The sequence below is a fragment of the Triturus cristatus genome, chromosome 5_2, assembly GCF_964204655.1.
Source record: "Triturus cristatus chromosome 5_2, aTriCri1.1, whole genome shotgun sequence".
Classification (NCBI taxonomy): Eukaryota; Metazoa; Chordata; class Amphibia; order Caudata; family Salamandridae; genus Triturus; species Triturus cristatus.
In genome coordinates this window covers 1,024,096,060-1,024,168,148 of record NC_140588.1, presented here as the reverse complement: position 1 = coordinate 1,024,168,148, position 72,089 = coordinate 1,024,096,060, and positions in this window count along the sequence as shown.

The following is a 72,089-nucleotide window of genomic DNA, read 5'->3' as shown; positions in this document are numbered from 1 at the left end:
TCATAGGTAGACCAGGAGCCAGAGATGTAGTTAAGTAGATTTATTGGTTCAAGTAAGATGTTACAGGGTGCCCCACCGGGAGCAGCATCCTGCTGCTCAGCCCCACTCAATCTAACTGAACACTCATTCAAAGCATGCACACACACCCAACATTCTATGACATCACACTCATGCAGGCTGAGCAGCCAGGACTAGGAAGTATAGGATGTAACACCTTCCCCCTTGATGCATGGATGGACATAAAGAAAATACTATTGCACTTTAAACACGTGTAAATGTAAGACACTTTTGCCAATGTGTAAGCATGCTCCTGACAACAAAACGAAAAATGAAGCTGGTAAAATTACGAAGTGCGATAGTGTTCGTGAAATACACAGTGTAGGGAATCAAACAACACATTGCATCATAATATATCACCAGGCTTTGTTACACTCGACTATGCATATATATATATATATATATATATATATATATATATATATATATATATATATATATATATATATATATATATATATATATATATATATATATAAAAAAAAATTAACATTTGATCTGTTGCCATTTTATTCCATTCATTCTACTTCGTGGTCATTTCTATCATTTAGTTTCATGTATAGTCGTATTTTTATACTTTATTTTTTTATTACTGTATGTCGAAACATGTTACAGGCAGAGAATTTTAAGCTCCGGCCTATACCATTGCATTTGTAGGTTACAGCTCGCCAACTGTCCAAACATAATATGAAACGGCTCCCAACAATAACATAAATATATAGCAGATCCTGACCTGCCGTGAGGCACCGGGCATAAGGCGCTAAGTAAAAAGGGATTACTTTTCGCGCCTGGAGGCGCACGCCAGCGGACTACCACTCCCAGCAGCCCCGGAGGGGGCGTGGCTCATCATCCCGCGCCCGGAGACGCCATAAGATCACTGAGAGCCTCCCGCCTCGCGGGACGCGCGCGGGTGGCGCCGGACGAAGCCCGGACTAAGGGTGGACAGTCTGTGACAGTCCGGGACTGTCTGAGGCTGGGCTGGGCCATACCCTTTGACATTTCGTATCGGATTACCAGGACTTTGAAGACTTCTCCTCTGGTAAATTGTTCCCCTGGCATATTGCTCCAGTAGTGCTACATACACCCTAGCCATTCTACTGCATTCGAAAAAAAAAATCGCTTGTTTCTACTATGCCTAATGGTCCAAGGGAATCATTCATATCGGGGTCAGGTCCTCTCGATAACTATTTAGTGAAAATGGTAAACAAAATAAATAGCGAACGAAGGGCTTCTCTGGGAAGGGATAGTCCCCCAAAAACTACTCAAGTTCCTCAGATACCTGTAGAGTGTCCGCTGGAACATGGTACCTGCGAGCTGGCCTCTATAGCCGTTTCCACGGTCACAGCCCAGGTCCACATGGATTTTTTAGCACAAGACATACACATAGCGAGTGAAAATATCGACGAAGCCTATCCTGTCGCTAGACCAGTTAGAAACTGTAGGAAGCAGCAAAGTAAAAGGGGGGGGAAGAATTCCAAAAAAAGGGTCGACATCACTGAACAAGTACAGGTCAATTTAGATGAGCCCCCAAACGTACGAGTTGACAGTGATGCTGTAAACCGCCTATTACATCCTGATCAATTTTCCCAACTACTTTGCTCCCTAGAGGTTATATTTGAAGCCAAATTAGAACAGTTTGTGCAACCTCTAGTTCGGAAACTTGATATTGTGGGCGCCGAGGTTAAGAGGCTAGGAGGATTGCTAACAAAACATCTACAATTGGTCGATAGCAACAAACAGAAGGTGACGGGCTTAGCTGGGCAAGAGAATGTAGTTAGAGCAGAATACCAACAACAAACACCTCAGCCCCCAAATATTAATACTCCAGTTATATCAATCACACCATCGCCCACTTTTGCACTAAGTGCAGCTATTCCAGTAACAACGGGGTCTGTTTCGGCATCCAAAAGCCATGTGGAAAGGAAAAGTAGACCTATAAATTTACCATCAGCTTGTACCCCCTATGTTGTGATTCTAACAAATGTACCGCCTCAGGATAGTCACTCAGACCAAACGCATAAGGAATCGCATGACTCCCTTAAGCATAAAACTGTTTCTTGGTTAAACAGGAAGTGTGGATTCCCGACAACTTTTGCCAGTGATATTCTAAGCACTAGACGAGCGAACTGGATTGGGACTTCTAAAAAATCCTGTATAGGAGAATGTATAATAGTCAACTTTAGATACCCACAACATGTGGCTACCGTCTTGTTGAGGGCAGCTTCTTTGGCACACGATGAAAACAGTATCCAGGCGCGTCCCCTTGGTTTCTTTTATAACCACCCCCCCAGAGAGCTCTCACATAGCACAAAATCGAGACCTTATACCCCAGTGACGGCACTGACGCCGTTTTTCCACCAGGGTTTAGGAGGGGAAAATCACTTTAATTATGGGCCTAATATCCCCACACGCAACAGATTTGAGGTATTTTCTTCTCTGGATATGTGTGACTGATGAGAGGCTAGCGAGGGAACTGGGGACGAGTCTTGCCTCGGTTTGGTACCTCAGGAAGTAGACCAATTGCCTACGAATCCCCTTGGTATTAATTGTAGTCAAGCGACTCATGGTAACTCTAAGGGGGCAACGATTAAGATGTTAACTTGGAATGTGGCGGGTCTACGATCCAAGAGAGATAATACCTCTTGGTTAAGTTTCTTGAAACAATATGACATTATGGCATTTCAAGAGACTTGGGAAATAGACTGTGATTTTTGGTTGGATGGTTTTACTTCTTATTTTGTCCCAGCTTTAAAATCAGTGTCCGGGAGGGATATAGGGGGCTTAGTGGTCTTGGTTTTGGTGAAATTAAGTGGGACAGTTAGCAGGATAATTTGTTCATCCAATATTTTTCTTATCCTGGAATTTAAACTTACCAATAATACGAAACTAATTCTGGTGAATTGTTATAACTCCCAGCAAGGGGACTCGCCGAATGTAAATTTGCTATGGTTGTCGAATTTTTTAAACACCTACACTTTAAAGCAAACCACTTTTTGCCAATACATTCTGTTAGGCAATTTTAATGTGCACTTATGTAGTCATAATTGTTTGTTAATTGATATTGATGGGCCAGACTTTACATCCCCGCAACACTTTGAGCACTCAAGCAAGGGGGAAGCATTGGAGAAACTCTTATCTAACAATGAGTTGTATGACCCAGGCTTCTTCGATCAAAGGTCACGTGTTCCCACATTTACAGGCAGGGATAGTGACAATAATTGACTACATATTTCTTTCTTCTGGCCTTTTAAAATACGTAGTTTTTTATAATGCTATACCGTCAATTTTTAGCGACCATAATCCAGTGGCAATTGAATTGGTAGATGGTTTCTCCTTTTTAAACACATCCACCCTCCACATGGTGGATGTTGAAGTGAAGGAAAAATATCAGGGGAGGAGGCTAAACTGGAGCAAGGTAATTCCAGAGGAGTTTCTTAACACCATTACATTAAAGGCGGCTTTAGATTTGGAAATATGTGGAGACCAACATTCTACGGGGAAGCAAGTAATATCCTCGTATGAAGCTATTTGCTCCAAAGTGGCAAAAGAACTCTCTACTAAAAGCAGACCAGTCACTAATAGTTTAGTAACGGGCTGGTTTGACCACAAATGCACTAAATCTCATAATCTCCTCAAAAAAGCTCTCCAGGCGCGCCCGAGGGATAAAATTCTGGTGACACAGCTTAGACGAGATTATAAAAAAACGGTGCAGGATAGGAAAAAAGAAATCAAATATAATGCCTGGGTTGAACTTATGGACAAAGCTACATTAAAAGACAGTGCAAAATTTTGGTCAATCATTAACACGCCCCTTTTATCTAATATTAAAAATAACATGCTGGAAACTAATATCGCAGAGGAGGATTGGCTGAGCCATTTTGAAAATATATATGGCAGTCACCTCGAATTAGAAATTTTCGTGGGACAAGCCTTAAAACCCACCACCATGCCAGTGAAGTTTCATATAGGGGAGGTTATTAAAGCAATTGAAGATTCTGCAGGGAGGAAGGCCCCAGGACCAGATGGAGTCCCTACCGATATGTATAAGGCCAATCCATTGTACTGGGCCAACATATTGACAAATGTATTTAACACCTCGGCTTGTGTAGGATTCCCTAAATCGTGGTCCCGGTGTTTAAGAAAGGCCAAAGGGCAGACCCTAGATGTTATAGGCCCATATCCCTGCTGGATTCCTCTATAAAAATTCTGGGGAAGGTTATCCTAGCAAGGATAACGGGGTGGGCCTCTGACAATAACATACTGTCAGATGCCCAATATGGCTTTAGAGCGGGGCGGAGTACGGAGGACCAATGTCTGAACCTCCACCTAATAATAGCCAAATACACCAAAGCGGCCAGGGGCTCCATTTATTTGGGTTTTATGGATTTGTCCACAGCTTTTGACCTAGTTAATAGGTCAAAGCTGTGGACAATGCTCCTGGAAATGGGACTTGCTCGGTCCCTTGTGTATTTCCTGGCTGAGCTCCATAAAGACCTGAATGCCTCCATCAGGATGACGACCGAGGGGAAATGTACGTCCAGCTTTAAGTCTAGTAGAGGGGTACGACAGGGATGTATATTAGCCCCCATGCTGTTTACATTATATATAAACGCCCTGGAGCAAAATCTGTTGGCCGCGACGCTGGACATTCCGCGTATGGGAGGTACCCCGATTCCGGTCCTCCTATATGCGGATGACGCTGTCCTTTTGGCCAGGACCCCCCTGGCTTTGCAAAGATTGTTGGATTTGTTTGGGGACTTCATGGTAGTTAACAACGGCAAATCACGTTATGGCGTTGGGCCCTGCAAAAAATAAAGTTAAGACCTTCTTCTGTGATGGTGAAGAAATCTCAAGAGTGAAGGTATTCACCTACTTGGGAGTAGTTTTCGATGATAAAAGTTCTTGGTCCCCCCAGCTCTTACTAAAGGCAAATTCCGCGAGAAATTCTTCAGCGGCAGTACTAGGCTTTGCCAAAAGGCTGGGAGGAAAGCCGGTTGAGGCAATATTAACAATTATAAAGCAAAGTCCATTTCTATCGTAAGGTACGGGGCGACAATTTGGGGTTACATTAAACATGATATGATCTAAACGGAAGAAAATAAATTCTTGCGCTCTCTTCTTGGCCTTCCACATTCAACCGCTTCCTATTCAGTACATCTGGAACTTGGGATTGGTTACATAGCAGATATAATTAAACTAGCCCCAATACTGCTATGGATCAAAATATGGTTAAATCCGAACCTCTCCCTTAATCATAAAATCCTAAAGGACTGCATTAGGTTAGACAATAGGAACAAAATTCAGTGGTTGTCTAACATAGAAATGTTAGCCGCATACATGGGGAGACCAGACATTTTTTCTAACCCAGAATCCCTATGTAAGGCTGACCTTGAGTGGGTAAAATCTAATTTCATTAAATTAAGGGAGGCCGAGCGGAGGGGGTAGAACTCTGTAAATCTTCTGTCAGGGGGCATGTTTTGGTAACCCTGTCCCCAGGAATGTCATTATATCTGACAATAGTATCCAATCCTTCCCATAGATGGCTGTTGACCAAATTGCGGTTTAACCAAATACATATGGTCCTATGGGATGTGGAGGGCTGGAGTAGACCTGAAGATGTTGCCCCTTGTAAGTGCGACGACTTCTCTCCTCAAGACACCACGCACTTTATGTTTTTTTGTTCATTTTATAAACATGCCAGGAAAAGGTTTATTATCCCATTGTTAAAAAGTATGAACTTTATTCAGTGCAAGCCAGCCCTAATGTTTTTACACTTGGTAGAGTCTCCATTAATTATGTTCTGTGTTGCCAGCTTTCTTGCAGCCTCTGTTAGAGAGAGGAGGGTCAGACAAAAAACTGTACACTTTCACTTTGATAGCTTTATTTCGGTCGATGACCATAAAAGCACAGATAAAATATTTACATAGACATAAAAAACATAAATAATTCAACATTAAGATAAAAAGTTATTAAACACAGTTATCAAAGTAGCACAATGAACAATTCTAGTTCCGTTCTAAAATATACAATGCACATATTCAATCACAGATATGAAGGTTTAAGAGGGACCCAACGCCTTTAAAATACGATTACGCGTATGCCAAACATTGGTAAGAAATTTTGATAAGGCGAAGACAGTTGGGCCAGAGACATCAGATTTTAAAATCCTATACATTGGTGCGTATTCCCTGCAGCCCATATTCCTTATCAGCGGGAGGAGCCAATATTTTCGTGCTGCCTTGTAGGCTGGGCAGAAGAAAGCCACATGCAAATCAGTTTCCTCCGTAGTATCACAAGCCGGACATTGCTTTGTAGTGGGGGCCGATGGCCAGGTACTTGTGAAAGACCGGAAGGGGAGTGTGCCGTATCTCCATTGGAGAAACAGCTTCCGGGCCAATAGCGGGGAGATGGGGTCCAATACCTTCTCAAACCTGTAAACATCCTTACTTTGAAAAAACACGGAAGTTAAGGACCCTTCTTCCTGGGTGGCTTGCGCCCTGGCTAATTTATATTCATGATAAACATTTGCCAGGGACTTTTTGGAAATATTTAGTGCAGCTATCGCTGGCTCAGTCCATAAGTCGGGTAGCCCTATTTCCATGCAAGTGGCTTGGATGTATTTGACCCAAGGGATGTTTAGCACTTTTGGGTGATTCAGAAGTTCGAGTAGTTCCGCCCTATATTCTACAAGATTGTTACTACTCCACAGCCTGCGCCAGAATGCTAGAGGTCTCAGATTTATTTCGTCAACTAACGGGCGTAGGCCCAAATCAAGCCTCAGAGGGAGGAGCGGGGTGCTGGGCGGAAGTGCGGCTATCTGTCTTATAAATTTATTTTCCGTTAGAGACAGACTCCGACAAGGCATATAGCCCCATAATTCCGCCCCATACATTATCATTCCCCTAGCCTGGGCCTTATATATCTGAATTAATGCCCCCAATGGTCGATATGATGAACCAGTCATCATCCGGGCGATACCCCCAGTAGTTTGAGTAAGTTTGAGGTTAGCCCTATTCTGGTGGGGTCCCCAAGTCATGGTTTCGTTGAGTGTCACACCCAGGTATTCAAAGGTGGCCACTCTCTCGAGCCGTACAGCTCCCAATTGCGGATTAGGCCGCAATTTTTGCCTCGGGTTCAAAACCATGAATTTGGTTTTTGCCGCATTAATTTCCAGCCCCCTATCAATACAGAAGGTCATGAAGGAGTCAAGAATCCTCTGTATACCCATAGGGGTTTTGGATAGCAGCAGGGTGTCGTCCGCAAACATGATTGCGGGCACCCTGCTGCCATTCAACTTTGGGGCATCAGTATATTCGGTTGCATTCAGATGGGCGATTACCCCGTTGACGAAGAGGCAAAACAGGGTCGGTGCCAGCACACAGCCCTGTCTCACCCCCCGGCCAACGGGGAATCTATCGGTCAGTTCCCCCGACCTCCCGCACCTCACTCGGGCATAGTTATTATGATGCAGCCTCTGCAAGATCAATAGGATGTCCTGGGGAACACCCATCTCTGCCAGGACGCTCCAAAGTTTCCCCCTGGGCACCAGATCGAAGGCGGCCCGTAAGTCCACAAAAATTGTGTACAGACTACCGCCCTCGAGTTTTGCTGCCCTCCAAAAGATCAGGTTCAGTCTAAAAACCTGGTCCACTGTGGAAACCCCCTTCCTAAATCCTGCCTGATAGGGACTGAGGGCACCCACCTCCTCCATCCAGTTCTGGAGCCTATTCAGCAACACCCTGCCAAAGAGTTTCTGTGCCACATCTAATAAACTGATCGGCCTGTAGTTGGCTGGGAGGAGCGGCGAGCCCTTTTTGAAGATAGGGACTACCTCTGCCCCCAGCCAAGTACTAGGGATTTCCATGCCACCAAGAACTCCATTGAAAAGGGCGGTAAGGTAAGGGGCCCAAACAGCGGGCTCCTGTTTAAACATATCCCCTGGTAATCCATCCAGTCCCGGCGCCTTTCCAGAAGCCAGTCCTGAGATGGCTACTGTCACCTCACCCAACGTTATTGGCTCCCCTTCGTAGTCCGGCCAGACCACCTCATCAGCAACAGGAGATTCTCCCGGCTCCAGACTGTATAAGGTCTGGAAGTGGGCCTGCCACACCCCCGGGGCTATATTGGGCTCTAGTGCCGATTGTAAGTTCCCCGACCCCCCACTCACAATCCTCCAAAACAGACGTTGGTTTTGGATCGCTAGGGCCTTGGTGAGTTCCTCCCACTTGTTTTCCTCCCATTCTGCCTTTGCGTGGGCAATAAGTTTCTTATAGGCTCGCCTGGTTTGTTTAAGGCTATCCCCCCCTAGACCCTCCTTGATTAGTCTAAGGAGTTCTGTTTTTGCCCTTCTGCAAGCTCGATTGTACCATGATGTTTTGCCACGTCGCCCCCCTTTTGCTTTTCGTGGACCGCAAGTAAAATGAGGTACCGCAGCTTTTATGAGGTCCTCATGGGCCTTGGACAGTTTACCCTGGGAATCTTTATTGTTTACCTCGGTATCCAAGTACCCCACAGTTTCCAAGATGGGAGTTATCCCAGCATAGAACAGGGGGAGTTTATTCTTGTTAGTGACCAGGTGCTCCCACCTAATCCTTCTCCTGTTATTATCAAGGAGAAGCGCAGGGTTATTCCCTTCCGCATTACTCGCAAGTGCTTGGGGGCCAGGATGAACAAGGTCAAGCTCAAGTGCGTTATGGTCACTATCGGTCCGCTCCGTCACCCTGAAATCCTGGATTGTCGGCCACTTCACTATTTGAACAAGGACATAATCCAAACGGGTCTCTCTTCCCAGTCTATTGTAGGTGGTTTTACTGGGTATGTCGGATTTCATTCGCCCGTTACAAGCTCTGATTCCGAACTTCAGGGTGAGGGCTGTAATTTGTAGTGCTAGTGGGGTCCATGCCTTCGGAGGAGGAGCTTCCACTAAAGGTACTGTCCATCTGACCTCTTCATCCGATGATAGCCCGTCCAGAAGGCCAGGGAGTGGCTCAAAATGGGAATTAAAATCCCCTCCCACTACATAATATGAGTCACTCGTTAGGTCAGATATAAAGTTGGAAAGTTCATCTATGGTTGGTGATTTCCTTGCAATTTCCATTGGCCTAGAGTATATGTTAATAAACACAAGTTTAACTTGGTTGGGCCATAGTAATGAAATCGCAAGGATGTCTTCAGAATTAGTCGTCAACAGCGTTGCCACACAACCCAGATGAGATGCGACCCAAGTCGTAAGCCCTCCTGACGGACGTCCTTTGCCTTCCCACCTTGCTGGAGTAAAAAATGACATATAACCTTGGTGACCATAGTCCTCTCTGGCCCAGGTTTCCTGGAACATACATATGTCTCCAGTCTCGATATATTTTGCCCAGTCCGGGTCACCCAGTTTGTTAGCCAGTCCAGCAACGTTCCAGCAAATTAGCCTCAAATGATCAGGGGTGTTAGGTGCCATGCCAGAAGTATTAGAGGAAATGGTTCCAGACTCTACTGCAATCGGGATTTCTGGCGCATTACCAGCAGTAGGAACTATTAGTTCGAAAAGTCCGCTGGAGTCATTCTCCACAGGTGTTGGCCCATTCGATATCCCGGAGGCATTGGCAGCGTTGTGGTCGGATAAATCATCCAGGGACACTGGAATGCTCTGTGGCCCAGGGATTTTACCATCAGTCGGGGTGAATGACTTGAGGGAACTACAGGGGCCACAATCTTGAGACATTAGCGTGTTGACAGGAAGTCAATCGACCCCATCTAAACCATTCAAACAGTTGAAACGGTTGGAATAAAAATAGGGTGTTTCCTGCACTTGGAGGTTTGGGCGTTGTACATAATCCTTATGTCTGCGTTTATATTCCACCCTTATCCACTCATCCTGCGATGGAGCATGGCGCATACGGATAGGGGGGAAAAAGAAGGATACTGGGAGGGTCTGGATAGTAGAATCCAGTGATCTGTTTATTCCCTCACAGATATGCAGAACAGTGCCCGGGTCCTTGAAGCTTACCAGAATACAGTCCCCTATTATTGTTTTCCTGGTCTTCCCTAACCACTGGACCCTTCTAACCATAATAATCTCATTATTAAAATGAGATGGTAGGGGTCGGTTCAAGTTTAACCATTTGATGACCTTACTCTTTAAAGATTGGTAATCTTCATTTTCCCCTGGTCTTAGTTGGGGAGCACCTGCTAGGACCACCGTTAAACTGTTAGCTTCTGGCGGCAGATCTGGTCTTCGTGTTCTAGGGGCATGCCAGCCCGGGGAGATTAGAGGGGCATTGCCAGCTTCTTGGTGGCCACCATTACTCCCTGTCTGGAAACTTTGATGGGCAAGGTCTATTGTTTGTAAGGGTCTATGGGTTGGATTACTGCGTGGTACCCAGGCTGGAATAGCCATTAATGGCTGCAGGGGGGGGACAATAGGCATGCTATCAACGGGGACTTTATTGGTATCCTGTGGGACTCCTATTTTAGGAGGGTTTCCTGCGGAGAGATGGGGCCCCATGTTTTTAGATTGTTTGCTAACTACAGTGTTCAGGGTAGTAAGAGATGTCTCCAGTAGAGTGAGCCTGATCTCCACTTTTTTCAGACTATCACTAATGGGCTGCAGAAGGGAGCGAAGTAGAAATTCTATACTCTCTATAGATATGAGAGGGGGATTTGTATTAGGTGCGTTGGCCACTAGGTCGTTATTGGTGGCAACTATATTGGGGCCAAGGGCCTTGGAGGGGGAACCAATAGGCACAATCTCATTATCCCTCCCAGATTGTTGGGCACTTATAAGTTTTTTGCCAAAGTCTAAATGAAGTAATTTGGCTTTCCCCCTCCCCCTCATAGACTTCCTACTACGTTTACTTGGTGGAGGCCTATACAGCTCCCGCGCAATACTTTGTTTTGAATTACCCTTCTTAGTTGCATACAAAGGGGAAGTTTGAGTGACCAAATTAACGGGGGTGTCACGTATCGTGGGAGGAGTTGTGTCTGTGGACCTTCCAGGGGCCATTCCAGGGGGACTAGAAATTTCCCGAAATAAACTGTACAAGACACTGATCCCCTCAATTAACAGACAATGAATTTGTATTAACTGCTTAAGTTGGCTATGGTCGATTATGAATTTTCATTGTTATTGAATAGTTTTTACCTGTATAATCGCTATTTATAAGATTTTTTATATTTTTGTATATGTATAGCATACTTTTATGATTTTAATTAATCGAATAAAGTGGTTTTTGACTTTGAGCTGCCCAGGTTTCAGATTTCTCTGTGTGACATTTTCATAATTTCAGTGTCATTATGAGTGACATTTTGACAACTATGAGTGACACTTTCTCACGAGCAAAATCAAACAATGAAGACAAGGGAACCATTATCAGAAATTACATCTATTTGAGCAACGAGAAACTTTAAGAAGATCTTAAAACTATTGCAAAGCACCGGAAATGGAAGATCACTAACATAGTGCCCTTGTAATCTGATCGGACAGTGTCCACAGACACTCAGCATAAGGCAAACACTCAGGAGAGTGAGGTTGAGGTACACATATGTTGCAGCCAGTCAGGCACTAAACTAAGGAATTTGCAAGAGGTATATTTTGGCAGCACTGTTTTATTCATCCAATTAGTAATCTACAGTCCTAAAATAACAAAAGTAAAAAGTACTTGCGAAATGTAACGAATACCTATGTCCGCTTTCAGCAAGAAGATAGCCTGGAGCAAAAGGAGAAGGGCCATGGGTGTGGTCTGAGGGGCAGGGTGTGGTCTGATGGGCAGGGTTTTAGAATACAAACTTCACAATACCACATGAAGTATAAAAAACATAGGCCAACTGAGTTGCAATGTAAGTTTGAGTAAGACCGCTAAGTGCAAGTGGAAATGCACACAAAGAAAGTAAGCATCTTGGAATGCAAAAGTTTTCAGATGTATTTTGTTAAAATTAACCTGAACCGAACTGTTCTGACGAAGCGCTTTGTATATAGAATCAGCACTTTCATGATTTAAATGTAGGAGTTATTCTTGGCAGTAGTGTTCGGGGCTGGGCAAAACACAAATACATTTACTTAAAAAACTGTGTGCTTCCTTCCAGAGTTTCGAAATATATCTTCACGTTCTATAGTTTCCAATGCTGTGGTTAAGAAGAATCAGAACCATTCCCAAGGAGTCTGACAAATCTCGAGCTGCGCTTTCGGGTGTCCATAATGGTCGTCTTTGATTGGACGCTTTAGCAAAGCAATGCAGGGGACTGCACCAAACAATATTTGTTTGTTGGTTCACATTAGTAATCCATGAATTGCGTTCGTTTTCATGTAAACAATATACTGCTTCCTGGTCAAAATGTAAATTAATTAAAAGCACGCTATATTAATATCATGTTTAGTTGAATACTTTTCATTGCTTTTTCATAAACATGCAACAAGTACAACACACGAGTATTTCCAGCAATCCTATATGCATGTTCTTATTAACATCGTTGCCTAAAGTAAAGGACAGCTGAAGCTGCTGGCTGGCTGAGGGTGAAGTAAAAACTTAAGGTGGCAGACTGCAGCCCTGGGCATTTTTGGAAAGGCAGCCTCCAGACTCTGAGGCACAGACTTGGTCACAGCCCGATGGCAGCCACAGGTCTGCAGCCATACCCAGGGCAGACCATCGGCAGTAACACACCAGGCACTGCAGGCAGCTGATCGCACGCTGTTGCTTCCACAAAGAAAGCAAATTGTAGTTAACACACTTGGGTGGCAGCACTGTCTGTCTCATTTACTTCAGCTTGTGAGGCCGCGAGCCATAGAGGTGGTTACACTGCTGCAGGGGCAGGCCAGCTGGGCTGCTCGCCTCATCAGAGTCCAGTCCTGGCCGCTGCAACATCACTCCCTCAGCAATTCACATTGAGGTGATGGTCATCATGATTTTAAATTTACTGCAGCCACGCAGTGGATCGAGCACTACTGCCATAATTTGCTCAACCACTAGCCTCTCACAAACTGCAACAGCCAGCGCTGGCAGCACTAGGAGAACGTGACGTCGCCGCAGCACCAGAAGTCTCTGACTCTGTAGCACACAACCTTCTGAGTTAGCTAATGACTCATTATTAGCGATTGAGCACTACCTCACCATGTGATGCCAGTCAGAGTCCCGCCGCAGCAGAAATCTCCTTCTATATTGATACATTAGAGCAGCCTGCTTCTACTAGCTCAGCTGGCCGACCCCCAAGCCTGCGGGAGCAGCACATGCATGCCAAAGCATGTTGCCAGTCCCTTCAGCTTTAGTTAAGTATAGTAGGCAGCACTAATCACTCGACAGCTGAAGCGCTATGACAATATTGCGTGGCAATGCATTTCAGTGTGGTGATGTGGAGCACCACACTGAAATGTGTTAGTCTAACACCTGATGAGTGGTATTTGGCAGGAAAGTAAATAACAGTTTACCAAATTGTTTAACAATAAAGGATCCCTCCCTCAGCCCTCCCTCCCCAGGTTCCAATCATCAACTGATCAATGCGCTAAGGAATGATTTCAATTGTTTCCATGGGTGCTCTAAAATTTGACACAATACAGGTAATTACTTTTTCATCCACGTCCTCAAACACCTCCATCCGATAACTCTTTTTTGAGTTTAAAGAAAAGTTTATTGGAAATAAACATAAGATAGAGCAATAATACAATACAGTATAAATCAATGGTACAAAGTAGAAAAAATATTGCGTACAATAAGGAAAGAAAAAGTAAGAAAAGGAGAGAAGAAAAAGGAGGTAGGAAGGAGAAAGAAAGAGAGAGAGGAGGAAAAGTAAACAGATAGAAATATCATATGCTTATATCACTGAAAACATTGGTCTAATATACAACACAAATATCATGTTGATCTCACTACTACAAACTTAATTATATATTGAGAATAAAGCACAAAATACAAACATATTAAACTGATTATAATCTATGGAGGCTTGGAAACTTCTTCTATAACTGGGGTATGCGATGGCAACGATTGAGCAGACACATTTAGGAAGTTAGTCACAGGCAGCCACAGTAAGTCACGTTTAATGGCTAATGTAATCGGGTGAACATAGGCTCTATCTAATCGATGGTTATAACAAACTCCATACCACCAGGCCTGAAAAGAAACATTTGAGGCATTTTTCCATGATTTGGTAATTTGTTGAAAGGCAACAGCAATAAGTAAATCAATAATGAGGATATTAAGGGAGGTGGAAGAGGACCAAACCTCCGCAACACTACCGAGAAAAATATGGACAAAAGAAAATGGGATTTGCGTATGAAATATTTTATTAATTTGTTGCCAAACCCTAGACCAAAATTGATGAATAACTGGGCAAGTAAATAGCATGTGCATAAGGTCTGCAACTGGGGCCGGGCATGACCAACAGGTAGAGGGAGATAGATGATTAATTTGATGTAGTTTAGCAGGAGTGAGTAAGAGTCTGTTATATAAAAAGAACAGTGTTTGTGTGATATTTGCTGCCCTAGAAGATTTCCGAAGTTTAATCCAAATTTTATCCCAGGTTGAAGTGGGAAAGGATGTAGATAAATCAGACTCCCAACTAGACTCAACTGCCGATTTATTACGGGACTGACCAGTGGATCTGAATTTGTTATAAATTTGAGAAGCTGAAGTGTTCCCTGTTAAGAATGAGATTGGAACTGGAGAGGGGGAGATCTGCACAGAAGAAGTCATAAGTTTATCGTAAGAACTTTGAGCAGCTAGGGTCAGTAATATATATTTAGGGTGATACGAAGGAGGGAGGGAATAACACGATTGTAGTGTAGAGAAGGGTATACAGGTATCACCTAGAAAAAGCTGATGAGTCCACTTAATACCAAGATTGAACCAATCCTTCCAGAAAATAGTCCGGTTTTTAATCTTAATATTATTGTTATACCAAATCGGAGAACGTAAGAAACTATTTCGGACATCTAAACCATCTAACATAATAGGATGAAATATTTTACGCGCATGCATAAGAATGGGGAGAGAAAATTTTTGGGGAGTGTTAGATAAAGACAGAAATTCATCAAATGAGAAAGGGGTAATGAAATGAGATTCAATTTCTACCCACAAAGGCAAGGACAGCAAATCTGTTGCATTCTGTGATAGTACTGCAGAGGAATTCTTCAGGAAGAAGGAGGTATGATAAGATGCAAAGTCGGGAAAATTAACACCACCCAAGTGTTTAGGTTGTTTGAGCTTGGAAAAAGACATCCTAGACTTTTTCTTTTGCCACAGAAATTGTGAGAGAATAGTATATATTTTTTTGTACCAGGATTTGGGAATGTTAACAGGAAGATTGGACAATAAAAATAAAATTATAGGAACCACCATCATTTTTATAGAATCCAATCTACCCCACCAGGATAAAAATAAGGGGTGCCATCGCGCTGTAGAGTCGGATAAAGTTGATAGAAGATTTTTAAGATTGAGCGCTACAGTATCTTTAATAGATGGAGTGAACCATAGGCCTAAATATTTAATCTTCGCAGGGCTCCAGTGAAAGGAGGAAGATACAAAGTCAGCATGGAAACAATACTTATTTAATGGAAGAATTTCGCATTTGTCTACATTCAATTTGTACCCTGAGACCGAGGAGAAATTAGAGACTTCTGAGAGGAAGGCCGGTAAAGAAGATTGGGGGTTAGAAATAAATAAAAGAATATCATCGGCATAAGCTGAGATTTTTAATTGCTGATCACCATATGGAAAACCAGTGATGTTCTTGTTCATCCGGATTTTAGATAAGAAGGGTTCTAGGGTCAGGATAAATAATAGCGGAGAAAGAGGACAACCCTGTCTGACTCCTCTGAGTAATGGGAAAGACGAAGAAACTAATCCATTAGCCAGAATAAATGATTTTGGGAAAGAATAAAGCAATGAAACATAAGATAGAAATTTAGGGCCGAAACCGAACCAAGTAAGGGTCGAAAAGATAAACTTCCAGTTAACTCTATCAAAAGCTTTCTCAGCATCCAAAGCCACGGCTGCTAGTGAGGAGTGATGGGAATGAGACTTACTAAGTACATTGAAAAAGAGACGAGTATTATCCGAGAGGTGGCGACCTTTAATGAAACCACGTTGTTCTTTGCCTATTAAGTGGGGTAAAATATTATCCAGACGAAGCGCAAGAATCTTCGCGAAAATTTTATAATCCAAATTAATTAAAGAGATAGGTCTATAATTTTTACATAGGGAATGGTCTTTACCTTCTTTAGGGAGAAGACAGATTAGAGCCTCTTGAAAAGAACCGTCAGAACTCCGGGAAGCAATAAAGAATAAGAATAATTTAAGTAATTTGGGAATAAGTAAATTAGAAAAATGTGTGTAGAATTCTATTGTAAAGCCGTCCGGACCCGGAGCTTTCCCCTTTTTGAGCGACTGAATAGCCTTAAGAATATCTTTAGCATGTATATCAGATTCTAGAGAAGAAAAATCCACGTTCAAAGAAGAAGGGGGAGGAGAAATGGAGGCTAAATAATGATCAATATCAGATAGAAGGGGTGGAGACTCTGGGGTGTATAATGTTTTGTAGAAATTGGAAAATTCCCAGAGAATGTCCTCGTCCCTATGAAGCACAGTATTTGATGACGATGAGATAGATTCAATTTTGGCACGTTCTTTTTTAACCTTGAGGTACTTAGCCAGGAGCTTACCGGATTTGTTTTGTGCAGTGTAATATTTAGCACTAGATTTAAGCAAGTACAGATTTGCAGAGTCAGTAGACACTTTGTTAAAAGAAAGCTTAGCGGTAATGAGTTCTTTTAGAATAGATTGGCTATTTGACATGTAATAAAGGTGTTCTAACTTTTTAATTTGTAAATTGAGTGATTGAGATGAAAGAAAGGCTGCGCGACGTTTCTGTGCAACAAAGGATATGATGAAGTCCCTAGAGGCAGCTTTGAAGGAGTCCCATATAAGCTGAGGAGATAGTTGAGGAGATTCATTCTCCTCAAAAAATAAGGAGGCAAACTCGAGAAAGGCTGGTGTGAATTTAGGATCCAGTAAAAGGGAATTATTAAACCTCCAGCGTCTGGACCCTTTAGTGGGAGGGAGTAGATCCAAACTCAAGGAAACGGGGGCATGATCAGAAATCAATATAGATCCTATGTCCGCCCGGGAAGTGTGTTGAAGTAGGGCCTTGGAAATAAAGAGGTAGTTTATTCGGGATTGTGAGGAATGGGCAGGTGAGTAGTAAGTATATTCTTGAAGTGTGGGGTGGCAGAGTCTCCAAGAGTCTACAAGAGCTCTTTGAGAAATAGTGGAAGTGAATTGGGAATGTGCAGCGGAGGGGACAAATTTGGATTTAGAATGCCTGTCAGTAAAGGGGTCTACAACCATATTACAATCCCCACCAAACACCAAATATTCGTCAGTGCATTGCATTAAAAGAGAAAGGATTTGGGGCCAGAACAGTTTATCGTGTGTAGTAGGAGCATAAACATTAAAAATAGTGAGAGGAACCTTATTAATCAGCAAAGAGGTCATAACCCATCTACCATCAGAATCGTTGTCTTGCTTTATGAGATGAAAATCCAAGCGTTTATGGCAAAGAATGGCAACCCCATTGCGTTTTCCTGAGCCCGGAGATGCAAAAACGTGGCCCACCCAATTTCGCCGTAGTTTAGTTATCTCAGTATCCTGTATATGAATTTCCTGCAGAAGAACAATGTCTCCTTTTAAATTTGCAACATGTGACAAAACTCGTTGACGTTTGATAGGAGAACCCAAACCTTTAACATTCCAAGATATAATGTTTAACGACATTTAAATCTTTATAAACTTAGCAAAAACAATTCGTTAAAGAAGTTGCCATGCATGCAAGCAAAAAACATGTGAAGAATGCAGTAAAATACAGAAAAAAGGTCTTATTGTAGCGAGATAGCAATAAGACATATAGACGATCATAAGATAGCAAAGAAAGAAATGAATTACATAAGAAGCATAAAAGATAAGCCGAAAATATAAATGGAGCAGAGGAGAAAAGAGAAAAAGAGGGAGAGAGCGAAAATAGTGGGAAGGAAAGAGACAGAACAAGAATAAGAACAATAGCGATGACATACAAAAAATAGAAAAAACATACCACAAATGAACAATCATGGTGGGGTAGGTGGAGCCACACGAAGGAGGCCAGACGCCGGATGAGGGATCGCAGGACGAGGGGCACACACAAGACATCATCCAGGATGAACGCAAAAAACGAAGAAAGTAGGGGAACACAGAAACCGCAACCTGTTAAAGGGGAATATAAGCACAATAATTAACAATATTTAACATGGGAAGCAACATAACTCCAACGTATACACATATGGGAAACATAAAGAGAAGTCAGAATTGAGGGCAAATAAGAAACAAACTATGAGCAATTGGAACTAAGGCATTCAACTCAGATCAAGGCTTAGAGATGTCCATAGAGACTCCACTACATGAGTTCAGAAATTTTTGAAGCACCTCAGGGTCCTCATAGTTGGTTGTTTTGTTATTGTAAGTTACTTTGAACAGACAGGGATGGAACAAGCCATAACGGGCATTCATGCTGCGAAGTACTGGCCTCATGTCCAAAAATTTCTTGCGCCGATCAGCCGTAACCTTGGCATAATCTTGGGCAAAAAAGAGGTTAGAGCCGTTCCAAATGATCTTTCCCTTCTGTTTGGCAGCGTGCAAAACCTTAAGAAGATCAGTATATTCTAAGAAGTACAGAATGACTCCTCTAGGCTTTGCTGAGGAAGATGAAGCATGAGAACTCTGACCCAAATGGTGTGCACGTTGAATATTTAATGGAGGAGATGCTGAAAAACCAAGAAGTGTAGGAAGGAAAGATTTAAAATAAGATAACGGATCAGAACCTTCAAGTCCCTCAGCCAGGCCATAAATGCGCAAATTGTTGCGCCTATTGCGATTTTCTAACTGCTCGACCTGTTGTTTGAGGTGATCGACTTCTTTGTGAATATGAGGAACTTGAGCAGCGAGATCTTGAACAGTATCAACCCGTTTCTCCAGAACGTCGACCCTTTGCACAGTATGAGACCAGTTATCTTCCAAACTCAGCAGACGGGTGTTAGTTTCCTCCATATATGGTTTGAGGGCGCGAATCTCCTCAAGAATAAGCTCCAATGAGAGAGGTGAAGAAGAATTGGTGGGAGAGGGCGGATTCGCTTTTCCTCTCTTCCCAGGCGTAGAGGAAGCCGATGATGGTATTTTGGAACCCTGTTTGGCACCTAACCGAGTCATAGAGGAAGAAGAGCCCTTCGTAGTGACAGGATCACCAGAATTATCGTCTGTTCCCTCTTGCAGGATGTTAAAAGGGTTAAAGTCCTCCAGAGCAGTATCACTGGTTTGCAGAGTATCCTTACGGGCAGTCCGGGAAGTTGCCATGACTGAGTTGAGGAAAAGCACCCCACAGCAAAAAATTTTGTGAGAGAGGTATAATAGTAGGAAGTCACTGAAAGCAGAACATCCTATGCACGAATATGGTCTTAGGTATAAAAAGCGCCAATTGTAATGTCAAGTTATTGCTCAGAAAGGAGTAATATTCAAAAGAAAGCAGGCAACAGCTGAGAGCGGAAGATTCATATGACTGACCTCTGAGGAGCTCAGACCTTCTCCAGCAACAAGCATGAGTGAACAAAAAGTTAGTCAAGGCAGTGAAAAGGCAGAAAATGCGTTCCCATAAGTGTTCCAATAAGTTGTCCCAGAGTCTTCATTATTGAGATTTTTCATTGGGAGTCTGCATTGTTTGCGGAACAGGGCGGCAAATGTGAGGAGATTACTTCATGAAAAACAAAATGGCGGCCGCGGGTAAATCGTAACCGTCATGAAGTCGAAAAAGTGTCTTCTCGCTCACCATATGCCAGGAATTGGAGCTTAATGACTGGAGCAGTACTTCCAATGAAGTCGGAAGCAATTTCCGTGCTCCGACAGCAGGAGAAAGTGCCCTGGAACTGCTGCGGCGTCTCACATCGCTGCGGAGCTCATCGTAGCGGCGGCCATCTTCTAAGGCGCCGAAACCACGCCCCCATCCGATAACTCTTCAACACAACATTATCTAATCAGTTCATGCAGGGTTCAACATTCTCCGTGGGTTTCGACATCGCTTGCACCATTACACCACAGGAAAGCAAATCTTCCACCACCGTCTCATCCTGGCGTGTTCTTCACATGTATGCCTCTTCCACCCTGACCCATTCCAGTAGGTCTTTCATCCAGTCCCTCTGCAATGTATATTCATATTACTCTATCATCTTTCTTTTCTTCTGAGTTTGTTCCCTTGCTCTAGGGTGTTCCTCGGAGCCCCGCCCTGTTGCCTTTTTTTTTTTTGTTTATCACATCTGACTTTCTGTCACTCTTTGAGGCCCACTTGGTCTTCAATAAATACAATTCTGGGTAAATGGTCTTTGAGCCCTCTAATGTCAATGGACGTCATTTAGGGGTTGCCAGAGGTCGCAGCTGCGACCCCTGGCTTGCCCTGCACTACCCCTAGCACTCCCTTGGCGACCCTGGCCTCAGAGGTGACAAATTAAGTGCCAGGAAAATAGAGGCAGCTGGGGCTCCACTCTGCTTATTTTCTGTCAATTTTTACTACACAAATAGTGAGTTAAAAATATATATTATTCAATAATAGTTTAACGAGAATAGAGTCCAGCAATCTAGAATATGCCCTTCAATGGCAGCTGAGGTAAGTAAAAGATACTTTTAAATGTATGTTGTGTGTGTGCTTGCGGGATAGAGTGTGTTTATGTGTGAGAGAGTCTATTTGTGTGAATTTGTGAGTATGTGTGTGTGAGTGAAAGGGCGTGTGATGTTGCTTCCACTGCCCCCGGCATTTTTGTGAATTGATGTCTGTGCTGATGTTTTTAATCTAGTGCCAGGAAGCTGTGAGTTGTTTGCGTGCTCTACAAGAAACATGGACCTTAACCTTGATTAAAATGCTCTAATGTGAGCTTGAGGACAATCCTGTACACTCTATGGTGCAAAACCATTCTGCAATATAGCATACTCCTTACTGCAAAAAGCACGGTCCTACCCACCGAGACACATTGACATGTGTATAATCGAAAAGTAAAGTGCACCGACACAGGGCTTTTTAAGCTCTCTCTAGGCCACCAGCAGTTCAGAGTCTGTATAGCGTTGCTACCACACACCTTCAAGAATATGCATAACCTCTTGTTTGGAAACCTATTAATGAAGAGTAATATCTCTGTTTTTTCAAGTGTAAAAAGTATTAATGGTACAAGGGTGCTTGTATTGGAGCATGGTAGTGTGCGCCAGCGCAGGGGAAAACGACAGGAATGCACCGTATCTGTTAGCTATGGCATATTTCTGCCCTTTTCTTTTGACACAGGGCAACGCAGCAAGAAGGCTTGCTGACTACCCTGTGTCAAAATATAGTAAATGAGGCCCAAAGTATCTGTGAGTAAATGGTGGATTTGAACAATAATGGAAATTCCTCTTCCAGTGGGTTCTGCTTGGTCAAAAGGTCAGTTCTGATATTACTGTAGAGGCACACAACAGATTTATTTTCACAATTCAATAGTTTAAGTATGAATTAAAAAGAGATAGTGTCATGTCTGGATATGCTCAGGCTTTATTTTAGTTCTGAACTTTTACTACTTATTTTGAGATAGACAAAGCTGTTTTCCAGCAGAAATGACCAAGCGTCCTATTGTTTAACCAGGCGATTAAGCATATTTGCTGATTAACGCCACCAGTCAGCTTATAGCAGCTTTTAATAGACTGATCAGTCCTTGGCTCATAGGAAGGAAGGGGCGGGCATGATTCTCAGCCACAGGAGTGTAATGCCCTGTGATGGGTCCTGCATTGATGACATCTCTCTTACTGCAGCTCATTTCACACCCCATCAACCAGCTGAAATATAAATCCCAAAATCTGCCAGTGAGTCACAGGCTGCAAAGGAAGCCACCCACTCCCTGCTAAGCATTCAAGCCGTTCCCCATGCAGTTTATTTTTAATACTTTTTAGGCTTGAAAAAATAGAGGTATTACTCTTCATTAATAGGTTTCCAAACAAGAAGTTCTGCATATTCTTGGAGGTATGTGGTGGCAAATATATACAGAAGCTGAACTGCTGGTGGCCTAGAGAGAGCTTAAAAAGCAATGTGTCGGTGCACTTTACTTTTTAATTATCCACATGTGAATGTGCCTCGGTGGGTAGGACTGTGCTTTTTGGGATAGGGAGTATGATATGTTGCAGAAAGGTTTTGCACCATAGAGTGTACAGAATTGTCCTCAAGCACACATTAGAGCATGTTACTCAAAGTTAAGGTACATGTTTATTGTAGAGCGCGCAAACAACTCACAGCTTCTAGGCACTTGATGAAAGACCAGCATGGACGTCAATTCACCGAAGTGCCGTGGGCAGTGGCAGCAACATCACATGCCCTTTGACCTCCACTTTTACTCACACACACATACTTACACATACTCACCAATTCTCTCATATAGACTCTCTCACACATAAACAAACTCTCACCCGCAAGCACACACACAACATACATTTAAAAGCATCTTTTATTGACCTCAGCTGCCATGGAAGGGCATATTTCAGCTTATTGTACTCAATTTTTATTATACTATTAGTGAATAATAAAAAATTGTTATTCACTATTAGTGTAATAGAAGATTGACAGAAAATAAAGAGAGTGGCCAGGGGTTGCAAAGGGAGTGCTGAGGTTAGCAAAGGGCAATCCAGGGGTCGCAGCTGCGACCTCTGGTGACCCTTAAATAACGGCAATGGACATCAGAGGGCTCAAAGCCCATTTCACCAGAAATGAATGTATTGAAGACCAAGTGGGCCTCCGACAGTGACAGAAAGTCAGATGCGACAAACATGAATAAAAAATGCGACAGGGCGGGGCTTCGATGAACTCCCTAGAGCAAGGGAGCAAACTCAGAAGAAAAGAAAGAAGATAGAGTAATATGAATATACATTGCAGAGGGACAGGAAGAAAGACCAACTGGAATGGGTCAGGACGGATGAGGCACACATGTGAAGAACACGCCGAGATGAGAGGGTGGTGGAAGATTTGCTTTCCTGTGATGTTATGGTGCAAGCGATGTCGGAACCCATGGAGGATGTTGAACCCTTCATGAGCTGATTAGATATAGTTGTGTTGCAGCGTCATCGGATGGAGGCATGCCAGAACGTGGAAGAAAAGGTAATCGCCTGTATGGTGTCAAATTTTAGAGGACCCATGGAAACAAATGAATTCACTCCTTAACGCATTGACCAGTTGATGATTGGAAGCTGGGGAGGGAGGGGTGAGGGATCTTTTTATTGTTAAGCAAGTTGGTAAACTGTTATTTACTTTCCTGCCAAATACCACGAATCAAGCGTTAGACTAACACATTTCAGTGTGGTGCTCCACATCACCACACTGAAATGCATTGCCACGCAATATTGGTATAACTCTTCAGCTGTCAAGCCATTAGTTCTGCCTACTATGCTAAACTAAAGCTGGAGGGGCTGGCAACATGCCGTGGCATGCATACGCTGCTCCCTCAGGCTTAGGGGGCAGCCGGTTGAATTAGTAGCAGCAGGCTGCTCTAATATATCAATATGGGATGAGATTTCTGCTGCAGAGGGACTCTGACTGACATCACGTGATGAGCTAGTACCCAAGGGCTATTACTGAGACATCAGCCAACTCAGGAGGTTGTGTGATACAGAGTCAGAGACTTCAGGTACCACAGCAATGTCACGTTCTCCTAGTGCAGCCGTCGCCGGCTGCTGCTGTTGGTGAGCTGGTGGTTGCAGCAAATCATGTCTACGATGCACCAATGCAGGCACCCTTGCACCATGGTACAACGGTGTCTGCATTGTAGGGGTGAATGTGTTTGTGCAGAAAGGGGTACCTTCCTGTAAAAAAACAGTCACAAGAGGTGTTTTTCTCCTTCTGTGTCAGCTGCAGAAAAAAACAAGGAGAAAGAGAGGTATTTGTCTTTGTTGAGCCTCCTGCATGGCTCCACTGGGGAGGCGTAGGAATGAGACTCATTCCCAGGTTTACGAAACCTTGTTAATCTGAGAAAGCATCAGGTTCCATGGATGTCACGTGGGAACACCCATAGCAACACCCATGGAAAGTCTCTTTAATGTAGAACAATGAGTCAAAGGGGACGATTTTTACAAGGCCATGAAAAGCGATCTAGGGTGGCTTTATGTGGCCTTGTAAATATGGGCAGAATCATTGCACCGCCGGTGCATCCAAAAAAGTGACACCCCAGTGGTGCAATGGTCTTGTAAATAAGCCCCTCTATTTTGCACATTAGAGCAACTTGAGATGCACCACTCAGCTACACAGGCTTCCATGGAGACTCAATAACCAGTTTCATGGTATGTATATGGATTTTCTTCCTACAGACTTTGAGCATATGAAGGTGAAACTGGGTGCACCATGAATACTGAGGGGTCAGAATATCGAGGACAGAATATCTAAATATAAATATCAACAGGTAAGTAAGTGTACATTTTCCATACCGTGCCCAACGTACATGTACCCATGCAGTACAGACATATTCAGGCTATGCATATTTGGAGATAGGAATAGTAAATCTATATTTCCCTATTTGCACTTACCTTTCAATACTTCGTACCTTGATATTCTGTTCCCCATATTCTTACATGACGTTATTCTGGGGGTCAAGATTGAGTAGTACAATCAAACTGGACATAGAGCGCGGACTTCGGCTGAGCCCTGCTCCCGGCGTCCTGGCCAGAGAAGCCTCTGTACACAGTCTCCGTCCCAGTGGCCGCGTTCCTTGATCTTATTGTGATTATTGATCAATTTTACAAATTTATTTTGTCTGGTTTCAAACAAGTCCTGCTGGACACAAACTATTAGCCATCCACCAATAATAATTCTGTTCAGATCATGTGATGCCAGTCTCTGGTCTATGAACTGCTCCCCCCAATTTAATTATTTTAATAACATTGACATTTCCCAATCTCCTGGTGCGTCTCTTGACACTCCCCCAACATGTTTGGGCAATACTCACTTTTCCAAGACTTGAGGCACCCAGGATTTGTCTGTGTCATGAGTTTCGTGAACAGTTCACATAGTACCTTGCATCGCCCAATAGTGGCTGCAGTAACATTTTCGGTTAGCCACAGCCAATCAGCAGGGGCCATTTGATGCACTGACATATTGTCCACAATCAGGAAAATAGAGTATGAAAAACACGTCTTTCTCTACCAATCCAATTCGTTTTAGGTTTGAATTTCAGCTTTGGGAACCATTCAGTTTGTTTGCCGTTTGTGAAATTAATTGTTGGAAAATACAAATGATTTACCCAGAATTATCTTCTAATGTTCTTGTTGTAGTCTAATGAATCACCCTGTCAGAAGGAACGAGGAAAGTTTATTCCTCACAGAGATCGGCATCGCATCCAAAACACCAACATTCTAGAACATCCTCTCATAACACCTGAGGCTGCACCATTAACATACAATAAGGAGGGGTGACCGGAAGGTCGCAAAGGGGAAGGGAAAAAAGAGAAAACAAGAGGCACAATAGTAGACCATACTGCAAAGGAAGGAGAAGCAATAACATTACATTGAATAAAGGCAAAATACTACAGTCCTTCTAACTGTTTGAACACAACTACCGCTAACTTTCTGAACCAAATTAAATTAAAACAAAAGTATACATTTCTACCATCAGGCCAATTCTAATTATGTTCTGTAGTCTTTGCGTGAGCAGAGAGCACACATTGCTAAGGGAATTACCTTGGGAATCAGCTAAAATAATTGTGCCTGTTTCCCCGACCAACAGGTACACATTTTAATGAATGCTTCAACCTCACCTTGCAATTAGAATTAGTACTCAGCGACAAAGACATTCTCCATATTCAATGATATATCTTTCACATTATTAGAATTTCCAAACAGACTGGAGGGCCACGTATTCCCAACTCTAGAGAATCAATGAGTTCACAACTTCTTTCTTTTTAAATACTATTTACTTTTCACTTGGTAAAAAAGATTATGATATTTTCGATAGTAAATTTTGCGAAACTTTTGTCTTTGATATTTTTAAATCAAGAAAGAAAGAGAGATGCAGCCATAGAGATTTAACAACAATTGACCCCAGGCCAACTTAAATTGTAATTAAGAAAGTTGTGGTTCAAAGCCCTATGATAGGTTTCAGAGTTCATATCTTCCACATTAGAGGTGGCCCATGCTCGGTTAGCGACTTGTCTGAACCCCCCTGCACTGCTGCTTGAGAATAAAATGACACAGAAGGGGGGTCCTTTTATGTTCACAGGTCAGGTGGTAGCTTTTTATATCAGAGCAGTGACTGGCCTTTGAATTCAAACTTTTCTGCATCCCTCCCAACTCACTTGATTCACTCACAGCTTATCTCTGTCAGTTGTTTTTTGGGTGGCATAGAGGTGTTACAGCAGTTGGTATGTAGCGGCAGGAGGTGACAGCAAAATTAGAGGGAAAGGAAGTGGGGAGTGATGGAGCCAAAGCCACCATCACTGCATATTTCAATCACAAGTTGCACACTGAGGTGACGGTTGATGCAAGCCCAGTGGTGCTTGGCGCCATACTGGCTCAGAGCTCTGGAACCCTGGAAGCTCATAGTCACATAGTTGTGTATGCCAGCAGAAGTCTGTCTGACCCAGAAAAAGCCTACCCACAACCCAAGAGAGAGAGTCTAGCATTAGTTTAGGCTTGTGAAATTCACCATCATCACAGACCATCAGGCTCTCGCGACCATCTTTGAGCAACCCAATGCCAAGATGCCCCATAGAATCGAATGGTGGGGAATACATTTCCAAGAATACGACTGGCTGATTGCCCACAAACCTGGCAAGGAGCACAATTCGGATGATTTTCTCTCCAGCCAACCACATGCCTCACCAAAGAGACAAACACCCATGGGAGAGGAATATCTGCAATTCATAGTCAGTTCTACCACACCTGATACCCTCTCAATTCCTCAGAATGCAGAAGCCACAAGAAAAGACAGAGCACTGCCTCTTTGAATAGGCTTAATCCAACAAAACAAGTGGGAAAGCTACATGGAGTGGGGTGATGGCCCAGAGGAAATCAGGGCATTCCACAACATCAAGAATGAACTGCCAGTTACCAGTGAAGGACAAGTCCTAAGAGGATCACAGATAGTGATCCCCAAGGCCCTCCGCAAACAAGCCATCGATCTAGCCCACAAGGTACACCTAGGAATTGTTGCCACCCAATAGGGCTCTCCGGGATAGACTGGACTAGGTCATGGTGGAGACAAAACTGCAAAAATGTCATCTATGCATCTGTCTAGCTTCAGCCACGCACCCTTTGCCACCGAAAATGTCGGAGATGCCAGAAGGTGTCTGGGAGAAGGTAGTGGTCCACTTCTTTGGCTGCTTGAATCTGGCACATACCTCCTCATGACAATAGATGAGTACTCGAGGTTCCCGCTGGTAGAGATTATCTCCTCCACCAGTGCAACCAAGGTCCTCGAGGTCCTAAAGGATGCTTTTGCAACCTGGGAGTCTCCCGTAATTCTGACAATGGGCCTGCAGAGATTTCAAAAACTTCTTGAGAGAGCTTGACATCAAAACACCAATGCATAACTCGGCTCTGGCCTCAGACTAACGGACTCATAGAGCAATTCATGGGAACACGCAAATGAACTGTGCAATGAGCTAGAGAAGAAGAACTTGTACTGGAAGGCTCACTCCGTCAAGTCAAACTCCTGTTCGGGTGATCCCTGCACACCAAGACAGACTCGGAACCAGGCAACTGGGTCTTAGCCAATCAAAAACAACTGGAAAAAGCAGACACTCCATTCAACACTCAACCACTACAAGTCACCGCAGTCAATGGGAGTGTGGTCACAGCGTCCCAACCTGGAAAGTCTGTAACCAGAAACGCATCAAACTTCCAAACTGCTGAACACAGTCCGGACTCTGATGAATCTTCAGCTTTGGCAGCAAGGCTTAATGTGGCAATTCCTGTCGTGGCTGATCGGGATGGCACAGAGCTGGTGCTCCCTCCAACAGTCACTGGATGTGGCAGAGTGGTGACCAGACCTCACAGACTCATTTAAGATATCTGACTCATAACATTGGTGGGTTGTGTTTGAACGGGGAGAGGTGTATGGTCGGGTCTTTAGGACCCTGACTCTGCCTCTGGCCGGCTGTGTCATCACAGCCTCCACCGGAAGCAGAGAAGAGAAGAAGATGAGAGGTCCCGGAACTGGAAGGGAGGGGGCAGTGAAAAGAGAAAGGAGGAGGGCAGTGAAAAGAGAAAGGAGTGGCAGTAAAAAGAGAAAGGAAGGGGGCAGGCAGTGAATAGAGAAGGGAGGGGCAGTGAAAAGAGAAAGGAAGGGGGCAGGCAGTGAATAGAGAAGGGAGGGGCAGTGAAAAGAGAAAGGACGGGGGAGAGAAAAGTGAAAGGACGGGGCAGTGAAAAGAGAAAGGAGGAGGGCAGTGAAAAGAGAAAGCAATGGGCAGTGAAAAGAGAAAGGAGGAGGGCAGTGAAAAGAGAAAGGAGGGGCAGTGAAAAGAGAAAGGAAGGGGGCAGGCAGGGAATAGAGAAAGGAAGGGGCAGTGAAAAGAGTAAGGAGGGGCAGTCAATAGAGAAAGGAGGGGCAGTGAAAAGAGAAAGGAGGGGGCAGTGAAAAGAGAAAGGAGGGGTAGAGAAAAGAGAGGGCAGTAAAAAGGAGAAGGGGCAAAGGGGGGGCAGACAAAAGAGAAAGGGGGCAGAGAAAAAAGAAAGGGGGCAGAGAAAAGAGAAAGGGGGCAGAGAAAAGAGGGAGAAGGGGCAGTGAAAAGAGAAAGGAGGGGGCAGAGAAAAAGAGAAAGGAGGGGCAGTGAAAAGAGAAAGGAGGGGGCAGAGAAAATAGAAAGGAGGGGGCAGAGAAAAGAGAAAGGATGGGCAGTGAAAAGAGAAAGGAGGGGGGCAGAAAAAGAGAAAGGAGGGGGGCAGTAAAAAGAGAAAGGAGGACAAGTGAAAAGAGAAAGGAGGGGGACAGTGAAAAGAGAAAGGAGGGGGGCATTGAAAAGAGAAAGGAGAAGGGGCAGTTAAAAGAGAAAGGAGGGGGCAGAAAAAAGAGAGGGCAATGAAAAGAGAAAGGACAAGGGACAGTGAAAAGAGAAAGTAGAAGGGGCAGTGAAAAGAGAAAGGAGGGGGCAATAAACAAGCTGTACATATCTTGCAGACCAGCTGTGCATGCACAAGCTCTTTACAAAATATGCTGAACTTCTACTTACATTTTTACAGTTTGCAGAAAACGTACAACCCTTGCACACAATCAGGCTAACAGTTATGTGTACCATTTTGTAAAAAGACTCTGGTCACAACCTATTGGTAATTTCTTGCTATAAACAGCAGATAACTGGAACACAATCTGTCAACCATTGCAAGGGAGGTGCACTCAATTTGTGTAATTTGCTGTCAACCTGTACAAAAACATTAAGTAATGAGTATGTGGGTGCTGCACCTAAGGTGCACATGGCCAAAAAGGACCTTCAGACAAGCACTGCAGACTTGATGTGCATGTCACAGAGACATCCATCCCTTAAACTGTTCACAAGCTCTGTACACAACTTGTATATTATTGGTGCACCGAAGATGCATAAAAAGTCTTCAGCCACATCACAATATATTCTTTGATTCTACAAGTTACATTTTCTGACATTTTACTTAACCCTAAACGTGTTGAGGATGGTGAGAGAATGTGCAGTTCCCCCCTCACCCCTTTCATACACACTCGCCACTGAGTCTAACAACAGTATTATTAATTATATATAATGCAAAGAAAGTGTTCTTGTGGCACATCATTCTAGCCGCTAGTGTCAAGGTTTACCATGATGCTTCTGTTATTTAAGAAGGCTAAAAGGCAGGATTCAAATCTGTGACATGCAGGGCACACAGGAGCCTCTGCCAAAAAAGTGCAGGCTTCACTTACACAGATACAGCAGGTGCAGTACAAGCACATTCAGTACAATCTTACTCTGCTGACATAAGGAACATGAACAGCAAGCACAGCAAACCAGTATGCAGGCTGGGTACAGCACTGGTAACAGAAGGGCAAGATTCACTCATGCACACAACAGTTACAATACTGGCGCCTATATTGCAAGCTTTGCTCTGCCCAGCTCTGCTCTGCTCTCACACGGAACAAGCACAACAAAATCAGGAGCACAAGCTTCACCTCACATACGTAAAACTGGCATGGCACTGGTGCAACAATGCCGTCTTTACTCACTGATCGTGCACTGCCGTAGCATGGCATCACTCTTTGTCTCTCTCTCTCTCTTTACACTTTCTCCCTCTAGTTTCCACATAAGTCCTCTTCAAGAGTGTTATACCACCCTCAGTTACCCGGTGCTTTATTTTTTTGTTTAATAAGCTTTATTAAGTAAATAACAACTACATAAAGAATAGGCCACGAAAAACAATATATCTGTAATATAGTAGAAATGGAAAAACAGGCAATAAAGCAGAGTAGAAAGCTATTGTAATTTTACAATGACAGGAGGAAAGGGAGGAAGGAAAAGAAAGGGGAATATAATACAACATTATGATTGAAGAGCGTGAGAAAATTATGAACCTATTTAAGAAAACAAGCATTTTAAAATGTCTACAATGCAATTCAATAGTGAAAAGGAAAAAAATGTAGGGAGAAAAGAGATTGTAATGATTTATGGAGGTTAGAAATTCTTAGAGCGATTACGTGACACATGTATTGAAATCTTAGTTAAATAGTTGGTTAATGATGACTAAAATAAATCCCTATTTACAAATGGTCTGACAGAGGAGGCAAAAGCAATATCTAGTCTACGATAATGATAAACTTTGTTCCACCAGGCTTTCACTGAGTGTTTAGTTGAACATTTCCAGTTTAGTGAAATTCGCTGGAAAGCTAAAGCTAACATCAAGTCAAATAAACCTTTCTCATGTAAAGACACTCCCATCGGCTCTGATAAACTTCCTGTAAAAAGAATAGTATTTGATAAAGGAGTATGCAGGTTAAAAATAGCTTAGAGGTGCTTCCAAACAGTCTTCAAAAAAGGAGACAGCTGGACAGTAAAATAGTAGGTGCATCAAATCAGCCAAAGGAAAATGACAAGACCAACTAGCCTTATCTTTAGTATATGTTAAACTAGCTATGGACGAGCGGGTAAAATATAATCTATGTTATAGAAAGAACATGGATTGAGTAGTGGAGGCCGATCTAGAAGTCTTCAAAGATCTACCCCATAACTTGTCCTAAAAATCGATGCTCCAATCACAGTCCAGATCCGTCTCTCATGCAATCTCAATCTTAAATTTAGGATGAGCTGCATCTGTGGTACGGAGACGTTTATTAGATCAAGAATTGTTTAGGAAATACAGTTAATACTCTGAGAAGTGGATCCACTATGGGAGCAAGCTCAATAGAGGGAAGGCAATAAAAGACATCTAGAATTATGCCCATAATAGTTGGAAATTTTTGCCAGAAGGAGCTGGGTCAATTAAAGGTATCCTGAAATTTAGGAAAAGAAGACAAAGTTAAACCAGCAAACATGTCCTGCACCCAAATAACTCCCTTACGCCTTCAGGATTTCCAATAAAGAGGTCTATTATTAATGGTAATGAGATGATTGTACCAAATGGGAGACTGAAGGAAAGCATCCCTAGAGATAAGTTCCAATTGACAGTGAGATTTTAGTAATGAACAAGTGTGTTTAAATAATGGAAGAGAGGCAACACTGACCTTTGTGGTGAAGGCAAGAACAGAAAAAGGTGCAAGTAAGGGTCTTTCGGCTTTGATCCATAAAGGTGTAAAAAGGCAGACTTCAGTAGCAAGCCATTTAGAAGCTAGTCAAAGACAAAAGGGCTTGTGATTGAGTCGAAAATCTGGAAAATTCACTCCTCCTGTAGATTTAGGTTTAAGACGATGTGACTGGGATATCCTCGATTTTTTTATTGTTCCATAAAAATTCAGAGAGAAAGGAATCAATTTTTTTAAAGTAAACATTTGGGATGGGAATAATAGAGAAAATATATAATAAAATAGGAGTAATCATCATTTTAATAGAATCAAGGCCACCCCACCAAGAGAGAAAAAGAGGATTCCATGAGGAGAGAAGTTTAGAAATACGATCGATAGTTCCTTCATATTCATTTTAACTGAGTCTAATATGAAATTATTAAACAAAATGTTTAGGTGTTTGATTTGAGAGCTATTCCAATGGAACCCAGTGGCATCAAAATGTTTTTTGAAACAAAATTTGGTGATGGGTAAAATATCTGTCTTGTCAGAATTAATCTTATAACCTGAAACAAGGAAAAATCTGAAATTTCTTCCAAAAGAGGAGTGATCAAAGTTCCAGGATAAGACCTAAAGAGTAAGATGTTGTCCGCCTAAGCAGATAACTTCAAATGTTGCTCACCTTAATTAAAACCAGAAACAGATGTATTCTGATGAATATGAGATAGAAAGGGTCAAGTGATAACATAAATAGGAGTGGGGAAAGAGGGCATCCTTGTCGTGCACCCCGTTGGTTTTGAAAAAATTGGGAAACAAGACCATTAACTACGACAGAGGCCATTGAAACTGAGTATAACGGAGAGATCAAAGAAATAATACATTTAGGACCAAAACCACGCCAATGAAGGGCTTTAATTAAAAAGGACCAGTTTACTCTATTAAAAGCTTTCTCTGCATCAATAGAGACTGCAGCTAGAGGATAGGAAAGAGTTGGGGCCTTATTCAAACATTAAATATTAAACAAGAGTTGTCAGAAGTTATTCTGCCTTCAATGAAACCACATTGCTCCAGACCAATTAGGTTTGGTAAAAGAGGTTCAAGACGCAGAGTGATGTCCTGCATCATAATAAACTCATTACGGGTGCTGACTCCTCCTCTTTTTATTATAGTTACAATGAATATATCTAATTATTGTTGTTTGTTTTCAGACTAGGGATTGTGAAGATTGTGAGCCCCCCTTTTTTAGTGCTCAGTTATATATGATCCTGATATGGATGGCCTCCTGCCACAGGATTTATTTGTACAGACAGCGCCCTAATGAAGGTTGCTATTACCCACGGCCAATTGCTGAAACGCGTGCCAGCGTTTTTCTGTCAGGTTGCTTTAATATTCTATAATGTCACCAATATCTACACATTGAGCAGTTGTCTCATTGTTTGTAATGTAAATAGTGTTGTGTCCAGTGTTTTTTATCGTTTTTCTGATTATTATGGTTGTTGTTACTAATGCTTCGTGATTTACTATGTGTGTTTTTTTCTTTATTTGTGCAGTATTATATTTCTAACAAGTATTGATCTACCATACTTGTGGGTGCTCACAACTAAATTACTGTATGTATCATTGTTCTGGTTTATATACAAAAAAGAATAAATATACATTTCTATTATAGAAAAAGGTTCTTTGCACTATAAATCTATTACAAATATATATATTTTTGCATGAGATGAATAAATGATATAAAAATTACAAGTCTGATTCCTGGCTCCGTATATATTTTTGATGTACTGCATATGCTACATACAGGGTTTTGGAGAAGTGCTTGTTTTCTTTACCATGTTTAGTTTCCCTGCTCACTTCTCCAAGCCTATTCAGTAAATCAGGGACCCTCATGTGCTCTTTTGTAATCTACAAAAGTGACCTCAGACCTGCCAACTTGCATGATGCCACCGTGTGTGTCACATGATATCGGCTTCTTTCACCCGGTCACCCGGTGAGAAGCCGATATCACACGGTTTGCACACAATTAGCTTAAAACCCCTGCAGAGAGCAGGTTTCCAGCTCATTGTTTTGAGGTTCCCATTACGAAGTGTGAAATCTCCCAAGGACATCTGCAGCATTGGCAGAGGAGAAAATAGGGTGAGGGGGGCCAGTATGGAGATTGTGTGTTTGGAGGCAGTGGATTTAACCCCTTCGGTGCTCATGACGGAACGGTTCCGTCATGAGCCACGGTTGAGCTGTGCTCATGACGGAACCGTTCCGTCATGAGCCACGGTTGAGCTGTGCTCATGACGGAACCGTTCCGTCATGACCACGCCCGCGCAAGAAACCGTCAGCACAGCGGCGGAATTTGCTCAGCATGGAAGGGGTTAAAAGTGCCTCGGGCTGTGTTTGGCCCTAAGCCCTGTCCCCTTTTAGGCCCCGCCCCTCAATACAATTTGAAAAAGTTTTGAAAGTTGGCAGGTTTGTGACCCCTTGATGAATTCAGAATGTTATTTGGTTTTCAGCAATGATAATCTTTTCAGGTTTACACAGGGGTTTCACAGCTTTTTCCCCACACAAACTGTAAATAGGTATAAGGCACAAAAATTGTGAGTAATGAAAATCACCTAAAGAATTGTTTTAAGTGAGAGTAAATGTTTTAAGATTCTTTCTCTCACTTACACCAGATTGAGAGAAGGACCAGATGAGGTATCTGTTTGCCTTGTCACTGATGTAAAAATCAACGGGGCATATTATCTACAGTCCGCGATAAATATCGCAAAGTGTGCTTAGCGCAATGTTAATTATCGCCGGCTATCGCAGGATTACATCGCTGTGTCAGCTGCGTATTAGCTACGCTTAGCTGACAGGCGATGTGAAATCCTGCGATAAACTGCGATAATGAACATTAGCGTGTGAAATCATGAAATGATTTCACAGAGCTAATGTCAAGCTTGGTAAAAGGGGAGTGTGGACTTAACCATACAATCCACCTCCCATAGGCATTAATGACAAGTCAGGTTTTATTATGGCGTTAGGATCCGGCGATAATGGGGGCTTAGCACGCCTTTTCTCTTTGCATCGCTGTTCAGGGGCAGCGTTGGTAATAGCGCGATGTTGGTTTAGCGAGCATTACATATGTTGTCCTAGGAGGGAACTCCTACCTTGCATCTCATTAGCGATGTATATCGCTAAGATGCGTGGCGTTAGGAATTCGGCTGCTTACATGCGCTAATGCATGTTTGCGCCGCCTTCCTAATAGGGCGATTAGAATATCGCCGCTTTAGCAGCGAAAAGTGCCGCTAAAGCGGCGATAATGCCCTTGATTTTATGCCCAAACATGTTTCTGTCCTAACTGATAATGATTCATGGTCACGTGTCCTTCTTAAGGACATGCGGAACCCTACTACTGGCTACTGTTGTGTTGATTCCTAAGTGCATAGTTAAATTCAGTAGTAGTGAGAAGATCAGCCAAGCATGGCCAATGGGCATGAGAGCGCTGCGCAAACTAGATTTTGAATACTTGTCGTGGTATGCCAGGGAACTACAGGAATCGGCGTGCCTGTGGGAACCAATCAGGGGAGCCGGCAGCATGATTGTACACCTGACATTGCATGCCATTATGATATGAAGGGGACAATGCTCCAGATGTCGGTGCCCTTGTTAAACTTTACCAAAACAAAGAGGCAGACAAGAGGGTGCCTCATGCAGTATGGCATTTCTGCCTACAACACTAATGCTGCTTCCAACATTCTGGGCTCTGAGAGCAAAATAAGTACAGTAAAGTTAACCCTAAGACCCTCATTACGAGATGTGTCATATTTCCCCACTCCACACAGCCTTGGACCGGCCGGCAGGACCATCTGGCACCGCCCGAAGTGCGTGTCTGGCAGCTCAGTGTGTGGGCCGTTTCTTTGGGCTGCATGTGGGCCTGTTTGTGGTCTTGTGGATTGGTTTTTACTTTTCATTTCCATGACATTACCACAAACATTGCCTGCAGCATGCTCATATGCACGCAGTTTCCCACACTTTGTGCACAAGCTTAAAACTGCCCTGTTTTGTAAACGTGAGACCCTTTTCTACTGATCTGGTTCCCTAATGGGGCCAGTTTCATTCTGGTGCCTGGGTCTGTTTCCTGCCCCAGTCCCGACCATAAGTCCATATGCGCCTGCAGGGCATGAACTAGTGTTCGCTCTGCAGTCACCTCTGTTTTGCGTTACCGGGCATGGTAATACCAGGCCACTCATAAGGATGACCTTGTCAGAAACAGATTGCTTAAGGTTAGAACACGGACTGCACTAAAGGAGTGGCAGGACGCTGGAAAATCGTGATTAATGCTGTTTGATGCCAAAAAGTGTTTGCGAATTATGGGTCATATTATCAAGACATGCGATAAAATATCGCCGTTTTAGTGGCAGAAAACTGCCGCTAAAACGGCGATAATGGGCTTGATAATATGCTCTGTGGAAATCCAATTGAAGCCCATGTTAGATGTGAAGGACATCTAACCTGAGCTTCAATTGGAATTCCATAGAGCATATTATCAAGCCCATTAGCGCCGTTTTAGCGGCTGTTTTCTGCCGCTAATGCAGAGATAATTTTATCGCCTGTCTTGATAATATGCCCCATATTTCCTAAAACTGTTCCTCCATTGTGAATGTTAATGGCTGGCTCCACTTCACACAGTACAGCTCCTGTGCAGGCACAGCAGCAGGCGTGGGCTGTGAGAATCCGCAGCTCTACCTGAAAACTATGGCAAACCCTACCTGAACCGAGCCTGCCTCCAACTAATCCTCCCAGACACTGACAAAGACAAAATAGCAACTTTCAAAGCCATTAACAGTATAATAAAAGCACTGTTTAAACGTGAATTCTAGATGCTCTGCAGCACATTTTAAGAACCCTATAATTCAGGCCGAAGCCATTATATTCTCTGCGCCTGATCCTGTCCATTATAAGGTCACAATTGGCCGCAACCTTCCCTGGATATCCCCCCCAGCGGGAACCATTCTGAGTGAAAGTTTACAGTAATGGTTTACTTTCTATGCGGCAATTTGGAACGAATTACACAGCCTGGAAGGACGTGTTTGTTTGTTTTTAAATGAACGAGAAAACTTTCCTTCTAAAGGCCAGCAGGGCATTCACACACCAAATAGCACAGTGAGGTCCGGAGTCTTGGCACAGTGTGCGAGAAAGCTTCCGTCCCCTCACATGTCAAAGTTTTATCCCAATTACGGGTTTAAGTCCTGGCATACACAAGAGGATGGCTTCAGTGCAGTTGTTGTCAAGGCTAGCACACATCCCCATCAGTTTGTTCCCATGCCAACTGGGGAATTTCTTTGTACTCTCAGTTTTTTTCCCTTTAGAACCAAAATCATTGGGCACATCATGTTCTTTGGTTTGTGGGTTTCCATATATCCTTACCATGCGTGATTTAGCAAGTGACACAAAGTGCTGTGATAGTTGAAGCACCTCGAAGCGCTTTGAATGTAACTCGTTAATAATGTATGATATTCTGCCGATGTATATTTGAGGGTGTTGGCCCGTTTTATACAGAAGGTGCTCAGTGCTGAGGGAGAGAACAGCGGCACCATATTTTTGTAGATATTGTTCTCTGTTTGTCTCTCCCATTGACTCAGCCTGAAGCAGCACCCTTGGTTTGAGCACTGGTTTGCGGCAACAATCACTAAATCTGCCTATAGAGGGGGCCTCATTTATGAAAAGTGACGCATCACTGCGTGAAAACAGTGATGCGTCACTTTTCACTGCGCCCTCCCTGCGACTCCAATGATGCGTCATATTTACAGTAGGACGCATCATGTCGCAAGGAGTCACAGATACGTCAGTATTTCTGACGTATCTGTAGGCGCAAAAGTGACGCATTGCTGGAGTGTGTCACTAAAGTGACGCAACTCCAGCAATGTGTCCTTTCACATGGGGCAAGCCCCATGTGAAAGGGCCTGCATCAGTCTTACGCCTGCTGTGAGGCAGGCGCAACATATTGACGCATTTGCACCCTAGAAGTGGCGCAGTGAAATCTCGTAGATTTCACTGCGTTACTTCTACGATGCTTACTTACGTGGGAACGCCCACCCTGCATATATTATATCTGACGCAGGTATGATGTAGCGCAGGGGTTTACAAAGTGACGCATCTACCTAGATGCGTCACTTTGTAAATATTGTGCAACAAGGTCCAGTTTTTACGCCACTGATGCGTCACAAAAAGTGACGCACCGGCAGCGCAAAAGTGACGCAAGGACTCTTAAATGAGCCCCAGGGTTTTTTACGGTTCAGGCTTGGGTTAAGTTTGGAATGTGTTGAGATGTTTTAAGGGGTATGGGATGGGTAGGGTTTAGGCATAGAAAGGGGTTTTGTAGTTGAGTAATAGGTGGCGTTAGGAGTAGTGAGTGATTTTATGGTTCAGGTATGATGATTTTGTTTGGTAGAAAGGGCAGGTAGGCTTCAGTGATGAGGGTAGTTTAGGTGTTGTGGGAGCAGACATTGATGGTGTTTAAGGGTTGTGAGGGGTCAGCGCCTGCTGATTTGTCAGCAAATTAAATACATCTGAAGTAATTGTTCGACAATGTAAAAAATAAATATGAAATAATGTCCCCTAAGTAGAGCACCAAAATAAATGTCTCTGATAGAACTATTTCTGAAAGTGAGACCTGTAGCTATTGCATTTACACTTAAATAGTAATCACTCAAAAGTCAATTTTGTCCCGAAAGACATTCTATGAATTGTTTTCTACGAAAAGGTAAATGCGATTCATTCTCACAATTTAAATTAAACGGTTTAGATGTAATGGTTTCACAGTAACGATATTCCATGAAATCTTTTTCTTTGAAATTTCATAACAACCAATTGAAACAGCGGTTTAAAGTGGAAGTTGTTCTTTTTTTCACTGCTCTATTTTAATAGCTTACAATGACAAGCAGAGAGAATGTTTGTTTTTTGCACTCTTTAGATAGTTAGAAAAAAGCTCAAATGTTTCTGAATGTTTACACGCATTCCGTGTTAAAAAAAATTTTTTCTTCTTAAACTGACATGTTTTGAACTGTTTCTAATATTTGTTTGCAACAAATATCTAACAATTTTTTGCTGTGTTTAATTTTGCACTATGGGTTTTATTGGTATTCTTCATGTTTGCAATAATGCTCGGTCTTTCATATGAAAGACCTGATGAATACAGGCCCCAGCTAGGCCCGCAAGAACAAGGGTTCGCTCTCCTGTAACGGAATCTATAAGGAAGTTGGCACGGAAACTGCAAAGTACAAAGACAACGTTTATTAACCCTTAAGGGTGGTCCTACAATCCACACAACACTCTTCAGTATTGCCTGGAGTAGCACAAAGAACATTCGTACACAGTCCCCTTTTATACACAACAGAGGGGCTCATAGTGGGTGGATACAACGTAAGGCCGAAGAACATTACCATTTATGGTCATTCTCGATACTGAATCAATACATGGGCGGAGCCAACACGCTCCTTGAGCCCGCGAAACACATGGTCAAGCAAGGCTAATTATAACAGATGTGGTCAAGTCTGGGCATGCGCCAGATGGACAAGAGGGAGCTATTTATAAACTGTTGCTAGGCAGATTACAAGAGCAACTAACACAGAGGTCGGACTCTCCTCGTGACGAACACGTGGCAGCATGTCAATACAAAATGGAGTCCGGACTTCGGTCAACATAACGAAGAAAACATGATCGCAAGGGAAAGCATTAATGTTTTCAGTAAATGCTTAATCACATTCTGCCTTAATTTACAACAGACGACCCTTTCAGCATTTACTGAAGACATCCGGTTTCCAAGAATAATCATCATATATATCAATTATCATCATTCCCTTAACCTCTTTAGCTAGACCCTTCTGGCGAGCAACATCGGCAATAGCCTTCTTATCTGGAATGCAGGATGAAATGCATACGGAACAGCACAATGGTCCACTTTGAATACACATACAGAAAAGGAACAGAACTGCTATAATAATGCAGAGACCAGTAAAAACCTTCCATCCCCAGGCAGTAACCAACGCCCAAAACCATCCAGAAAAGGACCAAGTGCCGTTTTCTGTATGGATTTCAGCTGCTATTTTATGCAGCTTGTTAATGGCATTATAGACGGATGGCGTATGATCAGGGATGAACACACAGCAGCTACTTCCAATAATTTTACAGGCTCCTCCTCGATCAGCTAGCATTACATCTAACACCATACGATTCTGCAACACAACAATCCTGGTTATTTGTAACTCTTCCGTAAGATTCCCAAGAGCAGCGGCAGTCTGATTGGTCACAGCTTCTACCACTCTTGTTAATCTTCGGATCTTCCTACTATTCAAAGCAGCTCCAACAAAGAAAAACAGTCCTAAGTTAAAATCAATATACTGTTGCAAGCTGGTATCAGTTTGATCCACATCATCAATTGATAGAGTACGTTTATATCTATTTACAGTCACATTATTCAACAGTTTTAAATCCTTATGATATGACGCGGGTGCTAGGAATACAGGAGGTAATAGGAATGATACATAGCATACCCCAGACCACCCAGCCGGCAAACGGTAATAACCTTTATTTCCACATACAAAATAGGTATTATGGAACGCTAGGAAGGTACTGTTATTTAACCCGTCGATGTTTAATACGGTTATGCAATCACTGACACCAACAGGGATAAAACCCACACTCTGGACACACAGGTCCGCTTGAGCTTGTGCTACTTGGATTACGAATTTGTCCTTCCCCACAGTGTCTCTTGTGTTCGTGAAGATATAGGGAATGGATTCATTGTCCGGTCGGTACTCTTCCCATTCCCAAATTGTCCCATTTGCTTGTGGATATCCATTTTTATCTTGATGACATTCTTTATTGAGTCTGAAAAGCAATCGTCCCACTGTCGGTTTCCGAGTGGCAAACAGCAAAGTGTACCATGCTCTACAAGAGCCATTATGAGAGAAAGGAAGTGGTATGAATGGCGTACCTCCTTTCTTCTGATGGGCTGGCATCATCCCACATATCCAACAGTTCGTAGCGTTCGTAGCAACGTGGGTGTGATGCAGCATCTGAATGAAAGTGTTATTCAAATAGGATTGTCGATGCTTCAACTCTTGATATGGCAATGTATAAAAGTAGTGCTCCGCAGGCACTGGAGTCGTCAACACAAGCGTCTTTCGAGCAGGAGTTGCCTCCTCCACAAACCATGTGGTTATACCAACGATAGCTACTGTTAGCATGAACCCCAACGCACAAAGGATTTTCTTCTTCTCCATGTCAAAAGAAACAATACCCTGATATCTTCCTGAAACTAAAAAGTCTGTCAGAACTCTTCCCCTTGGGCAGCGGTTGATTTCTTCACCAGCGGGCCAAGACGGGTGTCGCTACACTAATGCAGGGCTGATCCCCCCCCCTTGCCTCATCGGCTCTCCGTTTCACTAACCCAAGGGCCGTTCTGACAGTATGTCCCGATACTGGAAACCTCACTTCCTTGGTCGCAGATGATATCGCCTTCCTCCAGAAGTCGCGTGGTCCGGAAAGAGCTCCTCAGTGTCGTTTGGCTCCGCAGCACGGCCTGTCTCTGCTGCTAGGATTTCTCGTTGATCGGTCAGCACGGCAGACTCCACCAATCCGGGCGGTACCTTTCGACAGTGCAAGGAATGGATCCAATTCTTCCTGTTCGAGACTCGCACTGCCGTCCTTGTTGCAAGGAGGACTTGCTCAGGTCCGACCCATCTCGGCTCCAAACTGTTCGTTCTGTCGAAGACCTTTACCATGACATGATCCCCAGGTCGGAGACCATGTCCTTCGCCGGTAGACCGATCAGGGAGCGCCTCTCGGACCTGTTGATGAATAGAAACCAAATTATCCGTTAACTGTGCCAGATAATCGCTCATCATTACACAAGGTACATCATACACAGCCTTAGGCCTTGGTGGACCCCAAATATTCATTGGGCGTCCAAATACGATTTCATATGGCGTAAGGCCGGTTCGAGAGTGTGGCACCGACCTAATTGACAATAACGCCAGTGGCAGGGCGTCTGGCCAAGTCAAAGATGTTGAAGCTTGGATTTTGGCGATCTTAAGCTTCAGTGTACCATTATACTTCTCGACTAGTCCTGCAGACTGGGGGTGGAATACGGCGTGGAACTTCTGGGTGATGCCTAGGCCCTTCAAGACATATTTTATAACATCCGCTACAAAGTGAGGGCCATTATCACTCCACAGAAGTCTACAGACGCCATATCGAGGGAAAAACTCTTTTAGCAGTAGCTTCGCAGTAGTCATTGCAGTATTATCTTTCGTAGGGTACGCTTCAACCCACTTACTGAAAGCGCAAACCACTACTAGAACATACTTCAAATTGTTACAGCGCTCAAGCTGGATGTAGTCCATCTGCAGAACCTCAAAGGGTGCAGTGGGCGTCGCAAATCCTCCTGCTGGAGTTCGAGTGCCTTTCCCTGGGTTATACCTCAGGCAGATCATACAGGTCTGCACCACCCTCTTTGCTGTGCTAGCAATCTCTGGATGCTCCCAGACTTGGGTAAGCAATTTCACAATTGCGGAAGCTCCAACATGTGCTAGCCCATGTGCCATCTGAACCATAGGTTGTACAAAGGCCGTGGGTAATTTCCATCTATCCATCTGCTTATTTCTCCAACAGCCCTCATCATCCAGCTCCCCTTCGCTAGCCCATCGTTCCCGCTCTTTGTCAGAAGCGGTCCTCTGTATTTCTCGCACTTCTTCCTTCGCATCTCGCCATCTTTCCACCTGTGACTTTACTACATACATGGCAGTAGCGCCAGGCTGCATCGCGGTCTCCCGTGCTACTCGATCCGCTAACGCATTCCCTTCTCCAACTTTATCAATTACTTTCCTATGGGCACTACACTTAACAATGGCAATTTTCTTCGGGTATGTCAATGCGGTTAAGAGGTTGTGGACTAACTCCCCATGCATTATCTGTACCCCATGTGACGTTAAGAACCCTCTCTCCTTCCAGAGTAGGCCGAAATCGTGCGCTACTCCAAAGGCATAGCGGCTATCTGTGTAAACATTCACACACAATCCTGTACTGAGCTCACATGCTCGTGTTAAGGCTATCAGTTCCGCTGCTTGAGCTGATTTCTGTGGTATGCGTGCTGTCTCCACTATCGTGTGTAATGTGGTAATTGCATACGCTGCTGAAGTCGTACCATCTGGTAGCTTCAGGCATGATCCGTCTACCCACAACTCTCCATCTACCTCTGAAAAGGGCGTATCCTGGAGATCAATACGACCCTTTGTTTGTTCCTCAGTCACAAGAATACAATCATGCGCTTTCTGCGCCTCAGGCTGGGTCTCGGGGTATGGCAACAATGTGGCCGGGTTTAATGTCACGCACCTTTTCAACGTAATATGAGGAGCCAAAAGCGTCAGCTCATATCCCGTTAAACGGGCACTGGTCAAATGCTGCGTCTTTGTTTGATTAAGCAGGGCATCCACAGCATGGGGAACTAACACCAACAATTTATGGGACAACACAATTCCTTCACTTTGGCGTATTGACACAGCTGTCGCCGCTACCGAGCGAAAACACCCTGGTAATGCTCGGGCGACAGGATCAAGCACAGCCGAAAAGTATGCACAAGGGCGCTGCTTGTCGCCGTGCATCTGTACTAAGACTGACAATGCACATCCATCTTTCTCATGCACATACAACGAAAAGGGTTTTGTATAATCAGGGGTCCCTAACACTGGTGCTGAACAAAGGGCCTGTCGCAGTCGCTGAAAAGCAGCATCACACTCATCTGACCAAGGGATCGGGATAGGCGTGTCCTTTGTCAAAAGAGCTAGTAATGGCTTAGCTATGTGTGAAAACCCCAATATCCACTGTCTACAAAAAGAAACAAGACCCAAAAATGCACGCACATCCTTCTGCGTGGATGGTCTCGGTGTGTCCAAAATTACTTGGATACGATCTGGTGTGAGTGCACGCCCCTCCTTAGACAAAAGGTGACCTAAATAAGTCACCTTTGGTCTACAGAATTGCAATTTCTTCCTAGAGACCTTGTGATTGTGGGATGCTAAAAAGGAAAGTAAGGATAACGTGCTTTTCTCACACAACTCCAGGGTGTCAGCCGCCAACAGGATGTCATCGACATATTGAATGAGGGCGACCCCCTCGAGTAAAACAAAGGAATCCAACTGTCGTTTCAAAGCCTGACTGTAAATACTAGGGCTTTCTGTGTAGCCTTGGGGAATTCTACAAAAACGATAAGATCTATTATTTAATGTGAACCCAAAAAGAAATCGGCTATCAGGGTGAATGGGAATAGAAAAGAAGGCATTCTTCAAATCAATCACTGAAAACATGGTCGCCGTAGGCGGGACCAAGGTAAGCAACGTCGTGATATCGGAAACCACCGGGTACTGAGGTATCACGATCTTGTTTACCTCCCTCAAATCAATTATGAACCGATAGACCTTTGCATCCGTATCCTTTTTCAGAATAGGGAGAATCGGACTGTTACAGATATTGTAGGGAACTTCTTCCACTACCCCTACTGCGATCAAATCTTGCACAATCTGTATGAGAGCTTCCTCGCCCTCCTGGGAAATACGATACTGCGGGAGGCGTGGTAGCACCGCCCCCTCCTGGACACTAATGTGGACCGGAGGAATCACCATTTGTCCCACATCTGTTTCCGAAGTCGCCCATAAAGCTCGGGGGAGGGTAGCCAACAATGCATCCTCTGATATCGTACACATCCGCCCAGACCTGGGATAGTTGTCATTTAAGATCACCCTCACACCCTCAGGGGAGCAGCGGATTGTAGCCCTAAAATACTTTAACATATCAAGGCCCATAATGTTATCCGGTGTATACGGAGCAAGCAAAAACGGACAGGGCGCAGAAAAAGAATCAATCTTAAATGTAAGGGGCTGTGAAAGAGGGCTTCGGGAGAGTGTACCGTCAAACCCTACCGATGTAACTATTGAGCCGGATGGGGGAGCCCCCGGAACCAAGTACCTAGACAATGCACTACGTGTCGCTCCTGTATCCACTAGGAACTGATCAGTAGAACCTAAAACCTCAGCCGATACATAAGGACCCGTCTGATCGACCGGCACCTCAACTGATTCGGACCCCCATCCAACGCATTCCTATGCATGCTGAGAATCATGATATCCCGATTAATCGATGTCCGATACATGATACTGGTGCTGGCGATCAAAAACATTTGAGCCATCTCGGTGCCGCCCGGCAGTATCGAAACGGACATTATCGTTAGAATTCCCTCTAAAGTTCGAGAAGCCCCCTCTACCTCTCGGGCCACCCGGAGTGTGCCCCTGACGCGAAGCACGCAACGCTGGGCAATCCCTGGCCCAATGGCCCAACTGCTTGCAGTACGCACACTGGTTCCTATTCAAATCAGATCGGCCCGAAGGGGGACCATAAGATCCGCCCCTTCCTCTATTATTATTACCCCGTCGGGGCGGGCCATATACTTGTGCTAACATCACCTTGGTTTTGAGATCTTTCGATTTCTTCTCCTCCTGGCCCTTCGCCTCGTGCTCCTGACGCTCATAATACTGAGCGATGGTCAGAAGGGCCGTCGGTGTCGCGGAGGACCAAGAACTTTCACTCGCTTTTAACCGGGCCGCAACTGCCGGTAGCAGATTAGCCACATATTTGTCCGCGAAAAGGTGGCGGCCCGTGTCGTCAGTAAGCGACTGGCCACTAAAATCATGAAACGTCTCCTCAAAGCGCGTAAAGAAGTCCGCAACTGACTCGTCAACTTTCTGCTTACATGCAGTTAACATATTCCAGTCAATCTTTTTAGGGGGGATAATCGTCTTCAACTTAGCCACAATAGCCGCAGGGAGATCTAAAATATTCTGGGGTGGTTTCTGTGCGGGCTTCCGTTCCCTATCCTCATCCTCAAGGTCAGACCACCGGGCCTTGAAGGCAACCGCATCATCTACCTTTCGGACAGAGCGCCACGTATCCGGCGGTAGGATAAGGCCAAAGAACAGGTCTATATCCGCTAAGGTCATAATGCAAGAATTCAAGGCCCCCTCGACTTCTTCATAGAAGGCCGCTGGATTCTTGCGGGGGTCAGGCAACGCATTCTTTAGTGCCATAACATCGGCCCTATGCCATGGAGTGTAAACCCAATTATATACGAAATATCCCCTTGCATCGGCGGAGTTAATATCCGAGCTAGTCCCTGCTCCCTTAGGAGGAACATACAAAGGCGCCGCCTCTCGAATTGGTTTAGCATGCACTATGTCATCCTTATCTGACTGGGAGGCGGATGGGTGGCCCCCTGCTGCAGACGAATCCGACTGCTTCTCCTCCTCCGTTTGTTGACGTGTTTTCTCTCGAAGGGCCAGCACCTCGTCCCGCAAGGCGAACAGCCGCCGAGCCGCCTCAGGAGCCTTAGAGGGAGAAAAAGCACCGTTACGTATTGCTCTAGCGTCCGAAGACACTTCGTCAGGCTCAAGAACATGAGAATATTTTCGGAAAGCAGTAATCACTTACTCCGCGAAATGACCCAGAAAATACACTTTATCTCTCTCCTGCCACTGCCCCCAAGTCTGAAATAAGTCCTCCATGGATACCTTGCCTTTAAGCGCACGGAAGGAAAGTGTCCGAAGCTCAGCCATTTGTTCGGCCGACAGCATGGACCGTGTGTCTACCTTACCCGAAACCGGGTCAGAATCTTGCGGCCGTGGAGCAGATGCGCCAACATAAGGGGGCGGAGAGCGATCTAGCAAATAAAAATCATCATCAGAATTATTAAGGACAGGATAAAGTGGCTGACGAACAACATATTGACCCGAAACCTGTAGCCTACGCTCTTTCTCTTGTCTGTCCGTGTGCTCTTTGTCCTCCCGACGCTTCGCTTCCTGCGCTCGCACATGATCATTCTTCCGTTGTTCTTTATCAAACAGCGCTTTCTCACGCTTCTCTCGCTCACGCACTTCCTTCACCCATAATCGCACACATTCAAACATATCCTGACGAGCACGCCGCTTACACATACACTGTTCCACATACTCAATCTTACGTATATCAAACGATCCATACAAAGGCCATCGCAACTCAGGATCCTTCCTCGTGTATTTCCTCCATAGCGTGCTGTACATTATGGAAGAAAGACCATGCTTCACATACATATCCCTATTAGGAGTCCCCTCTGGGGGAGCTGGAGCAGATTCCTCGAGGTTCAACCGGTTTCCAAAACAGCAGCACCACTTACGGAGTGCGCTAAAAGCAGGCATGCTAGGAATAATGCAAAATATGCAATATTATAAAGAAAATGGCACTTAATCGTTGCGCCGTTCAGAGTTAACACAGCTCCTGGAGAAATTTCTCCACATTACCTGCCTATATGTGTTGCAACGCATATATTTTCACAAAGACAAATTCAAAATATGACTAGTCACCATCAATCAAACTCAAATAGCCAGACCAGGCTTCAAAACTCGGAGCAAGTACCGTACAACGGTTCTTACCAATCAAGAGTCCAGGTTCCAACTGCCAAGCTCCACAATCGCCCAAACGGCTCTCACGGCAGGACCGACAGAAGAGGTCTCAGTCGATGACCGGCGCTACCCAGACGGTCAGCTCGGAAGGGAAGGAAGAAAAACCTCGGGATGCCAGGGCTAAGACGCCGCTGGCAGTGATCACGTCCCCGGCCAAACTCCTCACCTTCGTCGCGACCAGTCCTTCGAGCATCCGAGTCGCCGATGAGCCCCACGTGACGGGCGCCAATTGATGAATACAGGCCCCAGCTAGGCCCGCAAGAACAAGGGTTCGCTCTCCTGTAACGGAATCTATAAGGAAGTTGGCACGGAAACTGCAAAGTACAAAGACAACGTTTATTAACCCTTAAGGGTGGTCCTACAATCCACACAACACTCTTCAGTATTGCCTGGAGTAGCACAAAGAACATTCGTACACAGTCCCCTTTTATACACAACAGAGGGGCTCATAGTGGGTGGATACAACGTAAGGCCGAAGAACATTACCATTTATGGTCATTCTCGATACTGAATCAATACATGGGCGGAGCCAACACGCTCCTTGAGCCCGCGAAACACATGGTCAAGCAAGGCTAATTATAACAGATGTGGTCAAGTCTGGGCATGCGCCAGATGGACAAGAGGGAGCTATTTATAAACTGTTGCTAGGCAGATTACAAGAGCAACTAACACAGAGGTCGGACTCTCCTCGTGACGAACACGTGGCAGCATGTCAATACAAAATGGAGTCCGGACTTCGGTCAACATAACGAAGAAAACATGATCGCAAGGGAAAGCATTAATGTTTTCAGTAAATGCTTAATCACATTCTGCCTTAATTTACAACAGACCTATGCACAATGTTGGAAGTAGTATTGTGCGAAAGGTGATGGTGTGAGCATTTATTATATGGGATTTTAAAAAACTCTAGCGTACATGATAAGGATACTGCAAGTCATCTCAGAATTACATAACCATATAAAGGAACTTTATCCCTAATATATAGCTGATTTGCAAGTTTAACCACATCGAAACGCATGTTGGCTGAATAAACCTTTGCTCACATGGGACGAGTCAGGAAACCTATCTCTATTTGGAGTGTACCAAGAACAAATACATAATGTGCAACATAACCAAAATAACTTATATTAATTGCTCCTTTATTGAAAAAGAGGCGAGTGCTACAATCTCACTTTAGTCAAAACGTGTCCACCAAACTAGGAAAAAGGGTCTGTTCCAGCAGAAAAAACTTCGCAAATTCATTTAAGCAGCACATCCAGTTTGCCTGGCGACTAGAGACCCTTCCATCACACTCCAACTCGGAAATGATTCCCAAAGGCATCTGTAACTGCACTGGAGGCATGGTTGATCCATGTCATGCCTTGTGGTTTTGATATTCTCGTTAGCTGGAAATGGCTTAAAGTTGAATCTTTCAATGCAATCGAAAGGACTTAATCTCAGGACGGACGCGATGAAACACAGTGTCTGCAAGCACCTGATTTCCATCTCCACAGACAGCCCATTAGTCTAGTCTATTGGACCCATGTCACCCCAGAAATCAGTTTCTAAATTGCATGTGGGTTTGACAGTCTCTGGAGGGCTGTGCATCATGTGTTAACCTATCAAGAAATTCATAATTTCTGTCGAATGAATGAATGAATGAAATTACATTTATATAGCGCTTAGCTACCCTGAGGCCTCCTAGTGCTTTGCGGAGCGGCGAGACAAGACGAGAGAGAGGCTCACGTTAGAATGCTGAGAGAAAAAGGTGTGTTTTGAGCAGTTTCCGGAATGCCAAGAGGTCAGATTCTCCCCGAAGAGTGGGGGGGAGGGCGTTTCAGAGGTTGGAGGCATTCAGAGAGAACGAGCGTCCACCCCATCTAGATCTTCGGACTTTTAAAGGAGTGGCAAGAAGAGCAGAACTGGAACGAAGAGTCCTGGAGGGATGGTAGGGGGTGACCAAGGACTGAAGAATGGGAGAGCCAGTTTTCCAGATAGCTTTGTGGGCCAAGCACATAGCTTTGAAATGAATCCTGGCTCGAATGGGCAGCCAATGGAGGTGCCTCAAAGCCGGTTTTGCTGTTTGTCTACGGGGAATCTGGAGCAGTTGGCGCGCCGCACAGTTTTGGATAACCTGAAGTCTATGGAGAGTGGACTGAGGGGCACCTAGATATAGTGCATTCCCGTAGTCCAGGCGGGACAGAATTAGGGCCTGAACCATAATCCTCCTAGCTTGGAAAGGGAGCAGAGTGAAGAACCAGCGCCTTATGGGCCTGGCGGCGCAGGGTACGCCTTAATCTCCTGAGTTCACCTGCTTTGTTGAACAGAGACACAGGACACTCTGTTGAGCGTAGAAGATCAGATTTATTAGCTGCAGCTAAGTACAGTTGTCCCAGAAGTACACCCGATATGTTCTTAGGAGACTGCCACTTTACTCCGTGGCGCACAATCTTTTATAGCGCATAGATTCACCAAGAACACTCCCAATACATACATGATTATCCAATGAGAAGAGTTTGAAAACAAGATATAACCAATGAGAAAAGTTTAAAAACAAGATATCAAGTAACCCAAATAAACCTCTCTTCCAACTGTTTTTGTCACCCCTCTCCACAAGTTAATCAGTGGTCGTCTCTACAACTCAACTTGCAGGTGGCAGGACATTTGTATGCTTTGGAGGACAGTTGTGAAATGAGAGAATACAAGTAGAGAATAGCGAAGGCCAGAAGATAAGATAAAGTCAGGAAAGAATGGTGCAAACCAACAGATAGTTGAAACAGGGATCAGTCGGACCAGACGGGGATTAGTGGACTCAGCCAGTCCCTGACATCAGTCTCATAAACAGAGGCAGCAGGTTATTTTGACTCGTCGCAGTGAGATCAGCAGAAAAACTTCGTTCATTGTGCTGCCTGAGTGAGGGCAACACAAAATGGTGGTGGAACACAAAATGGTGGCTAAATACAAGCGAGATCGAAAATCGAATTTCCTCAGACCCTCCTTTTGCCATTACTCAGGCAAATCCTAATTCATTGCTAGGTGAGCATTTTCCACTCTACACATTTCATTTAAGCAGGTATATATATCATTTTTTCACAACCCTAGGTAAAAGCAAATCCTAAAATTATTTAGCGAACCTTTTCAGGGCTCTTATGCATTTCAGTGACTATTGTATACTCAGATGAAACAGTGGCGATCCTGATCAATGCTCTCAGGTGAAATGGGGATACTCTTCAACAGAGGATAGACTTCATTCTGCTTTTACTAAACAGAATACTACTCTAAAACAATGCCAGCAAAACAATAAGAATCAGTCTCCTAACACCCATTCTATGCAATTGCACGGGAACCGCTTGTGCAACCATAACTATGCCCAAAGTCCGTTCTAAGCCTCTCTGGCTTAGAACGGACTTCTATCGTCCATCAAATCTGCTTCTGTTGTTTTCTTTCGCATTGGGCCTCTTCATTCAGGCCTTCCATGAAAATAGTGCTTCTCAGTATCCGTTGGAGTGCCCTCCTGGCAAACACTCACAGCTCACTCGAAAGTCTCAATGTCTCAAGGCAGTGCACCAATATATTTCCTCTGCGGCAGGCACTACAGATATTGTGCTCTTCGTTGGTCATGGGCACAGATCATCTCGTGCAGACCCAAGTACTATTAATCGGAAAGAGCAACAGACTTTCACGCTCAGCAACACTTTCAGGCTTCAACACTCGCTATTCAGTGTCAGAGGATGCTCGGCTGCTCCTTCATTTAATTTTCCTTTCATCATGTAGTCCCTTAGATCCTCCGGTGCACTGCCCTTCCGTTGGAGCAAAGAAAAGAGGGTGTGTGGCCAAAACTAAGGCCAAGGGGCTCAAGGGACTGCACACTGTCAGAGGTTACCAGCACATGACAGGTAGAAAACTGAAGCCTCAAACCAGCCCTGCCATCAACAACAGGGATCCTTCTCTTTCGCTCTTTTACAATGAAACTCTGGTTTTGTGATGTCCAATGCCGTCTGATGGAGCAAGTATGATGCTTTGGAGATACCATTGATGGCTCGCTGGCGATCGCTGTCCAGCCTTGCTACTTTCTGGGTGCTGGGACTGTAGGGCCAACACGTCCGCCTTTCATCTGTAGCTGTCACTGATGGGAATTAGGCTTAAATCAGTGTTCTGCAGGTTATTATGACTTAATTCCCGCAGAATCTAGTGACATAGGAAATGTGACACAGTTGTTAGTTTCCTTCAATTTAGTATAAAAACAGTTCATTGTATTTAACAATAGGACTGCAAGCAGGTGGCCTGCAATCTGCGAGGGAGTGACCATATGCCATGGGACAACTCTGGTCTAGAATACACTGTCATTCTCAAAGGCAATACTTCTAATCTCTTCAATTGGGTACCCTTCATTACCCTCTGCCATCTAAGGGTAGATAGTTACATGGGAATTCTATCATGTTCAAAAAAATAAATGTAAGGTATCTCCTATTGAGGTGGAACTTGTCTTACTATAGTATTGAATCAGTTAACCAGTCCATCACTACCCTGACAGTCAGACTGGAAAACATCGAAGTAGGCCTAAGGAAAATTCTTGAAAACCAGTCTGGTCATACAAAAGGGAATTATTTTTAATATGGGGGTATGGGGGTCCCTGGTACATTACTACAGTCTGGAAATGTGAACCTGAACAATACACCAACAATAATAAAAGGGCTGACTGGTGAAAGGAATTCGAAAAAGAGAAATGGGACTAGGACATAGCTAAAATCCCCAATAACTAGGCACAATGCGACATCAATCAGGGGAGAAGTGACAAAAGAAAAATCTATAGGAAGAACAAAAAATTACTTGGGTGATAGTCAAGTTTGTGACACAATACCAAGAGTATGGGTGATACACAAAAGTCAAAATAGTACACAAATTTTAACTCTACCGCTGGCCGCTATACCATATACGGTAATCTCAGCTAATGTTCCAGTTCCTTCTTCAGGGAAAAATTAAACCTGGTTTCCTTTAAGGAACAAAGCCATACACTACTTAGGAAGCAGAACAAAACTGACTAATGTAATATAGAAATTAGGTCACCATGTACAAGAGTCACAGATCTATAATTTATCCTTACGTCCAATCAGGATACATAAATCTAGGGCTGTCTGTTCCTTAAGGGAAGGGGGCAGTAACGTGACTAACTGCAGGTGACACACTTTGATCCTGTATATCTCTTTTTATTTTCCTTCAATACCATTATAGCCAAATAGACATGCACTGGTGAAGTGTTGTCTGTCATATTCACAGCATGAAATATCATATCTGTGAAATTTAGTAACCAGAACAAGTCCAACCAACTGTTGCGTAGTGATGGGCATCGTCATGACCATCCCCTCACAACACAGGGGAGCTTGTAACAGTATTAAAAGCAAAAGCGTAAACACAACGCAAAAACAAAAAAAGTGCATAAAATAAAAGCACACATGCCAAGCCATCAGGTATACTTGCTGTATACCAAGCACAGAAAGCATAGACAAATTTCAATATCATATGTAAATGAACGGTGACGCACAACACTATGTCATGCACTTTATGCACAATGAACCTGCAACCCAGCAACTAATATTCTGGCATGCTTAATTTGTCAGGCTCAAAAATAATATTCCATTTCCTTACTCCCCACTTTTGACAGCTGGTGACCAGCTGTCAAAACAACTGACTGTGTCGCTTCTGACACACAGGACCAGCAGGAACAATTCATAGAAAGACAAAATGCACAAAATAAACACAAACATTTCTTTCCAAAGAAGTTATGCAAAAACACATATGTTTCAATACACAGCTGACAGCACCCTCCTTTTGCAATTTGCTCATTGATTAGGCCCCACAGGGACATATGGAACACTCGTTCCACCACCTCATGATATGGACCATCGCTGTTTCGTTGGCTGTTAACCCCTGCTTTTTCACTACTCCTCTTCACCTACTGTAACATTCTCAGTCCTTTCTAGTCTTCTCTCACCCTGATTTCCTGCCTATAGCCATTCAGGGCGCTCATTTCACCATTATTCCTTCACAACTGACATCTTCGTCAAACCAACTCACGTGTCCAACTGTAGTCTTGTCAGCCCTCGAACCACCCAGAACAATCCATGAATGATCTGTGGGCAGAAGCAAAAAAAAATACACAACACACAAAAGAAAAACACTTCACATACCACACAAAAATATCAACTATAACTTTTAATCAGGAGACAAAACATAACACACATTAACAAAACACAAAAAAATAAAAAATACAAACCTAGTGGTACTTAACTGTAACCATCTTGTCAACTTTGCAATGACTAAAACATGTAAGCATGTTAAGCCACCTTAATTTTAACTGTCTAAAAGGAAAACATTTTCACAGATACTCTGTGTTCCCTTGCGCCACAATTCCTCCTGTGAAAAATGAATCTTAATTTGCTGATCGTTTTTACCTAGGCATGTAGCCCACAAAATTCTAAGAAAGAGCTTCATCTTATTTTTTGTCTGAGGCTAATGCCACATTTGTTAAATGAAGGCAACTTCGTGGACATTATTTTTCAAAAGCAGAAATACCAATGTATCATTTTCTTCTCAGCGCCCCCTTTTTTTTTTTAACAATATGGGAACAGACAGGGCTTTGTAATGATTCTCGGCTGTCCTATCTTATCAGAAAAGCTAAAAATAGCACCTCAGCGCAGAACCAGCCACTGCAAGCACTCCTGGCCCCCACCACTTTTCAAGGTTCTTATAGTGTGCAAGCATTAATGTCTTCTTGTCAGAGAAGCTTTTCCAAGCAATGGTTTCTCCATCTGTTTACACTCACTTCTAACTCCCACCTTACTGACCTCAAGGTCAAAATCTGCCTCGCGCTCTGCGTTCCTCAGCCCTGAAGCTTGTCACAGACAAAAAAAACTTCCTAACTCTTCCTAACCTGCAATAATTTAACCCTTTTTAAAAACACATGTTATATATATTACTTCTTTTAGGGCTACAATTTATTTCTATTCTTAAATTATTAAAACATTTACTGTGAATAACTCACAGAACATAATAACATAACATACTAGTTTTAGAACAAATGTTTGTTACTACCCTATGCAACGGTACTTAGTTCATCAACCTTAAAAGGATGAACATCTCAGTAGGTCTAGCTAGAGTTAGAACCTTCAATCTTGATATTAAACCCAAACCTCTGCACGGGGCACATTGTCTCACTGAGACATTAAAAGCAACCCCAAATTGGAACAACCTGCAAATTTGTATTATACCTAAATATATGCATTTACTGAAGCCTAAGGCACTTTAAAGCTATTGTAAAGGGCAAGAATGCTGTTAAATAGTCTATTTTACCCAATTTCGACTTTGATATTTGGGGCACTTAAACATAAATATCTTATAAGTGTGCTACATATTAATCATCCTCAGAATGTTCTTTACAGATTGCAGATATTGGATATTAGACATATCTCTTGCAAATCCTTTAGAAATATGAGTTTTTTAAGCCTGCGCCAAGTGAAATTCCATATACAAATTTCCTCACTATTCAGTACAACCCAACTTAAATTAAATTATAATGCTAGGAGGTCACAGTATGAGCATTAAGCTTTATAAATAGTAAAAAACGAATTTAGAAGCACTTATTTTCAATAATTCTTTTTCATAATTAATAATTATTTTTGATAAACCCAATCATTTTTGATAATTTCACATATAAAACCAAGGTGCATCCTTTGCCTATCATTTTAGATGCATTCATTAAGCACAGAAACCTAATTTAAAACATGACAAATTTTTGCGCCACTTCTTTTTTTTTTTTAACAGAACAATTATTTTAACATTAGAACCAAGAATATTTTTATAAAAATGCTTAAAGAGAGGAAACCCTTAATTGAAATGTCTTCCTGTAATACAAAATAATGAACCTTAGTTTTGGAACCTTTTTAAAACAACATTTTGAAATGCAAAGTTTCACCCGTGTTCAACTGAGGGCGGAGTCCTGGCTGAGTAAACATTCCTGTCTATTAGAGCTGCTTGCTTAGCGACAATAAAAGCTTGTCTCTCAGTGTTGTAACATGAGCACGCAATGCGTGTTGCGTTTGAGTTCAGCAAAAATTTACTTCAGCTGAAGTGTTCGCCTGTTAATATCTAATACAGTGTATGTAAGCAAAAAATACTATAAGTTTATTTTTCCACAAAACACACAATTTCGTTTTTGAGGCCATTGTATTCCTAGTGAATGTAATTTTTTTTTTTTAAGCATTTAACAGTTTGTACATGTGCATAATTGCTTACTCTATACATTATATAGCAACATATAGCTATTTAGCATATCACATGGTTCATTTCCGGATTTTTATTTAATTTCTACTTAATATTAGTTAACTGACATTTTACTTAACAGACTGAAAACATCAAGAAAAACCACAAACACACATTGAGCTCATTTCAGACATAAACAGAAAGGGGTCAAACACTCAGGACACATACATTTAACCCACAGAAACACACATTTTAACCCACAGATCAACACTTAAGACAGAAACAAAGGAGAGCCCACAGACTGTACTTAAACTAAAGCATTTGTAAATACTAGTTTCAAGTCATATTTACAAGAAACGCTTCTTAATAGTGTTCCAAAAGACTGCATCAAAAAAAAAAAAAAACAGCCCAACAGACTGCTATATGTCCTGCCATACGATGTTGTCTATCTAAAACCTCAATTGTATAATCATTCTCATTATCTTTAAACTGCTGGGCAGCCTGTATAACAGTCATGCCCTTTTCCTTCCTATCTCTTTTTGCTTGTCTTATTTCTTTCTGTTTGGCTTCCTTGCGCCAAAAGCGGAAAGACTCAAACATTGCCGGCCGGGCTTTTCTTTTAAACAAAATTGCTTCCAAATTATCTAATATGTCAGGCTCAAAGCTTCGTGTATCGGATCCATGCCTCCTTAAAGGCAATGGGGCCAACACCATGTTTAGAATAAAGCTCATAAGTGGGAGTTCCAACCGGAGGAATTGGACAAGAGTCCTCCAGCCGGGAATCCCTTTCACAACCAAAACAACAAAACTTTCTAAACTTAGTCAGACCAGGCATCATTATTTCACTGGACTGTTCACAAACATCAAGGGGTTAAATCAAATAATATAGCACAAACTGTACTCACCCCTCGGCTTCGGCTTTTGCAATAGCCTAATCAAAGACCCAAATCAAACAAAATAGTGGGAGCTACCCACCAATACTTAACTAAGTGTCTTCTTACGCCAACAGAGGCCCGTCTAACGTCTCGCGATACCATACATGACCAAAAAGGGGGCCAAAGCAAGGCGGCAGTCAGGGCAGCAGTCGTCAGCAGCCGTCAGGAAGGAGAAACCGTGCTGAAAAAGACCTAAGGACCACTTTGACATACAGGGGTCGCTTGATGTGGTTCGCGATTCCTCCAGAATTTTCTTGCGGGGTTCCTCACGTAGCAAAACCGCTACCTCTGAAGCCGCCTCACAGAGGGCACCATTTGAAGAACCAGCGCCTTATGGGCCTGGCGGCACAGGGTACGCCTTAATCTCCTGAGTTCACCTGCTTTGTTGAACAGAGACACAGGACACTCTGTTGAGCGTAGAAGATCAGATTTATTAGCTGCAGCTAAGTACAGTTGTCCCAAAAGTACACCCAGTATGTTCTTAGGAGACTGCCACTTTACTCCGTGGCGCACAATCTTTTATAGCGCATAGATTCACCAAGAATACTCCCAATACATACATGATTATCCAATGAGAAGAGTTTGAAAATAAGATATAACCAATGAGAAAAGTTTAAAAACAAGATATCAAGTAACCCAAATAAACCGCTCTTCCAACTGTTTTTGTCACCCCTCCCCACAAGTTAATCAGTGGTCGTCTCTACAACTCAACTTGCAGGTGGCAGGACATTTGTATGCTTTGGAGGACAGTTGTGAAATGAGAGAATGCAAGTAGAGAATAGAGAAGGCCAGAAGATAAGATAAAGTCAGGAAAGAATGGTGCAAACCAACAGATAGTTGAAACAGGGATCAGTCGGACCAGACGGGGATTAGTGGACTCAGCCAGTCCCTGACATCAGTCTCAGAAACAGAGGCAGTAGGTTATTTTGACACGTCGCAGTGAGATCAGCAGAAAAACTTTGTTCATTGTGCTGCCTGAGTGAAGGCAACACAAAATGGTGGTGGAACACAAAATGGTGGCTAAATACAAGCGAGATCGAAAATCGAATTTCCTCAAGAGGAAGAATTTTCCTAAGCATCCGCATCAGGCCAAAGCAGGTAGCAGAAAGCTTAGTGGCCTGATGGTTGAAGCAGAGGGAGCTGTAAAGCCATATGCCAAGGCTTTTGATCTGTTGCTTGGAGATGGGCATGGGGCTAAGACAGGTCGGCCAAGTGAGTGACGAGGTTGGTGAAGAACTTTTACCCAAGAACATAAGTTCAGTCTTGTCCCCATTTAGCTTGAGATGGGAATGGTCCATCCAATGAGCTACCGCCTCTAGGCAAAGACCAAGAGCGCAGGAAGAGCCCTCAGGGTGGTTCAGCACCACCACCAATTGGGTGTCGTCGGCGTAGGTAATGATTTTTATACCGAATGGGAGGACTATCTTAGCAAGTGGTGCCATAGAGGCATTAAAAAGCGTGGGGCTCAAGGATGAACCCTGTGGAACTCCACAGCTGAGGGGCCATCGATTGGATGTGGAGGTTCCCTCAAACACTTGGAAGAATCGATCCTTTAAGAAGGACTGAAACCAAGTGAGTGCCAAGTTTCCCACTCCCATATCTGTCAGCCGCTCAAGCAGGATGTTATGATTGACAGTGTCGAAGGCGGCACTGAGGTCTAGCAGGATGATAGCTGCCGAGCCGCCATGGTCCAGAAGTCTTCTGGCTTCTTCGGTCACCGCTAGCAGGGCCGTCTCTGTGACCAACTGAGGGCGGAACCCTGTTTGTGAGACATGAAGCAGATTGTTGGCTTCCAAGTAGTGGACTAATGTGGAGTTGATATGTTTTTCAATAAGCTTACTCAGCCAAGAGAGAAGAGAGATGGGGCGATAGTTAGCCATATTGGAATGATCGAGGTTGGGTTTTTTCAAGAGGGCTCTAACCTGAGCACATTTCCATGCCCGCGGTACTGTGCCGGATGTAATGGAGGAGTTTAGTATGTCTCGTATGACTGGGCCGATAGTCTTGAATACAAGTGAGAGGTATTGTGGAGGGGCGGGGTCCGTCGGGGAACCAGAAGTTACTTTGGACAAAAGAATGTCCAGAGAGTTCGCATTAAGTAGAGGGAATTCTCCTAGAAAGCTCTTCGTTTTGGTTTCTGTGCGAGGGATGATGGGTTCCGGCACATAAGGAGAAAATGGCAAACATATCAGTTGAATTTTGTCATGGAAATATTGGGCTAAGTCGTTGCAGCGCTGTGGGGCTTCCTCCTCTCTGGGGAGTTCCTGCGGTGTGGTGGTCAGAGATTTGGCAATGCGGAAAATCTCTTTAGGAGCGTTGGCAGCTGCATTAATCTTTTCCCTCGTAAAAGTTTAATTGTGCCATTTTAATCTCTGCTTTATAGGTCCTTATTTTCAGTTTTCCTAACTTCTTCGTAATTCTGTCTCCATCTCCTTTCTAGTTGTCTGCAAGACTGTTTGAGTTTCCTTAGCTTAGGAGTAAACCAAGGGGAAGCTTTCACCCTAACTTTTTTATGGGAGGATTTTTTTGTCAGGAGCGTGTCCAGAGAATTAAGGATCCATGAGTTGAAATGACTGTTTGCCAGCTCCGGGCTAGGGACGTTGTGTGGTCTGGTGGCATTAAGGACCTTGATCCATTGGCTAACAGATAGATTTGACCATTTCCTCTCTAGATTCAGAGTGGTCTTGTAGGAGAGGTTAGGTGCCCAGGTCTCCCAGAACAGGGGAACTAACGAATGGTCAGTCCAAGGGAGAGGGATGAGAGCCCCGACCGATAGCTTCTGATCATTGCTAAACACTGGGTCGAGGAGATGACCTTTATCATGAGTCGGGGCAAAGCCTTTCTGTTTGATTTGAAGAGCAGATAGGCAGGTTGATAGCTCAATGGCCAGTTGGTTAGAGAGATCATCCAAATGGATGTTGAGATCGCCGAGGATTGTAAAGTTCGCTGAGGTCAGAGCTAGATCTGCCACCAATACAGGGAGAGAGTTGAGAAATTGGCCGATGGGTCCTGGGGGACGATAGAGCAACAGGCCAGTGAAAGTGCAGGTGGATGAGATCTCTAACGAAAAAAGCATACTTTCGCAGTCGGGTGGGCAACCAAGGAGGAGCGGCAACTAAGATTATCTTTATAAATTATAGCTAGTCCACCTCCTCTTGAGATCTTTTGATCGGCCCTTTGTATTAAATAGCCAGGAGGAAGGGTTTGAATGATGACTGGATCGGATCCTTCGTGTAGCCAGGTCTCCGTAAGAAAAAGGACGTCTGGTTTAAGGTCATCTAGCAAGAGATTTAGCTCCACAGTTCAAAAGAAAAAGTTTCAAGGGAGGGCCAGGTGCGAGAGCCTCCTTCCAACAAGGCTGAAGGAAGAAGCTACAAAAAGGGCATCTGGAGGGATTGTTGGCAATATTCATAGAGTGTAGACAGTTAGTACCGGTGGCTCCTCTTAGCGCCATGAGTGATTGTGCACTGTAGCGGAGGATAATGTGGCGATTGCCAGGGTTCGTGGCCCCTGGTCCCGGCAGGGCGTGGACGGGCACAGACGGGCTTGCCTTAGGCGCGCCGTCGGCACGCCACCGGCGCGCCCGCTCCGCGCGTCCGCTGCGCAAAGGAGTCTGCATCTGGTTAAGTAGCCAGGCAGCGCGTGGACTAGAGCGCTACCTGAACCGGAACATTGTTGTTCGTCCTGCATAGGCACAGAGTCTGCATTGAGAACCTCATAGGGACCTCACTATTAATTCAATATTTAAATAGCTCTACTCTTCCTACTACAATACTGACATATAGATTTACCTTTGATAAAACCCAGAGTTTGACAACTGCCAAGCTATCTTGACCAACATGACATTCTTTCCTCATACGACAGCCCCTATTCCCTCAAATTTCTCTCTTTCTGTGTGCGTCCACATAACTACTGTTCTTTATGCTCCATCTCCTCCCATCCCCACTCACCCTGGACACCTATAACTAAAGCTCTCTCATCCGTCACCTTTTTCTTATTATGCCGACAAACTCCGCCCACCGGTCTGATATGTCACCTTTCTTCTCTTGTTTTTTGTTCTCTGCCAGGCTCTTCTTTTTCTACCTCACCTTGTTGTTCTCTGACCCCTTTTTACTCCTTTTCATTCTTACTGTGTCTCTACTCCACGGGGCTCATTTTAACAACTTCTGATGGATGAAAAAGAGAGACATCCCTACTCAAATTGGAACTTGTGGTACACAATTTAAACACATCTGTGCTCACAGTGCTGCACCCAGAGAGGTATCTTGCTCAGATATGTCACCAGTCAAAATCAAACCGTACAGGGTTATCTTAATTAGCCTCATGCACAAAAGACTTTGCATTAATAAAAATAGTGAACACAAAAAATGTATTACAATTCACATTCTACACATTGTGGTCCATTGCACGTTGCAAGGAAAGCGGCTTAGTGGCATTCCTCCACCACTAAGCCCGACAATGCCCTGCACAAAAGCTTTGTATTTGTTTTTTGCAGTCATAAAGCATGGAATTGTTAGCAACTGCCAATGGCATTGGCACCTACATGCACTCCCTGGTGTGAAATTCACAATGTGTCACTGGTTGGTGTCACATGACAAAATCTGCTAGAACTTCACTACATTTGTTAATATTTCCAACTCACCCCTACATTTTTCAAGCTTTGTAGTAGAAGCAGCTTGCAATGAGTTTTTCAGAGTGAAAATGAGCATGCACAATGTATGTGAATACCAACAACTCTCCAGATCTGAGGGTGTTTAAATATATATTAAATGGACATGTAAGAAAGAGTAGTTGTTGAAGCGGGTGAGAACGCATCTTAAAAACTAATCACAATCCTTGACAGAATGAACCACTAAAATCACTAAAATACTTGTGGCCAACCACTCGGTAGCCTGGCACAGAAGCAGTCAGGTTTAAGCTAATGTGTGTGAAGTATTTATGCAGTACTCAAGGATTAACAAAGAGCAAACATAACAGAAGTAAAATTCCAAACCAAGTTAGGAAATGTACTGATAAAATGACCCGAAAATGACAAAAATCTAATAAGAACAGGAACCAAATTGTCTGCTGTCACAACCTGGTGGTCTACCACAGGGACTACCTGCTCTGAGGACACCAGATGACACCTAACAGTGGTCTTACTAGCTCCTGTGTGTCAGGAAGCGTCCACACTTTACCCATTGATGGTGAGCCACTGCCTATACCTTGTAGTATTGTTGGGCATGTGAGCTTTAATCACCATCTCCTTATCTACCAGGAAAAATAGGCTAACCTCCACACCCCACCACCCAAAACTGGAGCAACCTCCTCCTGCTGCACTAAACTGGCCATTCAAAGGGTAGGTCCAATAATGGGGGGCAGCTACCTGCGGGGACAGATGGTATTCTCCTTGCTATGTCTATACTTGGGCTGGAAGTAGTGCAGGGATTACTCTCAATGGATTTGACTGGCATTCCCTCTCATGAAAGCTCTTCTAGGGCCTTTTGAGATCCCCTTTGGTTTTCCCTGACCCCCCTTCTTCTGTTTGTGGGGACCCTGTCCACATTTCCTGGTGTCTCCCCCAGGTAGAGTATTTTGCCCCCTGGTACTAACTCAGAGATCATCCTCATTCATAAGCTCTCAGGGTACAGTGCGGTGTGACTGTTGAGACAGTCTCTGGCTGTCCCTTACCTTTAAGTAGCATTTTGCTTGACAACCAGGGCTTCTTTAATGGGGTCACACCTAATCCTAGCAGCTTTATCCGGGGCCAGTAGGATATCTATCCCAGAGACTGGCATATGCTTCCAGAAAATAGCCCTCCAATCTTCCTCTCAGACCTTGTGCATGCACAAAGATACCTCATAAGCTTCAAACCTCTTGTCAATGTTGTCCCACCCCACAAAGCTATGCACCAGATCTTTTGTGATGTGGACCCCTTTACCTCCTTCTGTGTTGTTACCACCATCTTCACTGGACAGATTATTTTAGCTTTCAAAGTCCAGTTCATCCTGGATCATCTCATTTGCTCGTAATTGTCTTCTCTAGAGCAAGTTTACTTTCCTCTAAGGCTCTATCATCCTCTTTCTCATCTAAGACTCTGTCAGCAACTGACCTTTCCTCCTGTATGGTCCTTACTGCAGCTACTTTAGCTCCCCTCTCTTCCCTGGCCAGCTTTTCTTCTTCGTGGTCAGGATGACTAGATGCAGCCTTGGCTTTCTCTAAGCCTAACTGCCCTGCCACTCCACACGGGTGAGGTTGCTGGGGGATACACTGCTCTTGGCATAGACATGGCAGGGGACCTCACTCCCATGTTCCCTCCTCTCTCCTGTGGTTCTTGGGCCATTTTCAGGTCATTTGTTTCCTTCTCCTCTATCTCCGCCTCCTCTTCTGCATCATCATCATCCTGCCCCTATGATATAAATTGTAACAGTCAGACCTTTTTCCTAGGCTCTGAGGGCTATCTGGTAGTCCCGTTTCTCTGAGCCTTTTGCTAGCGTCAGCCTCCTGTCCTTATACAACTCTTTCAGTTCTGTCACAGTGAAAGCTTCCAATGTTGCTGAGATCTACTTCCATTCTTGCAAACATGACAGATGCAAAAGATGTAGATATGAATAAATGTAGGAAAAAGTATATAAAAATGCCCACTTAAAAAAAGTAAAAAATAAAAATATAATTTTGATGTCAGATTATCACAAGAAATTAGATTTTACACAAATCACTAAATACCACCACTAAACACCAATTTAAAAATTGGAGTATTAGTTGAGGAGAAGCAAAACCACAGTCCTTGTCAGGGTGAACCACTAAAGTCACTAAATTAACCAGTGGTCAATCCTTTGGTAGCTTGGCACAAAGCAGTCATTCTTAACTTAGCGCCAATGTGTAAAGAATGAAAACTTTAATACATACAACTTACAATTTGTGCTAGACAGGGTCAAAGTCAAAAGTTAAGACCAACCACAATGAAGCATGGGTTGTACACAGGAACCATGTTCTTCCCAGTGGGAAGTTTATTTTCTGACTTGGAATTTTTAATGGAGGAAAAGTGGTCATCAAGGAGTTGTCAGAGGGGCAAACTGGAAGCTGGATCCAAAGCAAAGCTCAACAGTGGCGGGTTGGGGATGAGCAGGGTCCCAGTGCAGTCATACATTGTTGCAATTGTGTTCCATTAATTCAGTGTGCCTGGTTTTTTTGTTTTCTGGATCACACAGTTTTTGACTTTTTTACTCTGGGTGAGTGTACAGTGTCCCACCCACAGTAATCTTATGGAAAACTGCGCGTGTTTACTGCCTGTGTCTGTCTTTTAATTTAAGGATGCTACAATGCAGCAATTGAATGTATGATCGCACTGCCGCACTCACCATGCATCATTGTGAATCCCGTGTCGACAATCTAGGCCGCTATTTTGGGCAGGACTCGCTCTAGTTGTTTGGGGCACTTCACGTAAAAATGCGCGCTGCGCGGACGCCAGAGCCATTAAGAGTGGGGAGTTGCGAGTTATTGTATGCTGCTCTTTCCTTCACCGTACTTTACCTGATCGATTTTTAAACTGTTCTTAACTGTTCTTAAACTGTGTTTGCCACATTGATTTTAAAATTGACTAAATGAATGTATGATCGCATTGCCACACTCACCACACATCATTGTGAATCCCGTGTCGACAATCTAGGCCGCCATTTGGGCAGGACGGGCTCTAGTTGTTTGGGGCACTTCACGTAGAAATGCGCGCTGCACAGACGCGCTGCTGGCGTGCCTAAGGCAAGCCCGTTTGTGCCCGTCAGTGTCTGGAAGAGGCCAGCGGCAGCCACGTGGCCCGTTTCCCGTTGGAGACGCCAGATTGTTGCTTGTCTTACAGTCGTGCTGAATTGTTAGCAATAGGTCCACACCGTGGTAAGTGTGGGAGACATTGGAGGGTTTTAGATGATCTTAATAGCAGTTGCGAATATTGTGACTTTATTTTTTGCACCAAACTTGCATCTCGTGCCCCTCCCGGTCTTTCCCCTATAGCCACCCAGGAAGGACACTGCATTCGGGTAGCTTTAATCAATACCCGCTCATTAGTAAAACACGTCCTGGATATTTTTGAGCTCCTCTCAGAGGAGCCGCTCGATTTACTATTTATAACAGAGATGTGGCTCAATAAGTTTTCTGCCCCAGTTATTGAATTAGACATCCCGGTGAGGTATAAAATAGCCAGGGCTAACCGCAAAGTGGGAAGAGGTGGAGGTATAGCGGTGGTGTTTAGGGACACATAGGTTTTTACCCGTGGGGAGACTCAGGGTATTGGGGACGGGAAGGCACTTGATTTCTCCATCACCATATCCCCCCACTTTACGTTGGGTGGCACATTGGTGTATAGACTCCCCAGCACTTCTGGAGCCTTTTTGAAAGCTCTAGATGAGGTCATTGTTGCCAGGGTTTTGCACTTTTCAAATTTCTTGTGTCTTGGGGACTTTAACAAGTGAACCTAGGGAATTCTGCGATTCACTCACCTGGCTCAACTCACTCAATGGATTAGCTCTCCATCACATAGTGGGGGGCACATTTTAGACCCTGTCTGATCCAATTTCCCTTTGTGTCAAGGAACCTCTTCGAGTTTCCTGGTCTGATCCATTTTTCATGGTCCATTCATATGCCTTATTCTGCTAAGGGACATCACCGAGGCAGACCTTCTCAAAGAATCAACCCCTCTGCGCTCAGCAGAGTCCTGTCAGACACCTGCCCTACTGCTGCCAAGGATTTGGGTGGTGCTTCAGTGAGCTTTACTAACTGGATTTCAAAGTGAAGTGGAATATTTATCCCCGCCCCTCTTTATTAAGCAAGTAAGAAATGCCCCCCTCTAAACCTTGGTATTCTGTCAAGCTTAAGGAGTTAAAACAGATTAATAAAAAACTGGAGCGTAGCTGGAGACAGGCCTACTGCCCCTTGGCCAAAGCAGCATTAAGGAAGGCTCAGAGAGAGTAAAATGCTGCTATTAGGGAGGCTAAGAGCAGCTATTATGCGGAGCGCATTGCTATGTCTAAAAACAACTCCAAGGAAATCTTTCAATTGTCCAGAGCTTTTTAACTCCCGGCGCAGAGTGCATTGCCCTCCCTGCCTCTGATACATGGTGTGAGAAGCTGTCTTGTTTCTTCATAGATCCAGATGATCCGGGACAGGTTTGGGATTAGTACCCTCGGGCAGGTGGGGTCTCCCATTCAGAATAACCCAGTTTCTGATTCAGCCCTCTCTTCTTTGATAGGATTTTCTCCCATCGCCCCGCATGACTCACTGTCCATCCTCAAATCATTGAAATCAGGTTCTCCAGCCAACCCTTGTCTGGCTGGCTGCTAGCAGCGGCTGCTGAGGTGGTCAATTCTGAGGTTAACACCATTATTAATATGTCGCTTCAGACTGCCACAGTCCCACTTGAGTTGAAACAGGCCAAACTGCTACCGCTGTTATAAAAGCCTTCTTTAGACCCTTCTACGCTAGCTAGCTACCGACCTATTTCTCTTCTCCCGTCTGTGGCAAAAGTGTGTGAGAAAGCAGTTTACAAACAGCTTGCCAAAGTTGTTGAGACATCTGACACCCTCCACCCAGCCCAATCGGGATTCAGTGCCACTTATAGCACAGAGACGGCCCTTGTTGAGATGTCGGAGGCTCTAAGAGAATGTTTGGATGCAGGCGGCAGAGCGGCCCTGATTTCATTGGATCTCTCTGCCGCCTTTGATACAGTGCTCCATCGCCAACTACATGCCCGTCTTTCAAGCATTGGCGTATCAGGTCTGTCATGGGATTGGCTCAAATCATTTCTAGAGGATAGAACACAGCAGGTATGGTTGCCTCTGTTCTCCTCGGCTCCAAGAAAGGTGACCACGGGAGTTCCGCAGGGCTCCACTTTGAGTCCCCTTCTCTTCAATCTATACGTTACTCCCCTGATCTATCTAGCAGAGGAGCTTGGAGCTAAGATTATAGCTAATTTAGATGATACACAGATCCTCTTCACGTGGAAGGAAAATGACTAAAAATCGAACAAAATATTGTGCAAGCCGTTTTTAACTGGCTTGCACGGGCTCAGCTTAAGTGCAATGAGGACAAATCTGAGGTACTTCTGTATGGGTCTTTTCCCCCAAAATTTAGGGAGGATCTTTGGCCCACATTGTACCCTATGCCTAGTTCAGTGGGTAATCCTATTAAGAATCTGGGGTCTGGTTTAGGGAGGACCTCCGGTTTTCCACGCAGATAAAAAAACTTGCTGGAATGTGCTTTGGTACATTGAAATCACCCAGGAAGTTCCTTTCACTGCTTCCCAGGCCAGCCAAGGAAATGGTGACTCATACTCTTATCCAGTCACGTATTGACTATGCCAACGCACTGTATATATGCTTGCCTGGATACCAGCTGAAAAAATTGCAAACCATACAAAATGCTGCAGCTAGAGCTCTGCTAGGTATCTCAGGATAATCGAGCATAAACAACATCTACGGGGCCTACACTGGCTCCCTGTGGCACAACGTGTCCAGTTTAAAGCCCTCACGCTTGCCCATGGAGCTCTTCACAAATCTGGGCCGCCTTATCTTAGGAGACGTTTTGGTTTTTACGTCCCCCCGAAGACCATTGCGTTCAGCCACGCAGCATCTAGCAGTGATATCCCACTTTCACCTTACTCAAATGGGCGCCAGTTCTTTATCTTTTAAGGCAGCTGAAGCCTGGAATTCCCTTCCATATGAACTGTGGAATACTCAAGACCCCAGGCTGTTTAAGAAGCAGCTAAAGACCCTGCTTTTTAATTAATCCACAGCTCCTTTCAGCTCCAGTGCATTTGCAGTTGGCTCCCGCGCCGGGACGCTCCTGAGTATGCGTGCGCGATATAAGTGTTAATAACATAACATAACATGCTACAATGCAGCAAGAGTAAGGGGCACTTTACTAGTTACACATGAACATGTGTACACACAAATGGGGGCTGCGTATGGGAGACTCCTGTTGTGTGCAGCCTGATAACTGTGCACAGGAAGCTTAGCGCAGTGGAGACTCTGCAGAATTAGGCATAGACTTGGGGTAGGACTCATAAAGTTAGGGCCGCCATGAAGAACTGGAAGGAGGAACCCTCTGATGTCCAGAAAGGACTAAGGACTCTGCAAAGTGTCGACCCCAAAAGCTGTGGGTCTTCCCAAGGGCCAGGAAAAGACTGACTCCCTTTAAATTATATACAAATGAATTGAAAGTGTTTTAAATTGTACTGGTTTTAAATAAGCAAACAATAAAGTCTTATTATTAAAAAAAACTGACTCCCTTCCATCCCCTGAGGGCCAGTTGTAGGAACACCCTGACTTTTGACCCAGAGACCAGTAGGAAGGCTGGCAAAGGGAACTAGGATACCCATCTATCTGTGCATTACACACTTTTGGATGTGGGTAGGCCATCTGCAACTGCCTTGGTGGCTAGAGTTCGCCACCATGAGTAAAATAAGCCTAGGAATGTCACAATCAAGTCAACTGGGCCCAAGTTATGATAATTTAAATATTGGCAACCATTGAACTTGGCACTAGCCCACCTTGTGCAGGGCAGCACGAGGTGGGCTACCTCGAATGCCCCCAATGAATGGAGGCCTGTGGTGCCCGGGTGGCACTGGGCACCCTCCCCACCAAATAAATAAAAAGAACATTAACAAGCTTTGCTGCTCTCCCAGCACAGTGGTAGAGCTGCTGTTAAAACTTTCACCTATCCTGGAGGAGTGCACCATAATGCCCTGATTGGCCTTTCCATCTGCCTGCCGGTGGTGAGCCCAGGATGGCAGTGGCATACAGGAAGCACCAGGGGACTGCAGGAGCACAGCAGCTCCCCCCATAAATTTTTTTAAAGGAACAGACCCTACATGTGGGGGAGTCAGAAAAGCCAGATCCCTCTGGAATTGTGCTTAATGTCTAACCTTAGCATGGAGACTCGGCTATACAGCTGGGAGTGCAGTGCTTTCCATTGGCTTTCTTTGTGGTAGCAATTATTGTGGTCTGAAACTGCATTAAAGAGACTCATTTATTGAAGTGCCCTGAAGGGGGTAAGGCTATGATTGCATGTAATGTAATCATAATGTGGTGCTCTCTAGGGTTGTCTTTATGACTGAATTTTCATGGTTAGAAAGTGTATAAAAATACAGACACATGCTTTGATCTTTTTAATTGCTTAATGAGATACTAATGATAACAGTAGATACTGATTAAAGTTCATGTTCTTTATTGACATTAATAAGTGCATTTACACATGAATTTTATTATAGATGATTTGAGTTTGCCCACAAAATGATGTCTTTGACATATGGTTTGGTACTCATGAACCTTTGACCAAGCCAATAGAGCATTTCTACGTCCCAGATTTTGCATTTTGGGGACAGGAGGAGTACACCAGCCAAAGGTCCAGGAGCTGGGAGGTACTGTCTGGGGGTTCGGACTCACTCCAACTGAGGCCGGCAGCTGGGTCCAGGCAGGTCCAGATGGTACTGGTCAGCTGGGCAGTTGCAGGGTAAGGGCCTCTGAAAGCCTGCTGTGTACCTGTAACTCGAATAGGAGGTCACTCAACTGACCCTTGGACCCTGGACCCTTTAGTCCTTTTTTCAAGGCAAGCAAGTCACATCTTCCTTCAGTTTCTTCAGACAGTAGAACCATCCTTCTTCTGATTCTTCACAGGTTCAGGAGTGTTCTAAGAAGAGGTCTGTGGGGTCCACTTGTAGGGATTGTAGTTAGAGGATAGGCCTTTATTCCCCCCTGTGAGGAATTGAATTACTGGTTGAGGGGGGTGAAACCCTACTCAAGCAGCACCATCAATCCTTGTTAACCTGTTCTCAACCCTCTGGTAGCCTGCACAGAGCAGTAAGGCTTAACTCAGAGGCAATTGGTAAAATAATTCTGTAGCACTTCAAACAGTAATATGTGAAAACATAACACAAGAAAAACCCCGCTCCAATTTAGAGTACATTTTAATAAATAAAACAAGACCAAAACAATATAAATCCAGATAGTAGAAGCAAAGATATGCCACTTTAAAGGGGACAGTGAAAATAGCATAAGAAAGCACTAAGCGCCAACTGTAGATATCTGGTTGCGCTGGACGGGGACAAAGTCACAAGTTCAGGCCAAACTCAATGGAGCATGGGTCAGCTTAAGGGACCCAGTGAGGCCCACTGACAAGAGTGCCTTAAATCCCGGTTGCAGAGCATTATGAGGTCCTGCATCGAGAATGCATCATGCAGCTATGGCAATGTGTCAGTTCTGATCAGCTGTGCGGCTGCGATGCAGGAATCTACATCTTTCTCAAGGGTGTCCTCGACAAGAGATATGCGATTGAAGGACCTGCGTTGGTAAAACTTAGCACAACAGCGGTTCCGAGGTAGACTGTGGGGTTCGATGCTGAGTCCTTGCACTGGGAGAACCCTTGCAGCAGAGGTGATGTGTTGGTTCTCCTTGGGATTGCCCCACACAGCAGAGGAGATGCGTCAGCTCTGCTGGATCCACAGATGGACTGGCAGAGCACATTCAGACCCACTTCCAAGGTTCCAGGACAGGGGTGACACCACTTGTCAGGGTAGGACACACAGATGGCAGAGTTCATTTGCTGGGTTCAAGGTTGTTGGAGCCTTCTGCCCCCTAGGCTCTAGTCAGGAGGCCAGCCATATAGCCCTTGGAATTGCTCTGGGGTCCTGGTTTCAAAAAATGCAGGTTCAGGCCTTCTCACCCAGGCTAGTGGGCATCAGCTCAGCACAGCCGTGCATCAGTCCTTTAGATCAGCAGTCCAGTAGAGTGGCACTCCTTTCAGAAGTACAGCCGCCTTCTTCCTGGCATAGTCTCCACGGGTCCAGAAGTGTACTGAAGAGTTGGTATCTGGGGTCCAATATGTATAGCTGGGCCTTCCTTTTAAGTAGGAGAAGCTTTTAGAGGTTTCACTTTGAAGGGCCGAGGCTTCCTGCCTTCCTTTTCCTGGCTCCTGACTAGCTACAGGCAGCGACGGCCCGTATAGGGCGTGTTACCGGGGCGGTGACGTGGGGCAGAGGAGGGGCAGGGTGGGGGGTTGCAAAATGCAGCATACGGCCGATTGCAGGTAAGTTACAGAAAAAAAAAATCGATTTTCGTTGCGCGCGCAGCATCGCCAAATGCGATGCAGCACGCGTAACAAAATTAGTTTTCTTTATTTTTTTCCTAACTTACCTGCAATCGCCTGTATGCCGCATTTTGCAATCCCCCACCCTGCCCCTCCTCTGCCCCACATCACCGCCCCGGTAACACGCCCTATACGGGCCGTCGCTGGCTACAGGGGGTATGCAGCCCTTTGTGTGGTGGCAGGACACAGCCTATTTAAGTGCGGGGTGCTAAAAGCAGGAGAGGGGAACCATAACTGAAATAATGGTGGTGTACCCTGGAGTGAGATCAAACTGTGAATTCCCATTCTAACACCTACAGGCGTCTGCCATCCTGCTTGTGGCGACACTTTATATCAGGGCAAACATCATGATGGTAACAACAATGGCTGTAAACCCAGCTCTTTTGCAACATGATCAGCAGGTTCCCCTTCTGTTACAATATTAAGCCATGGTTGGAGAGCTAGGTCTAACTGGCATTGCCACCCTGACACCACAGTTTTGTCCATCCCCTTGTTTGTGGTGCCTTCCTAATCTTGGGCACCACCACCATTATCTTAGTTATGGTTCCACCCTTCTTTTGGCATGATAACTGATCAGTAAGCAAATCCTATGTCTTGGACCCCCGATTCACCAGGGCCCCAATTTCCATTGTGTTTTCATACACTATATTGGTTCCCTAGACCACCCCTGGGTTTTGTTCTTTCCATTATGGCATCCGCACAATGCCCCATTGAGCCAGGGCTGATACATAGCTGTGTTCTAGCATTTCACTGCACTTTGACCTGGTACTTTTACCCGAATGCCATTTTTAGTCACAGAACACCTTCACTCCGCTCTGGAATCCATGGAAGGTAGGTTGGTCGCGAATTGCGTACCCGACTTATGTGAGTATATGCTCGAATGTATTCCTGCATCTTTCCTGGCTTTTAGCCTTGCAGCTCTCTAACAGTGCGTTCTCCTTTTTAGGTCTCGCCTTGGCAGCATGCATGCGCTGCCCTAGGAGATGACCTTTAGAAATTGGTCAGCTCTTTTCAAGCACTCGTGTTTGTGCTGGCATCCACCTTGCGGGAGCGAGCAGCGGTGCGCGTGCTAATTGAAAACAGATGACCCGTGCGCTGTTGCTCACACCCGCAAGGTGGATGCCAGCACAAGCACAAGTGACAGCACAAGCACGAGTAAGCAGCAGTGCCATCTGTTTTCAATTATCGCGCCCACGCTTGCGTTAATTGTAAAGAGATGGCGGTCGCGCTTTCACTTTTGCGGCACGCTTGCAGTGGTGTTCTTGAAATGTTCACTTTCCTGCCTTGTCCTGAGCACAATTAAGGGCTGGGCCACTTCCCGTGGAGGTGCGAGTATGTTTGCCAGGCCACGCACCATCTAACTCCTTTGAGACATCCGTTCACTATGCACTGGGTTTCCTAATTGGCATAAGGAAGTATCTCACCCACTTATCTCATCCAGGTGACTATGTATCAAGGACTGTGGGAACAGCCTGCTTCAGAAGATTAGCTGCTGTTATGATTCCAGGTGGAATTTTAAGACATC